Source organism: Chiloscyllium plagiosum, unplaced genomic scaffold (assembly GCF_037043375.1).
Source record: "Chiloscyllium plagiosum isolate Xiang-an unplaced genomic scaffold, Cpla_swu_hap1 HiC_scaffold_5, whole genome shotgun sequence".
In the NCBI taxonomy this organism is placed as follows: Eukaryota; Metazoa; Chordata; class Chondrichthyes; order Orectolobiformes; family Hemiscylliidae; genus Chiloscyllium; species Chiloscyllium plagiosum.
Genome location: NW_028270143.1, coordinates 36,376,150 through 36,448,238, shown reverse-complemented (window position 1 = coordinate 36,448,238; position 72,089 = coordinate 36,376,150). Strand labels below are relative to the sequence as shown.

The following is a 72,089-nucleotide window of genomic DNA, read 5'->3' as shown; positions in this document are numbered from 1 at the left end:
TGTCAATGTTGACATAAGATTGCGACCGGAAATTGTGACATCTGAAGTTTGTCGGAATGTAAGTGAATAATCAAGATTATTAAAATGAGGATAAGTTTGTTTTTCTGTTTTCATTCACAAGTGATGGGAATCAATGGCATAGAAAATATTTATTTCTTATCCCTACTTATGCTTGAACATATCTGGTGAACCACCCTCTTGAATGGCTACCATCAGTACACTGAACATATTTGCACCGCACTGATAGCTAGTGAAGTACAGAATTCTGCCGCAGAACCAATGAAGGAATGGAAATCTATTTCCAAGTCAGTTTGGTGTGTGACGTGGAGTGAAATATCATGATAATGGTATTCCTATATGCTTTCTACCACATGTCTCTCTCACCAGAAGAGGCTGGGGGTTTGGAAAGTGCTTTTGAACAAGGCTTGATGAGTTGCAACAATGCATCTTATAGATTATAAACACTACAGTTACAAAGTTAAAAATCACACAACACCAGGTTATAGTCCAACAGGTTTAATTGGAAGCACACCAGCTTTCAGAGCGACGCTCCTTCACCTGATGATTGTGTGATTTTTAATTTTATACACCCCAGTCCAACACCGGCATCTCCAAATCATGACTACAGTTACAGGGATCCAATGAGAAAGGCAGTGAAGTTTAATACGGTGGTTTGCTTTGTACTGGATAGTGCTGAGCTTCTTAGTTGTCATGGACCTGCATTTATCAAGATATGTGCCATGAATTCCATCTTTGGCTTGACTTATGCTTTGCAGATGATGGAAAGGCTCCTAGGGAATCAGTGTCACAGTATTCCCAGTTTCTGATGTATCTAGTTGGCTGTGTATTTATATACCTTTGTGGCCATCATGTTCCATCATGGAACTCGAAACAAGAACTTCTTGCCCAGAGGTATGGCCACTACCTATCGTGCCACAGGACCTGTTGATATTTGTACGGCGAGTCCAGTTCAAAGTCTGGTCAGTGGAAACCCCAAGTTATTGATTAGTGGACTTTTTTAATGACAGTTGTGCTACTGAATGTAAAGGCAAGCCGTTTAGATTTTCTAATGTTGGAGGTGATCATTATCTGGTGCTTATGTGATGCAAATGTTACCTGTCATTTATCAAACCAAGTCTGAATGTTATTCAGATCTCACTGCATATGGGCAGAAATTCATTACATGAGAAGTTGTAAATGAAACTAAATGCTATACAATCATCAATAAATATCCTGATTTTTGACCTTATGATGCAAGGAAGATCATTGATAAAGCAGCTGAAGAAATTATATACAGTCTAAGACACTACAATGAAGAACTTTTTAGATTACTTACAGTGTGGAAACAGGCCCTTCTGCCCAACAAGTCCACACTGAGCCACCGAAGTGCAACCCACCCAGACCCATTCCCCTACATTTACCCCTTCACCTAACACTACGGGCAATTTAGCATGGCCAATTCACCTAACCTGTACATTTTTGGACTGTGGGAGGAAACCGGAGCACCCGGAGGAAACCCACGCAGACAATGGGGAGAATGTGCAAACTCCACACAGTCATTCGCCTGAGGCAGGAATTGAACCCGGGTCTCTGGCGCTGTGAGGCAGCAATGCTAACCACTGCGCCACCGTGCCACCCACTAACTTCTGCAGTGATGGCCTGAGGCTGAAATGATTGGCCTTCAACAATCATAGCTATCTTCCTCTGTCCTAGCTATGCCTTTAGCCAGTAGAGAGTTGCCTCTAATGCCCATTAATTTAATTTCAATTTTGTTCCTTGATGTCACACTTAGTGAATGGTTGTTTTGAAAGCCAGTCTCCCATTCCCTTTGGAATTGGAACTTTTGTGCATGCTTGGATCAAGGCTTTAATGAAGTCTGGTGCTGAATTTTTCTTGCTCTGTAATTATTAAGCTCTTGGTAAGAAGGCTCAATGTCTTAAGTGCCTCATCCCATTTCAATTGGTATTTACCAACTGGCAGGTGGAACAGTTATCATTTTAGTGATTGTAATGAGGTCAGCCAGGTCGACCTCATGGAATATGAGTTTCCTGATTGGGGCTGTTAATCTGGTCCAATCAAGGAGTCCTGGTTGACAGATATAAAGAAGTGTCTTAGTCCCTACCCTCCCCTTCACTGTTTTTGATCACACAGCACTGCCCTTTGATGCGAAGGGCAGTGTTTGTCACTGGCCACCCGGGTGTTTTCCTATCTTCCTGGTGGTGGAAATTGAATAAAGATTGGTGCACTTTGTGTCTTTCACTGTGTCTCACACCTGCACACACACACCATGGGTGCTGGGGATAAAATAAGCACTACCGCACTTAGGTGGTAGTGTGGGGGTTAGAAAAAAAACTATATAACCAGGAGAACGCGGTGTCGACCAATACCCTGGAGTTATTCAGGGAGAGGTGGGCGCCGCAGGGAGTGGAGTGCATCATTTCTCCCTCCAACTCTATTTTGATTTAGTCCCTACCCTCCCCCTCACTGTTTTTGATCACACAGCACTGTCCTTTGATGTGAAGGGCAGTGCTTGTCACTGGCCACCCGGGTGTTTTCCTGTCTTCCTGGTGGTGGAATTTGAATAAAGATTGGTGCACTTTGTGTCTTTCACTGTGTCTCACAGAAAAAAAAATATAAAAAAAATTAAAAAAAAATAAAATAAAGAAGTGTCTTAGTCCCTACCCTCCCCTTCACTGTTTTTGATCACACAGCACTGCCCTTTGATGAGAAGGGCAGTGTTTGTCACTGGCCACCCAGGTGTTTTCCTATCTTCCTGGTGGTGGAAATTGAATAAAGATTCGTGCATTTTGTCTTTCACTGTGTCTCACACCTGCACACACACACCATGGGTGCTGGGGATAAATTAAGCACTACCACACTTAGGTGGTAGTGTGGGGGTTAAAATAAAGGGAATAAATAAATAAATAAATAAATAAATAAACAGGAGTGTCCTCCCTCCAACTCTATTTTGATTTAGTCCCTACCCTCCCCTTCACTGTTTTGATCACACAGCACTGCCCTTTGATGAGAAGGGCAGTGTTTGTCACTGGCCACCCAGGTGTTTTCCTATCTTCCTGGTGGTGGAAATTGAATTAAAAAATTCGTGCACTTTGTGTCTTTCACTGTGTTTCACACATATACACACACACCATGGGTGCTGGGGATAAAATAAGCACTACCGCACTTAGGTGGTAGTGTGGGGGTTAATTTTTTAAAAAAAGAAAGAAAAAAAAACAAAACAAGAAAAAAAACAGGTGTGCTTGCCAAGAAAAAAAAAAGAAAAAAAAATAAAGAAGTGTCCACCTGGGTGTTTTCCTATCTTCCTGGTGGTGGAATTTGAATAAAGATTCATGCACTTTGTGTCTTTCACTGTGTCTCACACGTATACACACACACCATGGGTGCTGGGGAAAAAATAAGAACTACCACACTTAGGTGGTAGTATGGGGGTTAAATTAAAAAAAAGAAGTGTCAGAGGTTCTGCTCACTCTGAGAGCTGGCTCTCAGGGAGCTGGATCAGTGTCAAGGATCCTACATGTGTAAATAAAAGGTGACTTGGTAGCGGAATATTGGGCTCTGTGGAATTATTTTAATTAAACTCAGCTGCCTTCTTGTCAAATGTTCAGTCCCTAATCTACCGCCCAGCTATCAGGAGGGTGGGGTCCTACTTGAATTGACACCCTCTCTTTTCTTCCGCCGCTTCTGCACACATCTAGCCATCAATCATTTCTTTATGAACCCCATACCAGTCTCACTTTGTTGGCCTGGATCCTTTGCTGAGTCTGTGCTGGGTGAATTGTGGCAGCTACCACCATTGCCCTTGTGGAACTGACAGCAGTGAGGAGCTGCTGACCACTCATTAACTGGCAACGCTACAGGGCATGTTGCACGCTCTGATGAAGGCTTACCATTGGCCACTTGACTGCTTCATTTTCTTAATACAGTGTGTCAACATGCAAGCCCCTTGTTGCTTGAATTAAAGTCTGCCAATTCTGGCTGTTCACTTTTAAATTGATGCTGTCAGAGATTAACTTATTTTGAGACATGAAATGAATTAATAAGAAAATTAATTCTACCCAAACCTCTGATGTATTCCTGGATTCAACCAGTCTTAGTTTACCTGTCACAGGAACAACTTATTGTGTATGATTTTGCTGTTGTTCTGGGTGTGAATTCTAATCATTGTTTTCTCTGCCTTGTTTCTCCCTCGTTTTTGGCATACGGCTGAAGGATCCTGGTCCCAGCTGTAGGATGTGACTTTGATAACACCGTGAAAGTGACTACACAAATTGCCTAATATAGCAATATGAGGGTTGTGCACCTGCTATATCCGGGATATTTTTTAAATCATACCTGACCACTCCTTGCTATTTATATAGACACCACCTCTTGTTAACTCAGTATGCCAATCACATTTGTATGTTTTTTTGTGGTAAATTATTACGTTCTTAAAGGCAAACAACTTGAAGGCTATGGAATGGAGCATTTTCTTAGTGCCCAGTGAGAGATTTAAGGTTTCAATGGTACAGAGCAGTCAGTTGTCATAGTCATTGCAGCCCAGAAGAAGGCCATTCAGTCTATCAAGTCCTAGCCAAGCTGACAACATTAAAAACCATAACTTATGATCTTTATCAGCAGATATTTGAACAGTGCATGAAATGTAGAAAAGGATCAGACTATTCAGCTCAACTATTTCATGATAGATTTGATATTCCACATAGACATCCATTTAATTCTCATCAGTTAACTGTATCATTATAACATTCTGTAACTTCTGCCTCATATGTTTTTCTAGCTTCCCTTTAAATATATCCATACGAACATGACAAGGATCTTTGAATATTCATTATCTAAGCTGTACACTATTCCTATAAGTTTTGTCTTTATTTGCTCCAACCTCCCTGCCAGACAGGATTTGTGTTTCTTCATGTACGTTCCCATTCCACCTTAAAGTCTGTTTAAAGGATTCTTCATCACAGTTGTGTTAAAGATTATGATCTAATATTCATTTGGTTGTCAAGAACTGATTAACCCCTTGGTTCATTGATTTATTAGTGAGTTCATTCATGAGTTGGTTTCTGATGATTGTACACTTGTGACTCTATGTCCAAATGCAACAAGACCTAAGCAACTTACAGGCCTGAGCTAATAAGTAGCAAGTAATATGCATGCCATGTAAGTGCTAGGCAATTATTCTCTCCAATGAAAGAGTCTAACCAATGACGCTTGACATTCAATGGCATTCTCAAGGCTGAAGCCCCTCTTATCGACATTATGGGAATTTATTATTGACCAGAAACTGAACTGGACTAGTTATATGAATGCAGTAACGACAAGAGCAGGTCAGATACTAGGAATCCTGTGGTGTGTAACTTATCTCCTAATTCCTCAAAGCCTGTCTACAAGGCATAAGTCAGGACTGTGATGGAGTATACCCCTTTCACTTGTATGAGTGCAACTCCAATAGCATTGAAGAGGCATGGTACCATCCAGGACAAAGCAACCCACTTGATTGGCACCACATCCACAAACATCTACTACCTCCACAATCAACAGCGTGTACCATCTACACGATTCACTGCAGAAATTCATCAATGATTCATAGGAGGTATTTTCTAAACCCATGACCACTACCATCTAGAAGGACAAAAGTAGCAGACAGATGGCAACACCACCATAGAAACATAGAAAGTAGGAGCAGGAGTAAGCCACTTGGCCCTTTGAGCCTGCTCAACATTTGATCCTTAATGCTACTGTATTCAATCCTGCACCACCCATCATTCCCTCATCGTGAATTTAGAAAGTATCCCCTATGAATCCTCGATGAATAGGTAGAGAGATTAGCAATGCTGGGAGCTCACTTAGAATTGCATAATAATAGCTCAAGCTTTAGCAGACTCAATATAAATGGGCAGGCACTTCACTGGTGAGCACATGAAAAAGGAACAACATCCTTTCATGGAATGTAAATGTTCTACTAATAGTACAAGCTTGATGAGATATGATAAGTTGTTCTGATGGGATAATTTGCACAATGCGTAACTAAAATTAAAAATATGAAGTTTGTTATATTTTAGAATTTAACGAATATTGCATTGTGGGGCAAAGTCTTCAATGCAATTTGTTAAATTCTAAAATATAACAAACTTTGTATCTCTTAGAACCAAACTTGTAGGCTTTGTCCCTCTACTCACGAAATGGTGCTGCTTCCAGATAAAAGTGTAAAAGGGATGCTGTCTAATTTAACTGTCAATCATGCATCTTGCTTGAATTTCATTGCCTTGAATCCAATGAAAATCAGGAGATTGGCTTCTTATCCTCTTACCTTGGCACACAACCACAGATATTTTTCTATAGTTAAATGAATGTGAATGGAAATGCAGCTTTTAGAGTGTAGTATTATGGATATTGTTATATGGATAACTCTGTTTTCTATCTGAGCTTCTTTTGTGGTGATTTTACTGTGAAGAATAAACAACACAGCAGAAGGGCATACAGTTCAATGAATCGGTTTGGGCACTTGTATCCTCCTCTCATCTTGCCACATCTAACTTTATCATTCTAATTCTTTATTCCCTTCTCCATGTTAACATCCCCTTAAATTCATCTATGATATTCATGTCAAGCATTCCAAGTGGTTAGTGAGTTCTATGTGTTCATGAGGAATAAATTTCTTCTTAGCTTCTTATTGGATTTCTTAGTGACCCCCTTTCTTATATTGATGGCCTCTAATTATGTTGTTCATTACAGCTTTCTTTCTGTATCTGCTCTATCACAATCTACATAACTTTTAATATCTCAGTCATTTTTAATAGTTTCTATCATGGAAATTGATGGATAAAGTGAAGCAATATTTTGGCTATAATTTTAGGAGCAGTCTCAGTTAAGTCTCCTCCTCACTCTCTTGTATGTCTCTGAACCCTTTTATAACATGGTCATAGAGTCATAGAGATATACAGCATGGAAACATACCCTCCAGTCCAACAAGTCCGTGGCGACCATGTTCCCAAAGTAAACTAGTCCCACCTGACTGCGCTTGGCCCATATCCCTCCAAAGGGTTCCTATTCATGATCTTATCCAAAAGTCTTTTAAATGTTAGAACTGTACCTGCATCCATCACTTCCTCTAGCGGTTTATTCCACACACAGATAACTCTCTGTGTTAAAAAAAGTTGTCTTTCACATCTTTTTAAAATCTTTCTCTTCTCACCTTAAAAATATGCCCCATAGTTTTGAACAACCCCCCCCTCGGGAAAAGACCCTTGCCAGTCACCCTATTTATGCCCCTCATGACTTTATAAACTTCAGTATGGTCACCCCTCAACCTCCCATGCTCTAATGAAAGAAGTCCCAGTTTGTTTTTTTATATCTCAAGCCTTCCATTCCCAGCAACATTCTGGTAAATCTTTTCTGAACCTTCGCCAGTTTAATAACATCCTTCTTATAATGAGGTGACCAGAACTGCACACAGTACTCCAGATGAGGCCTCACTCAAGGCAGAACTGCTTTTAAAGATGGTTTTGAAATAAGGATGAACAGGCATTTGAATCTAAATTCCAGCTTGAGATGAATGTACCTCAGGGCAGAATCACTTTGCATATATACAAATGCAGCTTTATTGTGAAACTATAGAATTTAGGTAGAAGAATTATACTTTGTTTCCTGTGAAATAACTGTGGGCTCAAAAAGAATAAAAATTCAATTATTGCTCTAAATCACTGAAACAATTAATATTGCTAAAGCAGATTTTTCCCGTTCAGATAAAGTAGAACTCCTCGCAAATAATTCTAGTACTGTGGTGAAGTTATTGAACCACTTTTAAAACAAATTGTCAGATACAATGCTCTATTAAAGTAAGGTTATTCTGAGCAGTTCAGCGAATAGGGCTCGAAATGACTGTAGCCATTGTGAACTTGATTTCACTGAAATTGAAGTAAAAATCTCAATAGTAGCAATAGCTATAGAAAAAAACTCTTTCTGATATCTATTACAATCATGCCAATATCAAATGTTATTTTCATTCACATCTTTAGGTATGAGTCTTCAGGCCTGGGAACTGAAAATACTTGAAGGAGTTCTTTTGGGGATTCATAATAGCACAGTCTCAGCTTAATGTATGATTCAACATTAAGTGATGGTTAGTCTTAGCAAGTCATGAGATAAATGTCTGCTGACAGAAGCCTGAGTTGAAGTGATGACACTGTCTTAGTGAAATTCTAGTGACAAGGTTTGTGAAGCTTTGTTGCTGATGTTCTGATGTTTTCAGCTCAAGGCTGTATCTGTCTTTGATTTGGTTTGAATCATATCAATGGCTTCAAAATGTTGGTGTCAGTCTTAGAATCCAGCATTGTCAAAGTTTTGGCTATCAAAATCTTTAAAAGGGTCAATTGATGTATCTGCTTACTTCAAATCCTTTAAATAATTTGGATCCGAGTAATTGCTGGAGGCATGAACTTGTATAATGTGTACTCTTCATGAATGCAGCAAATATATGTTATAAAGGCTGCACAACAGATGTGTGCAAGATTCATCAGGTCTCTAGTTTCAAAGTAATTGAAAGTAAAGTTTCATTATACCTGAGCTCTTCAATGGAGATGTGACAAGAAGAAAATGTTTCAGGAAATGTGGTCCTCCCCATTTGGTTTCCAATGACCTAAACTTGTAAAGAGTTGGATTAGCTTGGATGTGTTCTTGTGAAGGAAATACTTTACAGCACCATGAGCACAGAACATGACAACATTACTTTTAGATTGCCTTTTCAGCACAATGTCTACATTTCTCCCATAACATTCCCAATTTGACTTCTACATGGCACTTACAGCTTGTGATGTGCAATAGGAATATCGTGCAAATATTAAAATGAACTGATATTAATGTGGAAAGTCATGTCATTTGTCTGCAAATGTATTCATACCTTGAGGAGTTGCAATTACTGTCTCCATGTCCCAATGTCTCATTATCCACCATTTTTGCTGTGTAATATGCTGATGGTTTGATAGCCAAAAATGAGAAGTAGACCCAAGCTCCCTAGAGGACACTTATTTTCCAGATAATTTCATGAAATATATGTCCCAGTGTTTTTTCAGATATGTTGAGTAAACAATCAAACTGATTTTTAGCAGCTGAAAAACATTTGTATGGCTGTCCACTGTACGGCTAAGGTGTATGAACAATTCACCAGTTCCTCTTTTCTGAAAGTATTATTACTGTGATCTTTCCACCAGGCTTTATCTCTTATTAATGTAGTTGCTAAAGATAAAATGCATATGTAACATATAAAGTGAAATGTCTTTAGTGTAGATAAAGACACTATAAACTTTTGTCATTCAGTGTCATTTAATGAATGCATCTTGCCAGGCAAATTAACATTATTCTTATGGTTCTTACAAAATGCCTTTTCACCACAACTCCAGCAAAGGATGTGACATCTGTGAACAAGAGGATAAACTAATGCTGAGTTCTTGGGTGTCTGCCAATGCTACGCAATAAAAATCCGGAAGGTGGGTGTGGATTGACCTGTTTGCTAAGAAGAGTTTAATGATTGTTTAGTTGGAGAGGTGAAAGCTACAACTTCTATGCCCAAAGACACTATTGCACAGTGCGTCAATGCATGTTTTAGCTTCATTCCAGGGGTTAGGAAATTAAACTAATTTTCCAATTTAATTTGGAAATTATACTGTATGGCTAAGGTGTATGGACAATGCCACAGTTCCTCTTTTCTGAAAGAATTATTACTGTGATCTTCTTGATTTATTTCCTTTTATTCTATCATTGTTTTGAATTTTAGTCAGAAATATTGTTAAGAAAGTTTGAAATCTAGAGCTGAATCTTACATTTTTCTGGATAAGTGTTGAATATTTTTGAAGGCTTTTCGCCCTAAGTCCTAGCGAGTTTTTGCTGCTCTATTCTGACCAAAATCACTTTGTTAAGTACCTATGCCACCTGTATGGTGACCTTCTCATCTGATTCTAACCTCATGTTAATATGTGCTGTTCCCAGAACAACTCACCACTGCTGAGATACCTCAGAACTGATCAGCATTCTTGGTACCAATGCCATGTTTAAGAGGCTGCTGTGCAACTGGACAAGCACTGTCAGTCTGGGACTGGCTTCCATGGTTCCTGACATTAGGCATTGACTTCGCAGACGAGATGAATGCCATTGGCATGCTTTGAGAGTGAGGCAGGACCAGTCTTCTCCCCCAGGACCAGCAGAAGAGGGTGTCAAACCAGACCATTCCAGCCTGGTCCACAATTACCACTCAGGTCAGTTCATCGTCAGCTGGTTGGAGAGATGTGCAGCAATGTAGGGAGAAGGTCAATGACCTTCTCCACTCTCTCAATGTACCTTTCACTCTCACACTCTCTTTCTGCTACTGCACCCTCCTCCCATCAAAACTCATGCTCTATCACTCGAAATAATACCTGCAAAATCTTCCCTGACTCGCTATCACCCGTCTCAATGCCCGATACCACTAATCCTGCATGCTCTTGTGCTGCCTACTCACTAGCTCAGGGCACCTCTGCATGTGCTCCAAAAGCAACAGTCGTGCCACCCTGTAATACACACCTGTCTGTACTCCAGGAGGAAAGCAGACCGCAGCAGGGCAGAAAGAGTTAACCCAGGTGGTGAGTTGCCTGACATTTGCCCCTTCACCCTTCACATCCTGACCGCCTTGAGTATCTTATTAACGCTGTTCAATTATTGGAGCCTTCCCTTGATTTATTGTGAGAGGACCCCTTGATCGAAGGGAAACTCCATTGACTGAGGACTGCTGACAATCATGACAAGATTCCTGGCTCTGTGTCTGTGCTAAACGACAAAGCAATACATGTGATTCTGTGGGTCTGAGGGGCCTCTGGCTGAGGGGGCAAATGTGAGCCAGGGATGCTGTGAGCATCCAGATAATCTCAGAGTGGGTGTATGCTATGAGCGTAAGGGAAATCACAGACATGAAATCTGGTCAGGTCAATGTGCTGATTGCATGGCCCCTAAACACAGTGCTCTTGTAGCTGCGACAGTGATAGGTACCAGTGCAGCCTGAGAGGCAGCTTTGAAGGACTGAGGCATCCTGCAAGTGGATTGGAGAAGTGCCATGAAGTTCACATGTCGGCTGTCTGTGGACAGGGGCAAGTGGAGCTATTGCCCATGGACAATGCCCTGAGATCTTCTTGCCCTATGTCTCACGTAGAGAGCTCTCATAGCCAGCATTGAGTTGAAGTTGCTAGGGGCCTGCGCTGACTTCCACATCAAGAATTCCCAATGGTTAACTTGCTCAGCACGGTTAGTAAGTTAGGAAGCTAAACGTTAATAAGGTGAGTTGTGGTGTTAATAAATGTGTTCAACAAGCTATGATCCCGCTTCATTGGCAACTTAATATTGCTAAGTGAGGAGCTTGCTTCACCACTCAACAAAACCATAAAAGATGCTGCGAGTTGCTCCCAATATGAAGATAGGGGTCGCTGGACTCACCCAATTCTGTCACAAATCCTGCCATAGCCTTAGTCTCTCAGACCCCTATTAGATTCTGCCCTGCATCTTATTATGGATAGTGAGCAATTACAGTGAAACTGTATAAAAGCATTAATCGTATCTGTCCCTTGCATAGTTTTGCATGAACGTTATTGTCTGTAGTTTTGCTTAGGCCTGATGTTGATTTATCATTTCAATACTATTTGGTTAGCCGATTTCTTTCATCTCCAAAATATAAAAGGTTTGTATTTTAACAAAGCTTCTATGCATGAATCACCTTTATTAATCCTGAAGGTAAAGGATGGGATATCCTGGAAATGCTGCTAAATGAATGGCTGTATTGTGCAGTGTGCAGTCAGGTCGAGCTTTTAGCATTGACATTCAGAAAGAAACCTTTGACCTAAATTGAAACTGGCAAGTGCACAATTGCTAATTTATTCCCCAAAGCACCTGTTTCATTTGTTGTAAAATGCTTATCATTCTGCAAAGAATACCAATGCCTTTCTGTTTCCATGCAATGTGGCTTAATTCAGTTTCTACTACAATATGCCTTCCCTATTTCAATTGTTGTAATTGCTAGCTGTCAATCAAAATTGTCAGCAACAATAGTGCATCAAGAAATTATGTATAGGTAATAGACAGCAATAGCAGTATACATTTAAAAGCTGAATTTATATCCCTAAAGATTCAGACTCAAAATGCACTGCAAATACAGGGAGACATGTACTCTGATGACATTTCTTGAACAAAAACCCTTCAATCTTCCCTCTGATATTGTCTGAAGCAGTGAGTTGTGAGTTTATCATAAATAGCTGATGAAAACCTCCAAGGTGGATTTAAATTGAGAATTTTGCAGGCAGCTTATCTATCAGGCTGGGAATTTAGTACAGTCTTTTTTCAGCTCCTTCTTACAGGCATGATGCCAACAGATTTTCAGTGTCATTAACAAAGCTATAGTCACCAGGAGAGTGGCTCCAATGCTGCTTATTTCTGTTTTGGAAACAAAAATAGAAAAGGTAACACTTTCAAATCATTGAAAGAAAAAGGGGCCTATCCCAGTGCTGAAGCTTTTAATAAAGTCTTTAAATTATAAGTTGAAAAGCCAAGGCTTGTAGAATTGACTGAAAACGAAGCCAATCTTAGGTATTCATTTGTCTCATTGTACTGTGCCTGATCTTTGAAAGAGCTAGCCATTTAATCCCACTGACTTGAACTTTTTCCTTTTTTTCCACTTTTCAAATACTTCCTTTTTAAAAGTTTCTGCTGTCTTCACTGTGACGACATTCTGGAGTAGATGTTTGACTTGCTGACCAGCTAGCATTGTAAAATTAGCATTGAAGGACTGCCATCCAATAAAATGAAAATTAAAATGGATATTTTCAATATTTGGTAGCCTATTCCAAATGCAAGTTCCATGCTGTGCTGGAAATTGATAATCAGTACTTCCAAGTCCTTATAATCCTCTGCATTAAATTAATCTCTCATCATTCTTATGATTTGTACCAGTTTTAGGTTAACTTTGGTTTTTGTTGTGGTAATCAAGCAAAAGCAACATTGCAATTATACTGCCTACCTGATCACAGCTAGTAACAGCTGCACTAATTTGAGTGCTAGATTGTGACAGTAAGCACCTATATTATTTTCTTCCTCTATAGCTTCTGGTCTCCCATTATTGAAAGAAAATTCTGTTTTGTCCTTATTGGATTCAAAGTAGACGATCACAATTCTTACTTGTACAGTTGTACAGTTTGGTCATGACTTCCCCTGACTTGTAGGAGGGGAGTTGGTCAATAAAGAATAAAAGGTCATGATGTCCAGAGTGAAGAAAATAAAGTGAGACAATGTTAGCAGATCCTGGTGAGTCCTGATTGCACATTAGGAAATTTCCTCTATTGGTTCTGACCATTACACATTTCCTATTTTATTATACTTCTTTTGAACGGGTATGCATTAAATCAATGGCAAATGCTTTTAAGTTATATGTTAATTAAAGGTCAATGGGAGAAAATGATATACATTTTTAACCACACCCAAAGTTTTCAGTCACAAAGAATTAGATGAGTTAAAAAAAGGTTAAATCTCACCGGATGAGGGTTATGGCAAGAAATCTGGGAGAAACAGATGAAAAGTGTAGTAATTATTGTCATAGGGAGCAACGAGCTGAATTTTGACCTAAGCACTTCACATTGAAATGAGATTCTAGCAGTGGTGAGATGTCTATTAACAGGGATTATTTGTTAACAGTTTTATAAATACTAAATCTTGCCCATTACTATGCAGCTTCCTGTCCTACCATCTGCTGCAAGGAAACTAGATTTTGACACTTCCTGAGATGAAAATCAGGTGGGAAAGGTGGTGAGAGGAGAGTGTAACCTGGTGACCCCAGTTTGCTGCTTGTGCCTCAGGTCTGCCATCTTGAACACCTGGCAACAATGTCGCAGGGCACACTCAAGGGCATCAGACACATACACGCTTCATTCATGCATTTTGGTGTGTGCCACCTGCCAGTCTGTCGGAACCTTCATGCCAGCTCTCCAATCTGCTTGTAGGACACTTCTACTCTTCAATGCTGTACCTCAGGTGCACTGGCAACTAGCATTGTGATGCTGTTGCAAGTATTTTTAGCTGCAAGATTTCGTTAGAGAAGTTAGCGTTGTTTTCCTCAGAACCAAGGAAATTTAGTGGAGCTCTGATAGATGTATACAAAATTATGGTAGACTAAGATGAGGTAGTCAATGAAAAGCTGTTCTCCCGAGCAGAATGTCCAAAGGAACACATTTAAATTTTGAGCAAGCATTACAGGGCAAGTATGAGGGAATGCTTAATTTATTTAGTAAATGGAAATGACCTGGAACTCACTGCCTATCAGGGTCGTGAACATGGAACTGCTGAATGATTTCAAAAGGAAAGTGGCTGGGGAGATGATGGTATTGTGGTAATATCACTGGACTAATAATCCAGACGCCTAGACAGATGTTTGGGAATGTGGGTTTGAATCCCACTACAGCAGCCGGTTAAAATTTGAATTCAATAAAAGTCTATACTAACGGTGACCATGTAATATGTGTCAATTGTTATAAAAACCCACCTCTATTCACTGACGTCATTTTGGGAAGGAAATCCATCATCCTTACTTGGTCTGGCCTACACGTCACTCCAGTGTTGCTGACTCTTAACTGGATCTGGGCAATTAGGGATAGGCAATAAACGCTGCTCTAGCCAGTAACACGATATGATATGAACAAATTACAAAAAAAGAGTTGTGGAATGGGACTGACAAGATTGCTCTATAGTCCCTCTATGGTAAAAACAATGACTGCAGGTGCTGGAAACCAGATTCTAGATTAGTGGTGCTGGAAGAGCACAGCAGTTCAGGCAGCATCCGAGGAGCAGTAAAATTGATGAAGGGCTTTTGCCCAAAACGTCGATTTTACTGCTCCTCGGAGTATGCCTGAACTGCTGTGCTCTTCCAGCACCACTAATCCAGAGTCCCTCTATGGTGTGCTGCTAAAATAATTAAACATGAATTTCTAATTTGAGTGGAAGGTATTAATTTCCACTTATATTTTGTTGCGTCTAATCCTATTCTGAACAGTAAATAGACAATGATGTACTTGCGGGCAGATTCTGTTTTCTTTTCCTTGTTGGTTAAATTGGCGTGGATTTTATGTAATGAAAACTTACCTTAATTGCATTCAATTTTGTTTTGCATAGGTGCTTTTAGAAAGTTAATATTATTACCTTAATTTTATCATCCATATTTTATTATTTTTAAACATGTGTTCACGAAGGGTTAATATGTTACAAGAGTTTCGGCTCTTTATGTTAAAATAAACAAACCATGAGGTAAATTTTACTGATGCAATTAGAATACTTACAGGCATTACCTAAAAGTGCTCTACTTTCTGCTTTACATCTGTCACTGATGCTCATTAAAATTCAGATAAAACATGACTGCGGCTGAAGGGTGACTGTCTTTAACTAGTCTTGCCATTGGCTGGATTAGTCATACATCCTACTTGTTGTTTAACTTAAACTTAAAGGAGTGTTCTTACACTTCAGGTGCATTTCAAGCCAGATTCAAATTGTGCCAAGGGCTGGAACTGTTTTTCTGTCAACTTCATTGTATTGCTGTTATATTATCTAAGAGGAAGCAACTATTCTTAAAGACAGATCTCAATTTGATTTATTGTCTTTCATTTTTATCATTGTAACTTTAAAAACTCTGGCCAATTTTCTCCAACAATTCTCTCTCCTTCTGCCACCTCACCTCACAAGCTTACCCAACTGGAATGGTTGGCTTTTCTCCAGGGTGACCAAGAGCCTTGCCAAAATAGTTATTATCAATTTGTGAAATACTATTTGATGGACTATCTGATCTATTTGGTTGTCACAGCAGAGCTCCTATTAAATTTTATTTGATTTGTAAAATATACACACCCACACCCATTTCATACTTTAAAGCTGGACTTATGAAGAGTGAATAAGAAAGGGAAACCTGATTAGATTTTTTTCCTTTTGAAACCCAACGGTATTAAGTCAACCTGTGGAATCTCTGTTGCAGTAGGGATCCATATTAGGTATGGAGTAGAGATTGAAACTAAAATCTTCCTTATCCACATGGCTTGTGAACTCACAGAATCAAAGCTTCTACAGCTGATAGAAAACCACTTCCTTTTTATATCTTATTAAAACACAGCAGATGTGATTATTGGTAGAATAATATCATCATGTTTCTTCTTGGTATAATTCTGTTCAATATTTATTGACATTAGTCGATTATGGTGCCAACTGATCTCATTATTAAGTGAAATAAATTATAAATCAGACTAAAGCAAGTTATTGCAGGTTTTGGGAATCTGAAATAAAAAAAAACAGCGAATTCTGAAAACTTTTAGCTGATCAACAGTTCTAGAGAGGGACCTAAAGTTAATGGTTCAGGCTGATGACAATAATGACGCCACTTGATTGGAAATGGTGCCTCAGATGCTTGTCACATCACTGTGCACAGGAGATGTCTGTGGGGACCAAGATCCAAGCTGGTTGGCTGGGTCAGACAGACTAGGACTCATGTTCTGAATTTGGTACGCCAGTTCATGATATTTTGAGTTGAAATGAACGGAAGTTGAATATTGTGCCCTTTGTTCAGGATGGGATGCTAGATTTTACACTACCCTCTCAGCAGCTTTGAAGCGAGGTATGGATGCCTGTCAGAGGTTTGGAAGTGTAAAGTCTAAAACATGCTATGCCTTCCCCAGACCTGTCTCACATTTTACAGAAGGTAGTGGAGGTGTTAGGTGGCCAGTCTAATGCTGTTCAGTCATTTAGTAACAAATTAATGACCACTTATGGGCCTTATTGTATTGTTTCTGCTGTTTTACTTATGGCAGGAGGTCTGTCAACATAAGCTGCATGGGCTGGTGTGTTGGAAGGTGGCAGCTCCTTGTGCCAATAGAGACAGCCTCCTCCCAATAGAGTCATTCTTCGTTTCTTACCCTCCCAGCCTGCTATCTCAAAAAATGTAGGCCCTCGTGACCCTTCCACTTACCACTTCCAATGACCTTCCAAACGGTCAGCCTCCAGGGGTCATGGTTATCAGTGACTGTTTCCCAGTGATCAGTGTCAATATCCACCGTCTTTGCATTTTGCTTGCTGGTGCCTTTGGAGCAGAGGTATAATTGGCCAGGAGGTCCATGATTCAGTGCCCAGTTCAGATTATAGAAAGTCTTTGGCTATATACCTGTTATCCAAATGATGAACAGGACTGAGCCAATTCAGACACTGTTTGTTTAGCAAAGAGTTTACACTAATGGAATTAGCATTCTCCCCGCTGTCTGAGCTAGTGACCTTGTCCCGCCAAGAGATTTGATCGATACATCTGAGATGGTGAAGGTGAAAACTGATCGAGCATTTCCTGAGCAACTCTCTCCCCAGTAGAGGGATGAGTGAAGGTGCAGGCTTGGGACACTTGTAATTTCGTATCTCAGTCAAGTTACTGATGTTCCACACATTGTTACTCAACTTGGATGAAACAGCAGCTGTGCAGGACTTGATTTTAGTAGATTGCTGGTGACTACAGAACCCAGATATGTGAAGCTTTAATACAGTAACATTAGAATTAGAATCAATTTTTTTTCATGTGTACTGAAGTACAGGGATAGAGAAGTACAGTGAAAAGTGTACAAAGTTTCCACTCCTGGCACCATCGTAGGTAGAAAAGCACATGATTAATGTGCATGATCTAGTCATACTCAGATCTGTTGAGAAACTGGTAATTCCTGTGCCCCTAAGCATTTCTGTGGGAGATTGAGGAATATGATCAGAAATTGGTTCTGCACAAGGTAAGTGTGAAGATTTACAAATTCCTCATCAAATGTGATGTCATGCTTGGTAACATATCCACCATTTGAGTCACTTTTACCTTCCCCAATACTGACACATTATTTCTTGAAAATCCATTCAATAAGGATTGGGAATTCTATTTGTGTGACTGATCTTTTATCTTATGTTGACTCAATGAATATAGAAAATGGATTTTCAGGACTATAATTTCACTTTACAACAAATTTTCTTCAGATTGTTGCTTCTTTTTTCTTAGACTGAAATAAAATGTCAGTCTCAATAATGATAGCTATGACACTACTAAGTTGCTGTAAAAAACATCTGGTTCACTTTTTTTAGGAAGGAAATCTGGCTTCCTGCCTTGTACTAGCCTCCATGTGACTCTGGACTCACAGAATCCAAGTGGTTGGCACTTACTTGCCCTCTGAGATGGCCCAGCAAGGTTATATCAAACCATTATAGAAAAGCCATTAAAAAATCATTATTGATATCAGTGCTGGAAATGACAAAGACTCAGCCTGTCTAGAAGACCCTGAAAAGTCCTCCTTAATAACATTTGAAGACATGTGTGAAGATTGTGAGAGATGTCAGACTAGACAAGCCTGACATAGGTATAACCTTGCTATATAAATGCCATCCGAGGAGCAGGAGAATCGACCTTTCAGGCATAAGGTTTATGCCTGAAATGTCAATTCTCCTGTTCCTCGGATGCTGCCTGACCTGCTGTGCTTTTCCAGCACCACATTCTCGACTCTAATCTCCAGCATCTTCAGTCCTCACTTTCTCCTATGTAAATGCCACTCAATGATCATCTCCAACAAGAGAGAATCTAACTATCTTATCTTGACATTCGAAGCCATTGCTATCAAAATCCTGGGTTGCAATTGACCAGAAACTACACTGGACTAATCATAGAAATATTGTGACTCCAAGAACAGGTCAGAACCTAGGAGATCTACAGCAAGTAACTCGCTTCCTGTCTCCTCAAATGACACAAGTCAAGAGTGTGATAGAATGCTTCCCACTTACCTGGATGAGTGTATCCCAAACAACACTCAACACCATCCAGGACAAAGCAGCTGGTTTGATTGGCATGCCATCCACCACCTTCAACATTCATTCCATTCACCGCCAATGCAAAGTGGTAGGTGTGTTATAATCTACAACATGCATGACATTAACTCACCATAGGTGCTTAAACATCAACTTCTAAGACCTCTATTACTAAGAAGTACAAGGGTAGCAATGCGTGGAAACACTACCACCAACAAGTTGTTTTCCCAGGTGCTTAGTATCTTGACTTGACACTAGTTGCTGGGTCAACACTATGAAACTCCCTTCCCAACAGCACTCTGGATGCCTACATCCCAAGGACCGCAGTAATTCAAGAAACTATCTCACCATGATTGTCTCCAGGGCAATTAGGGAATGGCAATTAATGCAGACCTAATCAGTGATGCCCATGTCAAAATTGTCCTAAAGTTTGTCCACATTCAGCAATGCACAAATCATACATCTGACCGAATTCTCCCACAGTCCTGGCTGTTATAGCCCCAACAACACTCAAGGAGATTGACCTCAGCTAAAAGAAAGCAACCCACTTGATTAGCACCTCATCCACAATCTTTAATATTCACTTCCTTCAGCATTAATGCACAGTGAAAGCCAGGTTTATCATCAACAAAATGCATTGAAATAATTCACCAATGCTGCTTTGGCAGCACCTTCCCAAACCCTGATTCTCACTACCTAGAAGGACAAGGGCAGCAGATGTACAGAAACATCGCCACACCTAAATTCCCCTCCAAGCCCCATACCATCCTGTCTTGGACTATGTTATTGGCCCCACACTGTTGCTGACCAAGATTAGGGTCAAGACCTTGGAACTTCTTTCCAAACAGTATTGTTGTGTACTAGATGAACTGTAGAGGTTCAAGAAGCTGGTTTACCAATACCATCTCGAGGGTAAGTAGGAAATACACCTCTGAATGAATGATCTTTCTTAAGAAAACTCAGAAATGTTGGTCTTGTCAGCAATGCTACAGTCAGCAGGAAAAACACCTTGTGAAGGAGCAACTGGAGCTCCCAACTGAAAACTGACTGAAGTTAATGTGATACATGAAATAAGTATTCATGTCAACTTATTCTTTAATATCACCTTATCTTCAAGTATGTGACAAGCTGCTCATGTGGTGTTCAACCATAGTTGTATAAAAATAAATATTTGAAAGGATATTGAAATAAGTTTCAGAAAAGGCATTGATTTGACAGCAGTATTGTGATTCAACTTATTTCAGAGAAAAGGTGTGCAGTGCCCTACCAGTGGATTAAGTATACGTGTCCTTCTGTCAAGGAGTAATTTCTTCCTGAACAGTGAAGTAGTTGCGTAACACAATGCTACACCCTATTATAGAGCTAAAGAATTTTCAATTAAGTTGAAAGGCTCATTTAATACTTGGAATGCTGACTCTCCTTTTTACTTCAAAATGTTATTTTATTATCATAAAATTTGTAGCAAATTCATATTTTCTACATTATCATTATCATTAATTCTTATTTTCTGTCCCATAAATGAAACAATAAGCAATGCCTGAACCAAGGAACATAGGAAGGATTTTACACCTCTTTAAACATAAAGTTATGTAAATAATGTAATTTTATCCACTAAAATACTATATAAATTATTGCATAATATAAATAGCATTTTTCCCTAGATATTAATATTAAGCCTACACATTAGGAGCTTTGCATGACTGTGAGGAATTCAAAATGCAACTGAAATATATTTATTTGATCCTTGGTGGTGGCAGTGCCCCAAGCGGGGCCCTCTAGCAGTGCTAGGCCCGGAGCCTGGACACATGATGATGTCAGCGAGGCAGTGTAGCAGCAGAGCTGGGGTTTCCTGGGCATTGATGTGGTCACTGCTGTTTCTGGGCTGGGCTTCCTTGAGGACAGAACACCTTGCAGAGGCCCTGAAGCCATGCTTGAGACCCCAATTTGAGCTCTTCTACAGCAATTTCTTTTTATCCTTATTGTTGCTCAAAATGGCACCAGATTGTGGCGACAAAACACTTTTCACTGTATCTTTACAATATATGTGACAACAAATGAATCATAAGTAATTCTAAAACATGATGTCCACATTATGAGTGGAGAAAATGATTTTAGGCACTGGATTAGACACATTTTGGAACATATAATAATTTTATTTTTCATGACCAATGAGCTCTATTTAAATATTATCTTACACAGCTTTAGGAAAGTCGTACAATTTGCAAGCATTGAAGTTACGTTCAGAAATCTGGACAAGTTGATTTGTTGGAATGTCAACATCAGTGAAAGGCTGAGCACACCTATGAAAATACATCAAGCATAAGTCATTTCTTTCTGAAAATTTGTGATAAATGCAATGAGCTACCAAATTTCCTTCTACCTATTTTTATACCCAGTCTGGAATTCCCACTGCTGATTCCCTTGCATGGTCTTTGCTGAAAAATAGTAAGTAGCAAAACCACTCATAGCCAAAGAACTAAACCTCAATGGACTACCTTAGAAAAGAGGCTGATAACTGGACACCCAAAGCATATTCGATACCTGAGAAGATAAACCTGAAAATCTCGGCTGGGAAGCAGAGTTAAGATTTATCAGTTTTTAAACAACTTACTCAATAAAAAACTTAATATCAAACAGGTTGAGAGAATTCCTCAGAAATGAATTAAGCCTCAGACTTGCAATAAATTGATTGAAAAGAAATTAAAACGAAGGTCAAATGTTGGAATTCAAAGCTTTAGAGGCTTGATTTTTTTTAAAAAACTTGCTTTGATGGTTTAGGTGTGAGGCAGGAATTTTGTTCAATAACTGAGATGTTTTATCAATTTTAATCATTAACAAAAGTTTCAGAGATAAAGAGCAAACCACAAATTTGATCACATGAAATCAAATTTGGCCCCAAAATGCCTCAGACAGAAACAATCATTGAGATTGTTATGATGTCATACATTATGTCATGATAGCCATCTTTGAAGATCATTGAATCTAATTAGTTGATGCCATTTTGAGAAATGTTCTACTCACTGAATTGTCACAAATCTTTCAGCCCACATGGAAAAGGAATATCTTTATTTATCCCTATGAAGGCATCACATCAGTAAAGGAAGCTGAGCATTACTTTGAAAACACCATTTAGAAGCAGAAAGTTTAACACCAACAACAGCCTTTTTCACATCAAAAGTTCAACAAACATAAAATATTAAGAATGTAATGAACTAACATAATTATTGTAGTACAAAGAGATCCAAATGTTAACAATCAACATCCAAATCAAGAAAATAATCAATAACTTCAAGTGGGAGGCATCAATGAGCCCATGCAACAAATTTCGCTGTTACTGATCTTTACATCAAACTGTTAGATCCATTTGATAGACCAGCAGGTTGGCAATTGTGGAGTGCACAGTTCCAAAATGTCAAACATATTCAGCATTGGACATCAAATCAAATGCAGAACAGGCTACTATATTGTATCCTGCGTCAAAGGACATCACCCTTTTCTTAAAGAAGTAACACCATCACTTGATTCAGCTGCTAATGTAGAAGAATAAGAAACAACCCAATTCCCCATGCATTCCTTCAGTGGCACTCTTCAGCAAGCACTGCTAATCAGAAACCAGCAGGAAAAATAATAAAGATCAACTTTATCTCAACTGTTGTTGTATCTGTCATAGACTTCCTTGACCCACATATTAACACAGGTAAATTAAGTCAAAGACTTGGGGAGGATGAGGTATCATGAAAAATGAACAGCAAAAATTGTAAAAGAAATAATTTAGGATACGCATTTGAGAAAGTATATAAATGTTAATCAATGTTTCTGACAGTGGTAGGGCAAGCTTGGGGAGGTTCATGTAATGCTTTAGGACCCTGGGTCAATCTTACAGTGATGTTGTGGAGATGATTCTCACTGTGCAGGAGACAGTGAAGACAGAGTTAAAGGAAAAGTAAAGAAAAGAGACGTGCAGAAAAGCAATGTGAAGTAGACTGACTAGCATTGAGTGCTAGAGCTAGGTGATCGTCAGTCAATGATGGAGCCTGGCATATCTCTGATTGCCGTGTGTTATAGCATTTCATTTTAATGTTCAGTAAATAGTGTCGTAAAGAAGATAAAGCCTGAAGACAGTATTTGATTTTGCTTTCTCCTCGCCCAGTCTGTCTCAATCCCAAACTCAGGGATGTGGGCATGAAATCCATAACAAAACAAATTCTCACTTAAAAGAGCTTTTCATCTTAGAAATTTTCAAGCCAAGAGAATTTTGGATACTCCATCGTTGATTATATTTAAGGCTAACTGTATAATAATTTGACTCGCATCTTAGTGCACAAAAAATATGGAATTATAGTTTATCTTTAAAATGCGCTAAAAGCTTTTCTTAGTCTGATTAATGAAACTGAAAATAAGAACTAATGATAATGAGTGTGAGAGCTGCAGCAAATACTCTTCTGTTGTAAATGTGATGGGAGTAAAACAACAGCTTTCAAATGTATAAAGTGTCGTCAGCATTCGAAGTAGTAAATTTTTTTTCAACATAGTTGTAAATCCTTTAGCTCTGTTAGTAACTGGGTGTAGCTTTGAGTTATGCAACTACCTCATTGTTCAGGAAGGCATTACTCCTCTGGCAAAGTACACGTGTACTTACCACATTGGTAAATCAGCACTGGACTTCAGGGAAATAACTTTTTCTTTAATCAGCTGAATCCTGATGCTACTGGAGTTTTTAAAAAAGTTTCTAAATTGATTTCAACATATGATCAGCTATTACTTTTTGCAAGAATGTAGTTATTCACCACATTCATTGCTTGTTTCATTTGTAAGTGCAGTGATATTCAACACACCAAAATTCATTTTACATGTCATACTGACTTCAGTCAATTGCCAACTTCTACATTCCAGCATTTGGTGTCTAACCCCTATTCCTCCTGAAAAGGTGATGTTGAGCCACTTTCTTGAATAGCTGCATTCCAAAGCCGTAAGGGACGGAGTTTCATATTTCATTACAGTGAAAGTGAAGGAGCAATAATATACTTCCATATCAGGATTGTTTGTAACTTGCATAGGGACTTGGAGATGTTGGTGTTCCCATATGTTAGTGCTCTTGTACTTCTCAATGGTAGATGACATGGGTTTACAAGGTTCTGTTGAATAAGCCTTAGTGAGTTACTATGGTGCATCTTGTAGATGGCACACACTGTTGTCCCTGTGCTTTGGTATTCGAGGGTTGTGACTGTTTAAGTTGTCATATGGGCTGCCAATCAAGCGGGATGTTTTGTCATGGATGTTGTTAAGCTTCTTGAGAGTTATTTGAGGTGCACACATTATTCCAAAAAATCTCAAATTATGCCTTGTAAATGGTGGTCAGGCAATGGAAAATAAGAAGGTGGGCATGCAGAATTCCTAGCCTCTTACTTGTTCTTATAGTATTTATATGGCAAGTTCAGTTAAATTTTTTTGAATGATAATCTCTTGGTAGGAAGGAACTTAGCAATGGTAATTTCATGAAATCTTAGAGCGAATGGTTAAATTCTCCTTGTTAGAGATTTTAATTGCCAGATACTTGTGTAGCTCAAGTAAGTGCTATTTGCCACTTATCAGCCCAACGTTGAATGTTGTCCAAGTCTTGCTGTGTATAGACATCGAAGGGTTCGGTATCTGAGGAGTTGTGAATGTTACTAAATACTGAACAATCATGAGCAAACATCCCTACTTCTGACCTGAGGTTGGAAGGATGGTCGTTAATGAAAGAGATAGGCAGGAAGCTGGAAGAACACAGCTAGCCAGGCAGCATCAGGAGGTGGAGAAGTCGTCGTTTTGGGTGTAACTCCTCTCCACCTCCTGATGCTGCCTGACGTGCTGTGTTCTTCCAGCCTCCTGCCTGCCTATTTTGGATTCCAGTATCTGCTTTTTTTTTGTCTCTAGCCATTGATGAAGGCATAGCTCACTATTCTAAGGAACTGCTGCAATTACATCTTGTGCTGAGGTGATGGGCTTTCTATGACCACAAGCATCCTTTGGTCTAAGTGTGACTCTGACCAGTGTAAAAATTTCCTCTGATTTTCCTTAACTTCACTTTTGCTGGGGCTTCTTGATACCACACTCAGTCAACTATTGCCTTGATATCAAGGGTAGTCACTCACCTCACGCATTCTGTTAAGCTCTTTGAAAAAGTCAGGAGCTGAGTGACCATGGTGGAACCCAAACTAAGATTCAATCTGTATAAGGTTCATTCTTGAGTACAAGTACTACAGCCAGAGTGTTGCTAGATTGCATGGACTTTGCCATCTCCTGTGTCTTCATTCATTTATTGCGAACACATGGAGTGAATCAGATTAGTTGAAGACTAGCATCAGTCCTATTTGCATGAATCTGAGGAGAAGATCAAACCAGAATATTTGTTTGGTACTTCTGGCTGAAATTGGTGTAACAGTTTTATGGATTTAAGAGGTGTATTTTGTCCTGGCTTTTCTTTTTTGAAGAAAGGTTGAGACAGAGGTGGTTAGTGGTCTGCTCAAAACCAATAAGGCAAACGAGGCCTTGGGTTTTTTTAAAAGTTGCAACAATAGAAACAGCCTGAATGGGTGGACTGAAGCTCCTACGGAACCAGGATTTTTAGCTTTGGCTTTCTGCAGTTGCTGGGGTCTTAAAGCTGGATGTGGAAGCTCTTTTTCCTCTCTCTGTTATAGCTAAAAGCTGGGGTTCTCTTCCTGCTGCGAGAATTGCATGTGAGACAATCTACTTTACTAAATTTGCCTTTGCAAAGGTTGTGTTTATGAGATGCTACTATATTGCAACAGTTAAGGACTAGTAGTTAATATATATTATTTTTATCGGCATTGTGGTAGAGTTATAGTTCAGCCAATTATTTTCTTTTCTTTTTATTTTGTCTGTACTTTAACTGTAGTGTAAAAATAAAAGATATTTTACTTGAAGTCAACTAGTTTGACCAATCAAATTGCATCTGGAATGCAACGCCTCACACTTACCTTTAAAGTAAGAAAAAGTTAAAGTCTAGACTATCTTCTTAATATATTTTGATGGGGTTTGGTGTGGCCCGTAACAATGGTTTCAATATTGCAGCCTCATTTTTTGCACCATGCAACTTTATAACAAGCCAACAGCTTTATTGTTACTTCTACTGATTTCAACTTCCTATTTCCAGGGACAGTTTGTATGGATGGTCCTCCCGCCACACCCCTCAAATCACATTGAATGATGCCATGTGACATTTGTGATATCATTATACCTTGTTCAAATAATACAAAAGATAGGCATGTTCATAAGTCAGAAACCTGTCCATCTTTTGTTTCAGACCACTTAAGAATCAATTAAAGCAACTGATGTGTTAATGACCTGATAAAGGTTTATAAAATCATGAGGGGGGGGGGGGGGGGGCATGGATAGAGTAAACAGACAAGGTCTTTTTCATGGGTTAATGGAGTCCAGCATTAGAGGGCATAGGTTTAAGGTGAGAGAGAAAAATCTAAAAGGGACCTAAGGGGCAACTTTTACATGCAAAGGCTGGTGCGTGTATGGAATGATCTGCCAGAGGAAGTGGTGGAGGCTGGTACAATTACAACATTTAAAAGACATCTGGATGGGTATATGTATAGGAAGAGTTTAGAGGGATATAGGACAAGTGCTGGCAAATGGGACTAGCTTGATTCAGGATAGCTGATTAATGGTGAACATACATGGTTAGAGACAAAATAACTGCAGTTGCTGGAATCCAAAATTGACAGGCAGGAGGCTGGAAGATATCAGCAAGCCAGGCAGCATCAGGAGGTGGAGAAGTTGACATTTTGGCTGTAACCCTTTTTCAGGACTCGGGGTGGGTGTGGGGAAAGCTGCTGATAAAGAGCGTGGTGGGGGCAGGGTGGTGAAGTAGAGAGAGGTGAAGACAGGTAGAGGCTACGACCTGTGTGGTCAATGGGAGGAATGAATCTGGATGATGGGAGGGAGCAATGGAAGGGAGGGGGAGGGGCTGGAAAGGGAGTCGGGGATGGGAAGGGAGGTTATTTGAAATTGGCTGTACGCTGCCTAGGCGGAAGATGAAGGGGGTTGCTCCTCCAGTTTGCACTGTTGTTCATAGTTGCAATGAGGGAGGCCAAGAATGGTCATGTCGGTAAGGGAATGGTTGGGAGAATTGAAATGGGTGCTGACTGGGAGGTCCAAGATGCTCAGGCAAACCGTTCCCTAAGTTTACGTTTGGTCTCCCTGATGTCGAGAAGACCACATTGGGAGTACCTGATGCAGTAAACTAGGTTGGAAGAGAGGCAGGTGAACCTTTGTCTCACCTGGAAGGACTGTTTGAGGTCCTGGATGGAGGTGAGAGGGGTGGTGAAGTTGCAGGTTTTGCATCTTTTCCGGTTGTGGGGGAAGGTACCTGGGGGTTCGGGAGGTGGGAAGGATTGGTGGTGTTGGTTGGTGGGGATAGTGGCACAAACCAAAGACTGCCGAAGGGAATGGTCCTTGTGGAAGGGTAAATGCAGGTGAGAATCAAGGCAAAGTGCTGGTAACTGTTGCAGGGTAAGTTAGAAGCCCCACAAACGCATAGGAGAGTGAGGATTGATGAGGCTGCTGTTGGGAATGCAGGTGAGTTTAGTAAGAAAGTTCCTGATGGAGCTTATGCCATTATTTGGTTCTGTGACAGTTAATTGGTAAACTCTCAGAGGCTCAGGGGTTACAAGGGCATCAGTCAAGCTGGGCTCTTCGCATGGCAGGCTGCTACAGATAAACCCTGAGGGTATCATTGGCAAAATCTACTCAGGTGGAACTTTTGTATTAGATTAGATTCTCTACAATGTGGAAACAGACCCTTCGGCCCAACTAGTCCACACTGACCCTCCAAAGAGTAATCCACCCAGACGCATTTCCCTCTGACTAATGCATCTAACTCTACGGGCAATTTAGCATGGCCAATTTACCTGACCTGCACATCTTTGGACTGTGGGAGGAAACCGGAGCACCCGGAAGAAACCCACGCAGACACGGGGAGAACGTGCAAACTCCACACAGACAGTCACCAGAGGCTGGAATTGAACCCGGGGCCCTGGCGCTGTGAGGCAACAGTGCTAACCACTGAGCCACCGTGCCACCCCAGAGGATGAGGGAATGAGCAAGAGGAAGAGGAGGGCTGCAGGCAAGAAGCACAGCTACCAACTGCATCAACATGTCTGTCAGTAAGGTACTGAAAGGGCTAATGACTATCGAGGAGAAGATGGATGAGGATGCCAACAGAGTTTATAGACATTGACCCAATTACTTAAAAATGACACATGCCACAAAGGAGTCAGTAACATGTATATCTGCCATACTGTCCAGGGAGATCATCATCAATCTGCTTTGGAGGCCACCCAATGCTTGTAGCATTGAAAATGACAAATGCCCTGAATTTTTATACTTCAGGCTTCCTTCAATGGACAGTCAGGGATCTATGTGGAATTTCTTAATGTTTTCCTTATCATTGTCAACAAACTTGTTTGGATGCTTTGTTGAAGAGTGTGGCGATATTCTCAATTTCACTGCTGACACAGAGAAGTACATAGGATGAGTGAGAGGCTTTGGGATAATTGCAAATTTCCCAAAACAAACACAAAGGGGCATTGATAACAACCTTCAAGATTGTTGTCTAACTAGGGGCCTTTTTAAGTTGAAAACATTTTCACTCTCTCAACCTATGGATAGTATGTGATCACTGTCACATATTCCGTAAATGTCCTAGGACTTGCCATGATGCAGAATCCACAGTCTTTCCTAGGTCCTGTATCTGTTGAAACCAGCTGGTAGACTGGCCGGATGGTTGGTGAACAGTGAGGGTTACCTGTTGGAGAAACTGCTCATGATGTTCCTTGGACATCCTTGCTGTCCTATGGAAGACAGATTCAATTCCAGCCTTGCCTTTGCTCATACAACTATATAGAGGACTATAGATCTCCTGAAAATGAGGTTTCTTTCCCTTGACCAATTCAAGGGCACATTGGAGCATATAGTCTTCTCATTATGCTTGGGAGGTGTGCACTATACAATTCAGCTCCATCCTTGGAATTGGAGCATGAAGGAATGGATGAATGAAGTGTGCAACAGTGAACTTGATGACGACTGTGAGAAATGTGAGAATGATATGAGAGAACATGATGGCAAGATAATTCTGGGTATGTGGAGGGCAAAGGACACTCTGAACCTAAGCTGTTTCTAAAGAGGGGACACAGGCGTCTCCCAGAATAGAATTGACTTATTGTCTTTGCTTGGTCCTGGAGCTGATCCATCGAACATATTCTGAGGGTTTGCCTCTGCATACATTTTATGCAGAGGCCTTTCTTTTTAGCAGGGAGCTGTCATTGTTTTCTGGTCCTTATCTGAACAAGAAGGTTTACATTCCACTCATACTATCAAACAATAGTGCAAGAGAGCAACTTAGTGAAGAGCAATTGACCATCACACTCATGTCACCCATTTACCCAACACCCATGATGGAGTTATGTATGGACAGAACTTTTTATATAAGTTTTTTTGAGTGCTGTAGTACTGCCTCATTGCTATGAGCTCTTTTGGTGACAGGCTGCTGATGGATGTCCCTTTGACCAGATCGGTCAGTTGTCATCGGAGACCGTGAGGGTCAATGTCACATTCGTTCACACTTTCTGGGTCATTTCGGGACATCTCCTCTTGCTATCCTGTAGGAGTAGATCCTCCTGCATTTTGCTAACAGCTTGAAACAAGGTTTGTAGTAAGGAGGCCGTTAACAAATGGTAGGGGTATCTGCGCATGCTCCCCTGCCATTATTGAGTGATGATGACTGCAGTGGACATATTGTGATCTCTTGAGCCCCTCCATGTGTATCTCCATGAAGCAGAAGTAATTTTATGGGACAGAATAAATCAGCACTTGGAAAAGTAGGATGAATTAGGGATAGTCAGCATGGATATGTTAAAGAAAAGTCACACTTGATAAATTTGATTGAACCCTTTGATGAAGTAATGCATTTGATCTATATATGGCTTTAGGAAAGGTTTTGATCAGGTCCCTTATGGTAGACTGGTTAGGAAAGTAACAGCCTGTGGGATTTAAGGCAAAGTGGCACATTAGATCCAAAATTGGTTGTGAGGCAGCAAGTAGAGGGTAATGGTTGCGGGATGTTGCTTTGATTGGAAGTCTGTTTCCAGTAGAGTTCTGCAGACCCTTGGGTGTTGAGGCAGTAACCAAACTCTATAGCAGTGCAATCCACTCAAAAACCAGCACAGGTCAAAAATTCTGATATGGGTTCAGTAAACAACAGACTCACAGGTGTATTCTCACACGAAGAAGTACCTTTAAGAACATGAACATTTCTGAGATGATTGCCATCTCATTGCCACCTTGAATGGTCCATCTGGGCAATCCAAGCAGAAAAATCTAAATCTCCCGAGGTGGCACTACATAAGTGCCTGGGATAATTCATGGGATGATGGGATGTGTTTTGACACAGGATAGTTATAGTGATAGTAACAATTAAAGAAGAGCATAATGCAGGGTTAGGATGGTAGTAAGCACACATTTTTTGGTAATTTGGAAGACTTTATTATTTTTAAGTAGGGTGGCTTCCTGTTATCCTTGTTACATGGTGATTAATGTTTTTAACCATCACTTTACAAAGTGGACATTAGAGATATTGTACGATAAATGGAGCCTTTATTGCCATACAGTGGCATCAATGACACTGTACACTTGTGGGAATCTAGTTACTGCAAAGAAATTGATATCTCTGACTTACTGTCTCACTCATGGAACAATGTGTCTAGATGGGGGAGCATTTGAAAGAATCTTGTTTGCTCTGAACTGACATTTTAATTAGTGTATTCAAAGACAACCCCCATATTCATTACCATTCTGATCATTGGACTGTCTATTAAGTTAGTACCATCTTCCCTTTCAGGGCATTTTTGTATATGAGAAGAAGAAGAAGTGAAAGTAACTCACTGAGCATGTGCTGTTGTTGTCAAGGCCTGGCAGAGAATCTGCCTCATTTCAGCTAAGGTTCCTGCAGTAGACTGACAGCAGCTCTATATGGGCAAATATCCAGCCATAATTCCAAGAGATTTTTCATCCTTTTTTCTGACATTACTTTTAAAAATGAAGCAGCAAGGATAATTTCCATCAGATAAGAATTTTTTAAAAATAGACATTTCAAAAAACCATTTTTTTCATTGATTATTCTAACTGGAATTTTTAGGCAATCTAACTAAATTATGGAGTGTCATATACTAAAATCATAATGCAAACATTTAAATTTATTAGAAATCAGCTCCATGCTTTTTGAACATGTTCATCCAGGAGAATTAGAACAATTGAAAAGATAGTTGGTTTACTGACAGCAGTTTGTGCCGAATGATGTTTTTTCACCAAGTGTAAGATCTGGGTTTTAGAAGGGTTTTCACAGAGATGTCCAGCAAGTTTGCTCATGGCGTCTTACCAAGCTTGTCTCATTAACCAGATCACCCCTATGGCATCCCTTCCATCTACTTTCAGCCCCATCTTACCATGTGCGATTCCTGAGTCATCTTGCCATTCCCAGTTTGGAATTAATTGGTGTCCTTTGAGACAACCCCACCTTTAAAAGACGTGTCACCCGGAAAAGCAGTGTCAATCAGGAATTATCCTGCGCAGTTTCTGACATTTGCCTGGCTCTCTCATTTTGGGGAAAAAGCTGCCCACAATAAGGCAGAAAGATTCAAGACAGATAGTGGGCTGCCTGGCATGCGGCACCTCACATTTCATGTGGACAGCAGACTCTGTCTATTCCGAATTTCTGAATGACTGATCCAAGCCTGGTATCAGATGTTGCCCTTGACTTGCTGGGCTGGTGCTCCCTGGGTGAAGGCTATCCGCTTGACTTGACTGAGGCCTGATGACAACCATGACAACTTTCCTTCTCTTGCATCTTTGCTAAACAAGGCAGAAACTAATATGAGCCTGGGAGCTCTGGCTGAGGGGGAGAAGTACAAAAAAAAAGGCAAAGCAATGCAAGACCGAGATGTTGCAACCATCAAGGTGGCCTCAGAGCAAGCCAGTGCTATGTTAGTGAGCAAACAGCCCAGAGCCTCAGATTGGTCCAGTCCTTAAGCTGCATTCACATCCATGAGCACACAGTATCTATGCTGCACTATTACAATGATAGCTGCTGGTGCAACATTGAAGTGGAGAGGTGTAGTCTAAGTGGATTGGAGATGCACCATGATGGTGGTTAAAGATTGGCGTATATCAAATGCCAATGTCTGTAGATTTTGGGATCATGCAGCTGCTATCCAAAGAATATGCCCTGAGATGTTGGTGCTCACATCCAACATTGGGATCCTTCAGGGCAAGCAGTGAACTGAAGTTGCCAGATGCTCACTCTGATTTCTATGGCAAGAATTGACATCAAGTTTGCTGGGAGAGTTTAGGAAGATGGGACGCTGAGATAGGAGGTAGGTTGGGTAATGATTCTCCCTTAATTTGAACCTTTCCACTGCTTAGTGAAATACCTGCCTTGCCAGTAAACAAAAGCACAACTGAGCTTTTGGGCTGAGATGCTCTTGGCATGGAGTTAGGTCTTGTTGGACATCTTATCCAATTCTGTCCTAAATCTTGTCCTATTCGACATTGCTTAGACTCCTATAAAATTCTACCTTATAAAATAACATTGTTGGAAAATAGTAATTCTGTAACTGGAAGTGGAATAATATTATTGTCTTATTGCATATTAGATATGGAGAAATAATTAAATATAGAGATAATATGATAATTTAAAGATGTTTAGTAATTCACCATGCTAGTCAATATTGATTAAATCAAGAAAAAAACCTTAAGAATGCTCAAAGTTCAAACATTTCTTGCATCTTGAGTTTGGACTGTCAAGGAAGCTCTGATTAAGTAATCAAATGGAAACAAAAAATATCAAAGAGATAACAGCTCAGTGCCACTCTCTTCTGTTAAAAATACAAGTAGCTTTGCTATCCTTCCTTATAGCTCTGCTGGTAACAAACGTTTCGCTCTGTTCATGCTGTTAATCACTGGAGAAACAAAAAAACACAATAGCAATGTTGAATGATATCTGCGCACTCAATTCAGTTCAAACATCTTAGAATAAGAAATTAAAGATTTTTCTTGAACCATAAAAAATGTTATTTTGTTGTGGTTCTGTTCGCCGAGCTGGGAATTTGTGTTGCAGACGTTTCGTCCCCTGTCTAGGTGACATCCTCAGTGCTTTGGAGCCTCCTGTGAAGCGCTTCTGTGATCTTTCCTCTGGCATTTATAGTGGTTTGTCTCTGCCGCTTCCGGTTGTCAGTTCCAGCTGTCCGCTGCAGTGGCCGGCATATTGGGTTCAGGTTGATGTGTTTGTTGATAGAATCTGTGGATGAGTGCCATGCCTCTAGGAATTCCCTGGCTGTTCTCTGTTTGGCTTGTCCTATAATAGTAGTGTTGTCCCAGTCAAACTCATGTTGCTTGTCATCTGCGTGTGTGGCTACTAAGGATAGCTGGTCGTGTCGTTTCGTGGTTAGTTGGTGTTCATGGATACGGATCGTTAGCTGTCTTCCTGTTTGTCCTATGTAGTGTTTTGTGCAGTCCTTGCATGGGATTTTGTACACTACGTTGGTTTTGTTCATGCTGGGTATTAGGTCCTTTGTTCTGGTGAGTTGTTGTCTGAGAGTGGCTGATGGTTTGTGTGCTGTTATGAGTCCTAGTGGTCGTAGTAGTCTGGCTGTCAGTTCAGAAATGTTCTTGATGTATGGTAACATGGCTAGTCCTTTGGGTTGTGGCACGTCCTCATTCCATTGTCTTTCCCTTAGGCATCTGTTGATGAAATTGCAGGGGTAACCATTTTTGGCGAATACATTGTAGAAGTGTTCTTCTTCCTCTTTTTGCAGTTCTGGTGTGCTGCAGTGTGTTGTGGCTCTTTTGAACGGTGTCTTGATGCAAATTCTTTTGTGTGTGTTGGGGTGATTGCTTTCATAGTTCAAGACTTGGTCTGTGTGTGTGGCTTTCCAGGATATCTTTGTAGTGAATTCTCCCTTCGGTGTTCTCTGTACCATCACGTCTAGGAATGGGAGGTGGTTGTCCTTTTCTTCCTCTCTTGTGAATCGGATTCCACAGATTCTATCAACAAACACATCGACCTGGACCCAATATATCGGCCACTGCAGCGGACAGCTGGAACTGACAACCGGAAGCAGCAGAACAAACCACTATAAATGCCAGAGGAAAGATCACAGAAGCGCTTCACAGGAGGCTCCCAAGCGCTGAGGATGTCACTTAGACAGGGGACGAAACGTCTGCAACACAAATTCCCAGCTCGGCGAACAGAACCACAACAACGAGCACCCAAGCTACAAATCTTCTCACAAACTTTGAAATGTTATTTTTGTATGACTTCTCAATTCCATATTTTTGGTATTGTGGTAATCTATTCTATGTAATGCCAAAATATTAGAGCTGAAATGACCATTTTGTAATCTTTATAGAACATTTTTCTTGTTAAGTGTTTCCCATTATCATAAGAAATAAATTAATTTTTTTGAGTGTTGCTGAAAAAAAGATGCATTTTGTGAAAGTCTTTACTTTTTCTCCCATCAGGACAGTTTTAATACAGCATGCAAGGAGAGTGTCGAATGATTCGCAAGTGGACTCTGATTGGTAGAAGTGCTGCCATCAAAATTGCAACAAGTAATGCTGATTGACAGTTAACTGCCAGTCTGTATAAATGTAAAATCTGGCAGGTTGACTTTGATTGTTCAGGGTATTGTGAGGAGAAATGAACCAATATATGGCTGTCACCTATTTTGTTGAACTGAAGCAGAAGGAGTGTATGTAGATAACTTTCTGCCTTCAATAATAAAACCCTTTGCATTAACATATGTAGCTTCAGTAAGATCATGGCCAGCAGTTTACTTTAGTTCTACATGCTCACCTCAGTTTCCCTCTCCTTGATTTCTCTTGTATCTGAAAAGCTATTGAACTCTAACTTGAATATACACAACGACTGAGACCACACAGCTCTCTAATTGTAGAGAAATCTTAAAAATTTACAAATGTTTTAGAGAAAAAATATTCCTTTCCTTAACTGTAATCCTTGTTCTGAGATTGTGATCATCATTTCTAGGTTAGCTAGTTGGGGGTTGCACCAGTACTAATCTATCAGGCTCTAAATATTTGATGTTCAATGAAATCCCCTCTTGTTTGAGTAAAATCTATGGCAGATATAGTTAGTGTACTTCATGTCTCCTCTTGTAACTAAGTTATTTTGAGATTTCTGTCACTTATTTGAAAACCCAGAACCAATTTGTATCATAATTTCCAAATTATTTTTCACGACAAATTATGGAATATAATTGGTTGATTTTCTTGGGAATGGATTACCTCATTACCCTAACCTATCCCCCCTCGCAAGTTAAAAGTCAGCCACACCTCAATGACACAATATCTGGCTGTCCCACAGCAATAAGCTGTAGTTGGATTTACTTGGATTCGAGTCAGGCTTCTGCTCATTGTGGATAGGGCTTAGAGCTGTGGATCCAATCTGATTGTCTGGCAGCTGTGTAGCTTTATCATGCTCCGTTCTGAAATTGATTCATGGTTGGTTTTCTAGAGTACAAAGAGACTGAAATTTCTCTTCAATCTCAGTTGGCACTCCCACAAATCGTCCCAAGGATGAAGTGAAGATGGGTAAGGGTTTCAAGTCAGATCAGAGATTTTAAGTGGCAGAGAGAGCAGATCCTGGTGATGTGTGAGTTGGAGAATAGGTTGGGATTTCATGTTTGCTAGATAAGGGGGTAAGGTTAAATCTTGGGGAGGATTCCCAGTCAAGTGTACGGGAGAACTCCAACAGGAGTTGGAATTATGTTTTTAAGTGCCAGTTCATTGTCTATGTGAGGTTCTCATTGTCTATGTGTGACATGTTAACCAGCTTCAATGGGAGACACATTGGGCAGGTTGCATGAACTGTGTGCACTGACTCCTGATTTATTTTATGAGTCTCTGTTGTCAAATACCCTTGTGATGAATGGTAGCATTCACCCCAACACAGCGCCAAACTGGCAAAGTATTCTTGAACTGAGACAAGCATATTCAGAAATTATCACCAAAGTGCTTCACACTTACAGGTTTGAATATCTTGTGGTTCATATGTGTAGAGCCGGTTTGAGTACCTCCCTGTGATATCTGCTCTCACAGTCATGGAAGGATCTGCAGCAAAGCAAAATACAGAGCAATGAAACAGACAATCTTCTTAATCGCGGACTGAATTGGGACAGTTTGATTATGTTGCCTATTTTTAGTGCCCCTAAAGCAAGAGATAAGCTTTGGTTAAAAATTTGAACATCAAGAAACAGTTCTGATGAAGTGTCACTCAACCTGAAACGTTAACTCTGATTTCTCTTCACAGATGCTGCCAGATCTGCTGAGCTTTTCTAGCAATTTCTATTTTGATTTCTGATTTACAGCATCCGCAGTTCTTTTGGGGTTTTTTAATAGATATTTTTATTGAAAATTTAACATGTTTTTACAAGTTTACAAAAGAAAACTAAAAAAAGACCCAAGTATAAACATTGATATACAGTAAAATCTTAAATAAATGATAACCAAAATCTATCAAACAAGAAAACAGAAATAACAAGAGAAAAAAAACAAAACTCAACTAACTACTCATCTAACGTACAACAAACCAGAGTGTATGATTAAAATTCTTACATTATTCATGAGAAAAAAAACCCAACGGATAACACATAAATTGAGCAGTGATATACACAGATCACAACAAAACCCGTTTTCATGCGGGATTCCTCTCCCAGGGGGATCTGGACCAGCCAGGTTCACCCTCTCAATTAAATAAAGGCCCTTGCAGGATGACCGAGATATCTGCATTTGTGTAATTCAAGAAGGGCAATATTTTATGGAATAATTTGTTTTTTCTCCTGGTGCACCATATTTGTAAGGAAGTCCGGGGGAGTATATTCCATAATTATTCTGTGCCAACTCGAAAGTCCATGAGGGCCCTCAGCCACCCAGTTTACCAAAATGTTTTTCCCTGCACAGAAAGAGAGAACGGAAAATAATCTCTTCCCCCGTCATAATTTCCAGTGTTCTTTATCCAATAAATGTGTCTCCTATAGGAGAGCTATATCGATCCTCTCTTTCTTGAGGTTTGATAATATTCTCCTCCTTTTGATAGGTGAATTACTCCCCATGACATTCCAGGTGCACCATTTAATCGACCGATCATCCATAATCACTAGGCAAGTCCGAGACTTCCCGGGAGAAGAAACCCTTATCCAAAACATCCCGAGCATAGAGCATATAAAATTCACAAAAATTAAAGCTCTTTAATACATTCAGATCAATATAAAAAAAACTATTTCTAAATAATAAGAAAAGTATAAAACATATTTAAACGGAGATCTTCCCCCTTATTCCCAAGGGGCATCACTTCCTTTTCAAAAAACCCATCACAACCTCTCCCAACCAGTGCCCCACCCTTGACCCAGGCACCCCATGGTAGGATAAAGAAAATTCAAGTATACTACTGAGCTAGAACTAACAGTGAGTACCCTATCCCCACCCCCACCCACACCTACACCTGGATATATTTGGTAATGTTAATACCATATATGAACATATATGACTATAAAATTACAGTCTCAGCAAATAATAATTAAATATAGTAATACAAAATAACAGGGGAAAACAACCCTGCTCCCAAGGACAAAGATAAAATAGGATAAGGAAGCCATCTTCCCCCCCATCTACATTAACTAGACCCCCTGGCCTATATATAAAAAAAGGGGAAAGAAAATCGCTAAGTAAAGAATAAATAAATAAACCCTTCTTCCCACCCCCAGGAGATAATGTTAAATAGTAAGGTAATAAAAGGAAAAAAAAGGGGGGTAAACCAGGGTAGGGGTAGGGCAAAACAACATCAATTAACACTTGTAATTTATCTAAGAGAGTCCAAAAGTTCTTTGGCCTTCTCTGGTGATCCGAAGTTATACACGGACCCTTCATGGCTGAGGAGTAGCATAGCTGGGTAGCACAAGGAGTATTGAATGTTTAAATCCCTTTAACACTTCTTCGCTTCATCAAACGCCTTCCTCTTTCGGACCAGGGCTGGGGAAAAGTCCTGAAATAACATAATCTTGGATCCTTTATAAGTCATGGCTTGGGGATCTTTTCCAAGATATCTGGAGGCTTCCAAGAGCATCTGCCTCACCTTATAGCTCTGCAGCCAGAACAGGACCGGGTGGGGGCGCTAGTTCAAGCTGGGCCCGCGTATTGCAACCCGGTAAGCCCATTCCACCCTTACCTGGCCTGATCCAGCCTCCAGATTTAAAAGCTGTGGAAGCCACTGTTCAAGGAACCTTATAAGCTGGCCTTCTTCTTCCCATTCGGGAAGGCCCAGCAAACGATTCTCGAGGTCATCAATGTGATTCTCTAAGGTCCGGACTTGCTGCTCGAGAGTCTGGACCCAATCCATGGCCAATTCTGCAATGGCCTCGGAGGTCGCGGCCTTTAGCTCCGCCCCTCCGACTCGGCATTCAATTTCTTCAATGTCTCGGCCGTGCTTTTGTAGCGCAGCCGAGAATGAATTCCATCGACTTTGGGACTCTTCAATGAAAGCATCGATCTTCGCATCGAGTTTAGAGATTATTTCCACGAGGCTCGCCACCGTAGGTAAGTCCCCGGGGCGGCTGTGGATGCCTCTGCTGCAGCTGGAGAGGGTGGGGGAGGGGCTCCTGCTTGCTGAGAGCTGCAGGCTCCTTTCCCTCTAGTCATTTTTACAGGAGACTGAATTGTTTAAATTTAGTACTGAACCACTAATTACATTAAGTAAAAAGTAGTTTAAATGATTTGGTGAGTGTGGTGGAGGAGGGTGGCCCACTTTACCTAGGTCTTGGGAGGAGCACTATAGACTCAGACTTGCTGAGTCGCTGCCATCTTGGATCTCCTTTTTTGATTTTTTTATAAAAATACTGTTGAGTTGAAGAGTCATAGAGTCATACGGCATGGAAACAGACCCTTCAGTCCAACTCGACTATGCTGACAAGTTTTCCAAATCAAATTAATCCCATTTGCCTAAATTTGGCCCATATTCTTCTAAACCTTTCCTATTTATGTATCTATTCAAATATATTTTAAATATTGTAACTGTACTTGCATCTACCACTTCCTCTGGCAGTTCATTCCACATACAAACCACCCTCTGTATGAAAACGTTGCTCTTCAGGTCTCTTTTAATTCTTTCTCCTCTCATCATATAATTATGTCCTCTAGTTGTGAACTTCCCAATGCTAGGGAAAGGACTTTTGCTGTTTACCTTATCTTTACCAATCATGATTTTATAAACTTCCATAAGGTCATCTCCTATGCTCCAGTGAAAAACGTCCCAGCTTATCCATCCTCTCCTTATACCTCAAACCCTGCAGTCCTGGTAAAATCCTTGTAAATAATTTCTGTACCCCCTCCAATTTAATATTACTCATCCTATAACAGGGTGACCAGAACTGTACACAATACTGCAAAGGTCGTCTCACCAATGTCCTATATAACCTCAACATGACACCCTAAACTCAATGGTCTGAGAAATGAAGGCAAGTGTGCCAAATGCCCACAAGTTACTGATGACACAGTAAAGTAATTTAGATTCCAGGACATTGCTCTGTGGAGCTTCTGAATTAATTTCCTGAGCATGAAAATGGTTGTGATTGCTTGAGGCCAAGGATTGAATTGCTGTATGACTAAGGCCTTATACTCCAGAACTACAACAAACAAGTCAGGGGTGTGATGGAATACTCTCCACTTGCCTCCATCGGTGCAGCCCAACAACACTCAACAAGCAAGAAGAAAGCAGCCTGTTTGATGAGCACACACCCACCATCTTCAACAATCACTCCCTTCATCACTTATGCCCAGTAGCAGCAGTGTATATCATCTACAAGATGCACTGCAGTAACATACCAAGATTCATTTTACAGCACCTTCAAAACCTTTGTCCATCACCATCTATCAGGACAAATGCAACAGGTGCACGGGACCACTTCCCCTCCATGCCACATATCATCCTGATTTGGAAATTTGTCATTGTTCATCCAGTTTTGTTGGGTTGAAATTTTAAACAACCTTCCTAACAGCACTATGATTGTCCCTCCACCCAAGGATAGGCATTCTATAAGACAGCTCACCACCTTCTCCAAGTAAATAAGGAATGCAAATGCAAATTAGAGTAACAAATGCTGGCCTAACCAGCAACACGACTATCCCATGTTTGTGCATTTTTAAAAATCTAACTCCATCTCAAGTGAACCTGGTTTGGTGAAGTTAAATTACTGGATCCAAACCAACAATGTGAGGTATTGCCGAAGTACATCCTATTTTTAAAATCCAATTAAGCTGAGAATTGTCCCACCAGCCTACTCTCAATTCAAAGTGACATGTTGGAAGTGACATTTATATTAGTATTATCTAGCACTTCATCATTAAGAATCTGCTCACTGATGCACAATTTAGGTTCTGTCATTATCCCCTTGCTGCAATGTGGGTCAAAGCAATGAAAATGTCATAGCTATGGCTCCTAATGAATGTTGTAATTGGACAATATCTTTGTGAAAATTATAATTTTTGCATTATTTGCTTATAATAATATGTAATCGTATTACCACTCTCTTCCTGTTTTTATTGTTCTTTATGTGTGTCTCTATCTATTACCACTAATTATCACTGATCCTCCTTTTAGATTTCCAATTTGCTAAAACATAAAACTTAGTGGGCATGGTGGTTAGCACTGCTGCCTCACAGCGCCAGAGACCCGAGTTCAATCCCCGCCTCAGGCGACTGACTGTGTGGAGTTTGCACATTCTCCCCGTGTCTGCGTGGGTTTCCTTCGGGTGCTCTGGTTTACTCCCACAATCCAAAGACGTGCAGGTTTAGGTGAATTGATCATGCTAAATTGCCCGTAGTGTTAGGTGTAGGGGAACAGGTCTGGGTGGGTTGCGCTTTGGCGGGTCAGTGTGGACTTGTTGGACTGAAGGGCCTGTTTCCACACTGTAAGTAATCTAATCTAAAACCAGGTTTTCAGGTGAAATTGCAACTGAATTTTTGCATGTTAGGATTTTGCAGATCCTAACATGCAAAAATTCTGTATGTGTTGCTCTAAATTACATGCATGTCAGGAAATTGCTCATTCCTAGCCCATGATGTCTGATCTGTTAACATTAATAGATATAGCATTGCAGTTTGGGAGTGTGCGGCTTCCCGTTATGATCTCTTGACATATGCCAGGTGCAATACATTGGTATTTTAATCCAAATGATGAAAATCTGAATGCAAACTATCCATCACTGAATATACAATGGATTTAAAATACTCTTGGGCATAGAGTCAGCAGCTATGCTGAGTTAATTAGTTAGATGTACAGTTGCTATTTTGATGAAGGGGTTCTTATGGCATCATGGTAGTGTACCTACCTTGGCACCAGGTAGCTCAGGTACAAATCCTACTTTCAGGGGTATTAGAGAATATCTTGCTCCACTGACAGGTACAGCAGATGAATGATACTAAAAATCCTCACTTAACATTTTTTGTATTGTTAAGTTTTATAAAGCATTAAAAAAACTGTTTAAATTTATTCATATTTGATTTTTAGTCCAAATTATATTGATAACACTTCTTGTAAATGTAGTACTGAGAGGGTAAATTGGCATGTCCATAATAGAGTAGTACAGAGTAAGTTAATAAGATGTAAATAAACCTGGATGCAATAGCAAATCTCATTTCACTGGACATGTTGGAAGAAGAGAAGTTCCATTATCAGTGGAGAAGATAGCCAGAAACGTCTGAGCCATGGGTGAATAACCACAGTGAATGTCTTTCTCAAACAGCATGCTTACTGTTGTCAGTAGACTGTCTATGATCTTGCCAAAGAGTAATGGGGGAGAAATGTAGCCTCATTAAGGAAACATGATGCATTTTGCCATTTTGTGGAACCTGTACTGCAATGAAGAGTCAAGATTGCCATATGCTTATGTTTGGAAATGAATGGAGGTATTTGGTAAGTTGTTCTGAAAAAAGGTCACTGGACTCAAAACCTTAATTCTGTTTTCTCTCCACAGATGTTGCCAGACCTGTTGTGTTGCTCCAGCAAATTCTGATTTTGTTTGTTTCAGATCTCCAGTAGCCGCATTTCTTTGTTTTATTATGGTAAAGATGAACTCAGTTTTGATTTATTAGCCAGTTGGCAGATACATTTTTCCAATATGTAAATCAGCACTTGCCCCCAGTTGCAGAGCCATTACAGCACAGAATCAATTGCCCTTGTTATATTTACTTTAATTTCTTTACAGATTATAAATGACAGAAAGTAAAATAAAAACCACATAATGAAACTAGTAAAAAAGCCACGGAATTATATAAATGAAGAATATCGCCAATATTCAATGGGCTGTGATGGGTTAATTCAGCATTAACTGATTAATTTACAATCGTAAACATACCTACAAATATGATGCGTGGTACATATTTGCCATCGGGTGCAAGGTTCTTGTCAGAGGTTTCATGCTTGTTGAAAAAAACACAAGGTTATGAAACACCTCGAATTAACTCTCCATTAATTGAAAAACAAGCAAGATCAGAGCACACACTACCTTGACTTAGATCAAGTGTGCTTTTTACAACCCAGACACACTCCATAAATTAAAAGATTCCCCCAGTAATGCTGGTGGGGGAAATGATAAGAAAAATATAATCCTTTTTTTATTTGCAGGAGGTGGATTAAACAACCGTTGTTTTTTTTTCATTCCACACTTGAGGTGAGTGCTCATCCCTGTATCCCAATATTCATTCTCAAGCATAAGATCTAATATATATCTGTATAACCAAGGAGAAATTCATTAGAATCATGACTTGGGCAAGCATGACAAGATTTAGAATGAGACCCAGTTAGTGTGAGTGTCTGCTGTTTATTTCACTTCACCATGACTATCTCATAGAGCAAATATCTGTGCAGTATCAAATGTGCTCCTCTTCAATTTGTTGATTTCAGAGGTTCTTTATGAGGTGGTCAATCTACTTAAGAATATAACCTGGGAGACTTAAATAAGGAATACTCTGTTATGAAGCATGCAGAGTAATGAAAAATGTCATATGATGAATATTTTTCCTTTTTACAACATATCAATCTCAGTAGATAAATTCATAGTAAGTGTCATTAAGGGTCTGGGGTTAGGGTGGATGTGGGCTTGGGAAAGGATTTTACTCACTCTTTGTAAAACCCTTCGGTTCATAATACACTCTTTGTTCACCCTTGCCATTTCTCAAATGTATTAATGAAGCTTTTTTTCCTATTTACATCATGGGGAATATGTTTCCCATCATTAATTGCCTTTGACTTGGTGAGCCAACTTCTTAACCAATTGTGGTTCATGTGGTGTATGGTATGCAGCTTGCAACACATTATTGATGAGGATGAGCACCTCACCAAGATCTTCCCAATGCCTTCACCTCTTGACTTTAAACAACCACCAAACCATAAACAGCAAACTGTCCAGCCTTTAGGACAACATCGACCACAATGCCTTACAACCTTGTCATGGCAACCATTGCAAGATATGTCAGAGTGTCGACATGGATACTGCGAATAGACATGGGGACACCACCCGCCACATGCGTGGCAGGTACTCATGTGATTCAGCCAACGTTGTCTATCTCATACGCTGCTGGCAAGGTATCTTGGCAAGACTATGCAAATACTACAACAATGGATAAATGGACACTGTGCAACAATCGCCAGACAGAGATATTCCCTCCCAGTCAGAGAATAATTTAGCTGTCAAGGACATTTGGCCTCGGATCTTCAGGTGAACATCCTCCAAGGCTGACTTCAAGGTACACAACAATACAGATTCGCCGAGCAGAGCTGATAGCCAAGTTCAGTGAGGACAGCCTTAACCAGGATCTGAGGTTCATGCCACCCTACAGGTGACACCACTACACTATACACACGCATACCCATGCACTCTTACACATGATCACACTCACACACTCACACAGATCCTCTCTCATACACACGCTCTCTCTCAGACACACGTACACACACACAGCCCACACTCACACTTACGCACCCACCATCTCACAGGAATATATTCTGTCACAGTCGTGCGCACACACGCACGTACACACTCTTTTCCTCTACCTCTTCTCTCTCTCTCACACACACACAGACAGACAGACAGACACACAGACTCTTTCTCTCTCTTTCTCTCTCTATATCACTCTCTATTTCTCTCCTTCACATGCACGCGTACGTACATATAAGTCTATGGGATGAATTTGCATTTTCAGATACATGCACTTTTATTTAAAAAGCACACATTCTATAGACAGTCAGTCCATGTGACATTTTATAAGTTCTTACTTTGGAAATAGAACCAGTTTGACTCAAGGTTGGGATACAAACAGACTCTAACCTCACACCTTTGATGCATTGTCTGAGCTGAGATGTCACTTTTGTTTATAAAATCTGAAGTTATCTCAGGAATGTGACTTGAAAAAGATTCTGTAATTTACATATTAGTGAATTGAAACCTGCAACCCATTCTGTGATTAAAGACTTAACAGCAATCTAGGTTTGTTCAATACATTTCATCAGTTGTATAACACTTTAATCTTGTACTATAAATTCTGTGTTCTATGATCCTGCCCCACTAGCAACCTGATGAAGGAGCAGCACTCCAAAAGCTTGTACTTCCAAATGAACCTGTTGGATTATCACCTGGTGGTGCGTGATTTTAACTTTGTCATGTATGTTCACCCACAGTGATGTTAAGGAGGGAGTTCTAGGATTTTCATCCAAAGACAATGAAGGGATTGTCTAAATCAGGATGGTGTGCCAGCTGGTAGGAACTCACATGTGCCAGAATGACCTTCAGTTGTTGCCCATGCATTTTTAGGTAGAAGTTGTGGGTTTGGAAGATTTTGCTCGTGTTTAAAAGTTGCTGCAGTGCATCTTGTGGATGGTCTACTCTGCTGTCACTGCAGGTCAACAGTAGAATAAGTGAATGATTAAAGTGGTGAATGAGGTGCTAATCAAGTGGGCTTTTCTGGGATAATGTTGAGATTCTAGAGTGCTATTGGAAACCATCCCATGCCATGCCATCTCATCCTATCCTCTCAGGCAACTGGAGAGAATTCCACCATACTTAAATTGTGCCTTGCAGATGGTGGGCATGGGAGTTTTTAAATTACATTTTGTGGGATGTGGGTATTGCTGGCTGATTAGCATTTATTGCCCTTCCCAAGTTGCCCTTGAGAAGCTGGTAATGAGCTGCCTTGTTGAACTGATGCAGTTCACCTGCTGTGGGTTGACCCACAATGCCATTAAGGAGGGAATTCCAGGACCCAGTGACAGTGAAGGAATGCCGATATATTTCCAAGTCAGGATGGAGAGTGGCTTGGAGGGGAACTTGAAGGTGGTGGTGTTCCCATATATCTAGTGCCCTTGTCCTTCTAGATGGAAGTGGTCATGGGTTTGGAAGGTGCTGTCTGAGGATCTTTCATGAATTTCTGCAGTGCACCTTGTAGTTAGTACCCACTACTGCTACTGAGCATCAGTGGTGGAGGGAGTGGATGTTTTGTGGATGTAGTGCCAATCAAGCAGGCTACTTTGTCCAGCATGGTGTTAAATTTCTTGAGTGTTGTTTGGGCTGCAGTCCTCCAGGCAAGTGGGGGTGAGGTGGGGGGGGGGGGGTGTGGGGGTTATTCCATCACACTCCTGACTTGTGCCTTGTAGATGGTGGACAGGCTTTTGGGAGTCAGGAGGTGAGTTACTTGCCACAGTATTCCTAGCCTCTGACCTGCTGTTGTAGACACTGTGTTTGTATGATGAGTTTAGCTGAGTTTCTGGTCAATGGTAACCCCCAGGATATTTGTAGTAGAGGAATCAGTGATGGTTATGCTATTGAATATCAAGGAGCGGTGGATAGATTGTCTCTTTTTGGTGATAGTCATAGCCTAACATTTGTGGTGTGAATATTACTTGCCACTCATTAGCTTAAGCCTGGATATTGTCCAGATCTTGTTGTGTGTGGACAGGAACTCTTCAGTGTCTGACGAGTCATGAATGGTGCTGAACTTTGTGCAATCGTTGGCGAACATTCCCACTTCTGATTTTATGATGGCTGGGAAGATCATTAATAAAACAACTGAAGATGTTTGGGCCTAAGACACTACCCTGAGGAACTTCTGCAGTATACTTGGAGCTGTGATGACTGACCTCTAACAACCACGACCATCTTCCTATGTGTCAGGAATGATGGTAACCACTGGACAGTTTCCCCCGATACCTACTGATTCCAATGTTATTGTCATTAAATGTCAGTGGAGTTACTTCAGTTCTCTTGCTGGACAGAAATATTTTCATTTACATACACTTTGTAGAACAACTGGATATCAAAGTGCATTGCAGTCAATTAAATAATTTTTGAAATGCTGTCCCTGTTCTAGGAGATGCAAGAGCCAGGATGTCATGTTGTAGCTTTATAAGACTTTGGTTAGGCCACACTTAGATTATTGTATTCAAATTCCACATTACAGGAAGGAGGTGGACATTTTGGAGATTGTGCAGAAGAGGTTTACCAGGATGCTGCCTGGATTAGAGGGAATAAGCTATAAAGAGAGGCTAGAAAAAAATCAGGTTGTTTTCTCTTGAGCGGCAGAAGCTGAGGATAGACTTATTGGAAGACTGTAAAACTGTGAGATGCATAGATAGGGTTGATGGTCAGAATCTTTTTCCCAGAATTGAAATGTCTAATACTAGGGAGCATGCATTTAAGGTGGGGGGGGGGGGGGGTGCGGGAGGGGGGGGTGCATTTCAAAGGAGACGTGAGGGGCAACGTTTACATACAGAGAATGGTAGGAGTCTGGAATGCACTGTGTGGTTCAGGCAGATACGATAAGGACATTTAAGAGAATTCCAAATAAGCTTATGAATATGCAAGGAATAGAGGGATATGGAGCAAGGGCAGACAGAAGGGATTAGTTTCATTTGATGTTAAGGCTTGTCCCTGTGTTTTAAGTTCTATGTACTTTGGATTTTACAATGAAACATGGGTTTACTTATGTTACAGTGCTTACCAAAGCAGAACTTTCTTACCATTTTTGACCTGGGTAACATTTAATTGTGCCCATTTCCAATATATGACTGCCTTGCTAAAATGCACAAGGATAAGGCAGAATAATGGAAAATGCTGCATTGGTTGTTCAGGTCCACAGCAATATCTACCCCCACAGAATGGAGATAGGGTTTTGTGTTAGCAATATTTACTTGGCACAGGATAGGAAGTAGTGGGGGGGGCTGATATTGCTGTAAGGTCAATGTCTGAGACCCAATTAACTTGATTCTGATCCTTCTAAATGTAGTGTCGAGGCTTGTCCTGAGTGACAGAGAACTCTGCTCTACTGTCTATTCCCCAGGATGCACACTGAGGAAAATATCAACTCCACCTGGTGGACCATCAACTCCGTGAAAGATGTTTTTTGGTGTATCTGAAACTTGTTGCTCTTCCAGAACATGGAGTTAACCTCCACTGAGTGTTGCAGACTGGCACGTTCCAAGGTCTAGGACTATGTGCTGAGGGATGCACTAAAATTGGGGGCAGCTGCCGCTAAAGTGCATTGGGAAAAGACCACTGTGCAAGATCTTCCTGCTGAAGTTAATTGGGAATCCGTTCAGTTATTCAACAGTCCTGCTCAAATGCATGTAAATATAGACTGGTTCAAGTAAAAGATGCCTTTGGCTTGTTTGGATCGAATCTAGGAGAAAATGAGGACTGCAGATGCTGGAGATCAGAGTTGAAAAGTGTGGTGCTGGAAAAGCACAGTAGGCCAGGCACCATCCGAGGAGCAGGAGTGTCAACGTTTTCGGCATAAGCCCTTCATCAGGAATGTGGGGGGTGGAGGGGTGAGGAAGCAAGCTGAGAGATAAATAAGTGTGGGGGTGAGGCTGGGGGGAAGGTAGCTTGGCAGGTGATTGGTAAATGCAGGTGGGAGGTGATGGTGATAGATCGGAGGGGAAGGTGGGGAAGATAGATGGTAAGGAAGATGGACCAGTAGGACAGGTCAAGAGGGCAGTGCCAAGTTGGAGGGTTGGATCGAGGATGAGGTGGAGGAGGAGAGATGAGGAAACTGGTGAAATTGAAGTTGATGCCATGTTATTAGAGGGTCCTAAGGCAGAAGATGAGGCATTCTCCCTCCAGGTGTCGGGTGGCTCCCCAATGTAGAGGAGACTATCCTGTGTCCCCAATTTAGAGGAGACCAACTATATCCTGCCTCCTCTACATTGGGACACAGGATGCCAATTTGTGGAACATTTCAGGGAACATTTCTGGGACACATGAACCAAAAAACCCCACAGCCCTGTACTTGACCACTTCAATTCCCCGTTCCACTTTGCCAAGTGGAATCTTATAGGATCCTGAGCGATGAATTCCCATTGTATTAAAACATTTTTGAAATAACAGCATATCTTCAAGTTAAAGTCATTAGTGTCTGAGAATCTAATGCCACCCATTCACATTTGTTTAAAGGGAATGAAAAGTGTGAGTTGATGATAAGAGGAGTGGTGTAGAGTTGTGGGCATGGAGAAGGTGAAGAGGGAAAGTACTGGTTTTAGTAGAAGGTATTGGGGAAAGCTAGTCAAAGCTAGAAATGAGGGCCGAAAGGATGGTGTCAATTCTGTCCATGTTTGGACCCATTTCAGTTCACTGACAGAGTCCTCACAAAACTTTGAGTGCACGACAACATTTCAATTATTCCTGTTATGAGTAGTCTCAGAAGATATCCTTCATAATGCATAGCAAAGGAGGGCCAGCTAACTCTAAAATATCAGTCATGTCCCATAGAGTGGTGAGTAGAAGACTGGACTCTAATATAAACATTCAATAAAAAGTGGACAAAAAAAATCACATGATCATTTATTCCACAATCATGAAATGTCCTAACTCCCCTGTACATGAGGCATGCCAGGGCATTTAGCTCTCTGACTAAACTTGCCTCAACAAATAACACTGATGCACATATAAATAAAACAAATCTAATATAATGCAAAATGTTCACTTTTGAAACATTTACTTATGACAACACCCATGCCACTCTGTCTTCTTAATAATTCTCATTTTACTTAACATTGACTTGCCCATTCAAGGTGTGGTCATGATGAAGACCGTCCAAGAAGATCTGAGGCCATTTGTGGATGCTGTACTATCAGCTGACAGTGGATTTCATCATTGGAAAGATTCCACTACTGCATGATTCTGTGTCCTAGACACATTGTTCACATTATTGAAGTTAACTGGAAATATGTGGGAACCCGCAAAATTTGATGGAACAGAAGTGCCAGGCACTTGTTGCCCTATCGAGCATGTTTATAATTACACCACCTGTGTGCAGATCAAGTGGTGCCACAGAGAAAAGATGACTTGTGCTTGATGTATATATTTCTATACTGTAATAATTTAAATGAGATATATGGACTGTTTCATGTTGCATCCATTTTAATCTGAACATAGAAATTAGGGCAGATGAATTTCTAGTTTCCATTTTTTCATGTGTGTCCCTGGTACAGGAATCAATATTGAGTTTATTAATATATTCCCCTCAATTTTTGGATCATTAATTTTAGTTGGCAGAATGTTATTAGAAGTATGCATTCACATTTTCAATGTACATTTGGAGTGGGTTTAACTGCAAGTGTATAAAATGTTTTATTCAAAGTGAACAAGAGCAATGCTTACCATTAGATTTAACATAATGAAATCTTTGTCAGCCATAGCCTGGACCTCGTCATTTTCAGCAAAAACTTTCTTCAGTGCTGAAAAAAGGTTTGAAAACATCACATGTTATATGTGTTATAGTGTGAAGCAAAAAGGACTTGCATTGATTCAGCAAAAACAGATTGAATGTTTTGCTAGTTAAGAGTGATACATAAGTGTTGGCTATTTATTTCTAATAGTCTTCTCCAAATAGTACTTTGGAATTGTTTGATTAAGTTAGTAATGTCTAGCATGTGTGGCTATTTCTATGTCACCTCTTTTATACAACTGTATACTTGGCGAGAGGACTACAGTTCTGTGGTGTGCTGGTCTCAACAAAAGAGAATGAAGGAAATTAGAAACCTGAGACTGATATTATTAAATTAGATAACTGGATGGTATGCAGGTAAGTGCAACTTCTCCCAAAACTCCTTTTTCCACATCAACCCTTTTGCCAATACTCTGGGCCCTTTGATTGCCTTCACAGTCTTCTTTTGCCTCCTCATTTTCAAGGTCACTACAGCCAGAGAAACGTCTGCCCAATTTCTTACATCTCTCACCTTTTAGATTAACTTGCCCACTTTCAACATTGCTCCTTACTATGTTTGCCAGAAAAGAACTAACCTTGAACTTATGAGCATATTTAGATGCACCAAATTGCTTTGCCATTTACCAACCCCTCCAATTCAATATGATAACTCTGTGGCAGACAATCTGGCAGAAGATAGGGACATGAACAGCTAGTATGTCATTGGTAACATTGAGTCTAGAGGTTGCAAAGGCTTGGATGAACTTTGTAGCAAAATATTAGTTAAGGTAGAGGTGTAAGAGTTACAAACCTGAATTATATATTTACCCTTAATCAAACCCAGAATGTTCCTGTGACCATAACAAGATGAATAAATGTAGAATATATGATGACTGATCTTTGTAAAGATTTGAAATAAATATCTGCCTCTAATAGCTGACCTAATGTTTATTTTAAAAAGCATAATATTTGCCCTAAATTATGTTTTGAAAATGGAACAGAATTACATTTCTAACTATGAAACTGAAAGAATTCTATAAAACAGAGCATTCACCTTGACAGTACTTGCAGTCTTCCAAGTGAAGGATAACCATTAATGGCTTGTTGCTAAACCAACAAATAATGGGAAAATTAGAAGAGATATTCAGTGAATCATCATAATTAAAACATGATCTATGTGTCTACTGTAGAATAACATCCTACAGAAGTGATTCAATCAGTTTCATCTACTATTCCAGTCCAGCTCCAAAGCTGGGTGTATCTGAGAAGTAACAGCCTCCATGCATATGATGGGTTATGTGAGATGTGTTTGGGTGTTTCTAATGCCAAGGGAAGCATAGATCCTGCCATAATAGACAAGGATACTTTTGCCCAAAAGATTCTGCAAACTGTTTTTTTTTTCGAGATTCAGAGGCTCGCCATACCAAAATGTCTCTAGGTATGTTTTGTGATATTTTGAGTTAAATCTTTTACTGAGCTGATTGGTGAGCAGGAATTTAGTGATATTGGCTTAAATCTGTCAGAAAATCTGCCCATCAGTCATGGAATACAACGTGGATAACCAATGTCACTCTTTAATGGAGTAAGGATGTTTTCACTGTCATTGCTTTTATTGTTCAGAACTTTGAAATTAGGAGTTGGGAAGTACAGGATGTTGGTGAGGCCTCATCTGGAGTATTGTGTGCAGGTCTGGTTGCCTTGTTATAGGAAAGAAATTATTAAACTGGAGAGGATTCAGAAAAGATGTATCAGGTTTTTATCAGGAATAGAAGGTTTGAGATATAAAAAATAGACAGGAAAGACTGGGACAGTTTTCCACTGTAACATGGGGGGGGAGGGGGGGTATGGAGGGGTGACCCTATTGAAGTTTATAAATTCAAAGGGGGGCATAGATGAGGTGAATGACAAGGATCTTTTTCGTGGGTGGGGGGGGGGGGGGTATGGAGGGGGGAATTTCAAAACTTGAGCACATTTTTAAGATGAGAGGAAAATGTTTAAAAAGAACATAGGAGACAACTCTTTTACACAGAGTGGTTCATGAGTGGAATGAACTGCCAGAGAAAGTGGTGGATGCAGGTACAGTTATGACATTTGAATGACATTTGGATAAATTCATGATTGGAAAGCTTTCAAGGGACATGGGCTAATCGCAGGCGGGTGGGAGTGGTTTAGTTTGGGAACATGGTCAGTGTGGACTGGTTGGACTGGAGGGTCCGTTTCCATGTTGTACGACTTTATGACTCTATAGATTCTCCTCCTTCCAGTCGCTGTATTATGCCTTTAACTAGCCATCAGACCTAAAAGCTGAGTCTGGCTTCACTTAATTAGAAACAGCAACTTCCACAGCAGAAGAGTAACTAGAAATAGCTGACTTGACCCTTTCGCCTTTGATAGCAGGAAGGGGGTTGGTAAGCTGAGTCAGCTTAAAGGCTGATTTGCAATACAGAGTGATGCAAGAGTGTAGGTTCAGTTCCCACACTGGCTGAGGTTCCCATAAAGTCTAATCTTCTCAACATTGCCACTTGCCCAAGGTGTAATGAGCTTCAGGTTAAACCACCAGCACTTGTCTTTCTCTAATGAAAGAATAGCACTGTGGTGACTTTGTTACAGGAGAAAGTGAGGTCTGCAGATGCTGGAGATCAGAGCTGGAAATGTGTTGCTGGAAAAGCGCAGCAGGTCAGGTAGCATCCAGGGAACAGGAGAATCGACGTTTCGGGCATAAGCCCTTCTGGGAGGCTTATGCCCGAAACGTCGATTCTCCTGTTCCCTGGATGCTGCCTGACCTGCTGCGCTTTTCCAGCAACACATTTCCAGCTCTGACTTTGTTACAGGAGGAATAGAGTCCTCCCCAACTCTCTCTGAAGGAACATCGCCAACCAAATGCTATCAAGAGATCATTATGAAATTTTGAAAAAAGGGGAGCATCATATATTCTTTGGGGCCAGGTTCTGGGCCCAGTTATGCATGACCAACCTGAACCCAGAGACATACTGTAGAGTTTTAACTCAATGCTGCATATGGAGTCACTGAGAAATTCACCCCCCCCCCCCCCCCCCCACCCCTGTAGGTCAAACTGAGTCACTGGAGAGGAGACTGCAGGATCCATTAGATCTGAGACACAACTGAGAGGGTGGTGGTCAGATCCTGGGGAACTCTTTTGGATTGATAATGAAAGGAGGTTGTTGAGGGATCAGAATTCCCATGAGTGGGGAAGGGGTAGAACCAGAGGCTCTCAGAGAAGATCGATGTCCTCATGGACCGGGGGAATGAGTGATTTCAAGTGTCCTGATAGGAAGCTGGAAACTTTGAGGCAGAGGTCAGAGGAGTTTAGAAGGGGTTCACTAGAAGAGCTATTCATGGGACATTTGATAAGCAGGTATTTAGACTTCAGTAGGTAAGTGAAATGGCATCTACCTACAGGAAAAAGGTTGCCAAGTTGTCCAAGGTCAAATTGAAAATGGCAAATGTGAAACTTTTACTTGCGATATTTAAATTGCTAACCTTACCTCCTGGGAATGGATTAATTGCCTGCTCTCATGAATAAATGAGAAGTGGATGGATTGGACACAGGCTGGAGTTGGGATTCAGATTGTTTTAACATCTCCATTCTGACCTGAACCCGCTCCTTTTGGGTTTGAACTTTTCCCCAAAGGAACACTGGACTGAATAGCGATCATTATAATGATCAGGTTAAGGATGTCTACGCAATGCCAAATTCATAAAGTGATCCAAGACAAAAATGTTAAAGTAACACTTCAGAGGATCTTGTAATCCTAGCATAAGGATGGAGATCTAGCTTAAAATTCATTTTGATGATATTATTATAGGAGCTAAGACTGTCTGCAGGTGAACAGATGTAGCAGTTGATAAAATGTGTAGCAAGTCAGACAGCATTGGAGTTGCAGGACTGTAGATGTTTCACATTAGGACCCTTCCTCCAGTCCTGATGAAGGATCCTGACCCAAAACATCAACGTTCCTGCTTTTCCAATGCTGTCTGACCTGCTTCGGTTTTCCAGCTATACATTTTATCGACAGTGACTTCCAGCATCTGTAGTCCTTACTATTGCCAAGATGTACCAATTGTATCTCTGCAATTCTGTTTTGGATTGTGGCAAGAAATAACCAAGCCACAATCAATTCAATCATACATAAGGATTTCACCACCATTTCATCTATAATCAAAAATGTACTTCTTTTTCTACAGATTCCAACAAAGACAAGCATTATCTCTGACCAGATACCCAACAACAGCCATATTTATTTTTGTTGCTGGAGACTTTATTGGTTTTGAATCTTTCAGTATCACATTTCACTGCAAAAGATTAAAACTGATAAATTTTCTTACCTTTTCCTTGCTTTATAGAGCCCTTCTTCATAGGTTTGTACCCATGTTATATCATCTCCCCAACCTAAAATAATAACACACATTGGCATGCAAATATTCAATAAAACCAAAGTGAGAGCATGTTTAAGCCCTTTAGAGTAGCCATTTGAAGTCTTTAGTGTCTGGAAATCTATTTATTTCTTTCTCAAATAAATAGCCTGTCCAATTTACCGTGAACTAATTAATTTTATACAACTATCAAACAAATATTGTTTGATATCAGAATAGCAAAATTAATTCAGCCTCTATTTACATAAGATTGTAAGATATATGAGCAAAGATTGGGTATTTGATTTCCTGATTCAGGAGGCTATGTGAGGTTATTGTGGTATTAACTCCACATTCTCACTGACCTCAGTAACTCTTGACTTTCCTGGAGAACAAAAATTGAATTGAACCTTGAATATATCCCATTGCTATCTATGGAAAGGAATTTCAAATCCGAAGTACTGTCGTGGACAAATTGTAGGTTTGTTCTATTTATCCAAGACATTATATATGTATGCGTTGTGTATTTTCTTACCTTTTGAGTGTTTGACTCAATATTAATAATCCAACAGCACACTTTTGTTTATTTGAATAATGGTGGTTATTTTCTTTCTCCACGCTTGTCTTGGTGGTTAAGAAAGCCATAACATCTCAATCATTTGACTCACCCACATGATCTCAAATGCAAGTTACATACAGATGGAAATAAAACAGTAACTATACAAATGAAATAGCTTCTCTATTTCAATGCAAGCCTGACATTTCTTAGCTGAGTTGATGCTTTGGCTGAGTTGAGTGAAAATCTTGAAAAAGAAGAGATATTTCAATAGTTATGAACATTCATGTAGGTGATTTGCCTGGAGGTGGATTTCCCAACTTAATTTGATGGTGGAATAGGTTAGATAAGGTAGTTTTTCTGTCTCTTTCAAGATAGTCAGAATAGTCTGGTGACCATAGAAGCCACCTTGATTTTCAATCTTTTAAAGTATATTCTTTAGTCTATAACTTTGAAGATTTCTAATATTATTCTGACGGTGGTTGGTGTGACAGAACACTAGGAAAGAGGAACTCTCTCTTCATCTCAATCTTAATTGGACACTCCTTTTTTACATTTTCCCCCTTTATTTGAATATATCCAGGCATCCTCATAATACTCATTCTATCAAGTTCCCTCAGAACTTTAGATTTTCAATAAGATCTCATCTTTTTCTACCTAAAGTCCAATGATTTTAGGCCCAATCTGTTCAACCTTCCATCAGAGTACAATCTCTTCATCTCAGGAGTTGAGTGAACTTTCTTTCAACTCCTTCCAATGCAAGTTTTGCAATAAGAAGGCATCTTTTTCTTATTATTTACTAATTGGATATGTCTGTGACTGGATAGGCAAGTTTTTATTGTTCATATCCAACAAAGCTTGAGAAAGTGATGGTGAGATATCTCCTCAACTGCTATTGTCGATGAGGTGTAGATACAACCACAGCACTGGTGCGGAGATAATTCCAGGACTTTGACCCAGTGAAAGTGAAAAAATGACAATAGAATTCTAAATCAGGATGGCATATGTCTTATTAGAGATTAGTAAGTGGTGGTGTACCTATACATGTACAGCCATTGCTCTGCAAGATGGTAAAGTTAATTGGTTTGGTATAATTCTGTCAAAGGAATGTTGCCAGGTTGCTGCAATGCATTTTGTGGATGATATACATTGCATTCACTGTTTAACAGTAGTGGAAAGAATGGATATCTAAGGTTGTAAACTGGGTGCCAATCAGGTAGGCAGTTTTGTCTGGGATGGTGATGGATATCTTTAGTCATGTGGGAGCTGCACTTAAACAGGTAAGTGGACAGTATTCCATTACACTCCCGACTATTGCCTTTCAAAAGGTGGACAGGCTTTGAGAAGGCAGGAGGTAAGTTAGCTGCCACATAATTTGCATTGACCGGCCTGTCCTTGTAGTCGTAGTATTAATATGATTAATCCAGTTCTGTTTCTGGTCAATGGTAAACCCCGGGATATTGATATTCAGTGATGCTTGCTCCATTGAATGTCAAATGATGATAGTTAGATTTTCTTTTGTTCGAGATACTCATTGCCTGGCAATTGTGTGGTGTGGATGTTACTTGCAATTTATCAGCGCAAGCTGCAATGTTATGCAGGTCTTGCTTCATCTGGTCACAAGTTACCTCAATATTGGAGGAGTTACAAATCATCCGGCCACTAATGAATATCCTTCATCTAACTTTATAATAAAAAGAAGGTTATTGATAAAGCAGGTAAAGATTGTTAAGACCTTGAAGAATTCTACCATCAATATCCTGCAGCTGTGGCAATTTGAGAACCACAGCCATCTTCCTTTGTGCTTGTTTTGACTTCAACCAATGGAATACTTGCCCTACAGCTCCCTAATTATCAGTGTTTGCTGTTAGTTTGCCTTCCTCCTTGAGGTTAGTAAATGTCTTGCATGGTAGATTCTGCAAAAGTGAGCTGATGACAGTTTACCAAAGAAAACATTACATTTGTGACCTGAACAGGCAGAGTAAACAATTTGCATTTCTGTTTGAAGGACTGCAAAATAAACAGCTTAAGGGTTGAGAATGATGGAAGGAGATATAATTTAATATAAAATCAGACACAGCAGAGAAATAAAGAAAGGGACTGAAAGATTAGATTCAGAAAGTGAGAAAAACTGACAAGAAATTGCAATTGCACAGGCCTTATCTGTGCTGTCTCCAATGCAAGTGTGTATCTCCTTGAATAAACAGACCAATTTGTATACAGTGCTCTTATTGTGGTCTTACCAACACCAGGTATAGTGGTAGCAAAACACCCTTGTTTTTATCTCTATTCCTCTTGCAGTAAAAGCTGTTCCATTTGCCTTCCTAATTGTTTGCTTTACCTGCATGTTATTTTTGTGATCCATGAATGGACGCTCACAGATTCTCTGTACCATAGCATTCTGCAATCTCTCCCTTTAAATATATTCTTTTTTTTCTATCCTTCCTGTCAAAGTAGATAATCTCACATTTCTCCCAATTTTAGTTCATTTTCCAAATTTTTAATTCACTTAAATTATGTTTTTTTGCAGACTTGTATCCTCCTTACAAAGTACTTTCCTGGCTAACTTTGTATCATCAGCAAAGAGTCGTTTTTCTAAGTCATTAACATAAATTGAAAATAAATGAGACTGCAGCATTGTTTCCTGTAGCAACCCACTAACTATAGCTTGCCAACCTGAAAATAACTTATTTATCCCCAGGCTCTGTGACCCATTTCAGAGTCAATCCTCTATCCATAGTAATATATTGCTCCCAACATCATAAGCTCATATCTTATGCACTAACCTTCCACTTGGCATATTATTGAATGCTTTCTTGGGAATCCAAATATTCCATATCTGCTGTTTCCCTTTTATTCATGTTGTTTGTTACCTTCTTGAAGACCTTAGATAAATGTATCAAGCATGATTTCCCTTTCATTAAACAATATTGACTTTGATTGATTATATGATATTTTCTGAAATATCTGGCCAATATTTCCTTCATAGTATATCAGAATTTTCTGAAGACAAACATTAAGCTACCTGCCTATCTCTTCCTGCTTTCCGTCTCCCTCCTTCCTTGACTCGGATTGTAGAAGTATTGCATTTGCAGATTTTCAATCTACTGGCCCCATTCTGGAATCTCAGGAATTTTGGAAGATGACAAACCTTTGTTGCTAATATCTCTGTTTTAAGATCAGAAGATACAAGGCAGGGTACATGTCAGCCTTTAGTCCCTTAGTTTAGTTTTCCGAGTAATTATTTTCTTCAGCAAAAAAGATCATTTGAAGATCCTTTCTCCCTTTTTGGTTTGTATCTAACTTGTAAGTACAGCAAATTAATCTCATTCATTTAATTCCAAAAATGAGGCTCACTGCAGTAACATCACATATATTGACAGGGAATATTGGCCCATTTAAGACACAATGAAGTTTTGGGAAGTAGCACTGAGGTGATACTCGTATTTGTGCATGAATCTGTCAATCTGAGTAATTTAACCAAGAGGACAATGATTTGCCATGGCATCAAAAATGTTTGGTCAGGGGAAACGTTTTCTCAGGCTCTCAAACATGGTTTCCTTTCCTTCTGCTTTTAATACAAGCATTTTATTGGGGCTCCACAAGTTCTCAAAAAGTGACTTGATCAGTTAGTGTGAAAGAAAACAGCAGGTTTTAGAAGCTGAATTTTTTAAAAATACTTACTTACCGTCAGGCCATATCAACAATGAAACAACGGGCAGTTGGTCGAGGGTGCGATTGCAGACTGAGCTGCCACATTTATTAGACTACCACTTCAGTGTTATCTTTAAAGTCCATCAATAGCCCAGAAAATGTAAAACATGAAACATTGCGGCCAGGAGTGGAAAAGATCAGTGTCGAAATTGAAGTGGTTTCTTGGGTCAAACACCACTCTGTAGGTATGGAGTGAGTGATGCCCTGTATATTACTCACATAATATGTCCCACAAAGATCAGGTTCTTGTCAAGAGCCTTATCTTGAAGTTTATTAACAACACTATCTAATTGCATTGCTGAAACATCGTGTAGCCTCGGTTCTGTGTCTATTGATGCTAACTCTACATTACATAGAAATAATTGGCTGACTGAGCACAGCACTCTGATTTCATTGCCGTGAACCATGATCCACTTTTTCAATAACAAGTGCCTTATTCTGTAATTCAAATATCTAGCTGCCACTTTGACAGCTTCTGTAGAAAACTAAGTATGTGAGGTAAGTGGGTGTAGACCAGGTGGGTGCAGAGGTAAGGTAAGTGGCTGTCAGAGCATAGTGTGCTAGATTGTGAGGTGGTACGGTGGCAGGTGTTTCAGGGTATAGGGTTCCAGGTAGATGAGGGGATAAGGTGCCAAGTAGGTGAGAGACTGTTGGGCACAGAGTGCCAGATGGGTGATTAGACTAGGCAGTGAGTGTTTAGGGCAGGACAAGGGGATGAGTCAGTTGGCAATTTTGGGGGTGTTCAGATGAGGTGGGTGTGGAAGGGTAAGAGGTAGGGTGTCAGATCTGGTGGGGTCATATGACAGGTTGGTGGGGGTGATTTTCTTTCTTGTAAGGAGATAGTATTGGGTCAGGAGGTTGTGGTGTTGGAACTGGCAGCATTGGTTCAGAGTGTGTAGTGATCTGTTTGATACAGTTGGGTATCAGGGGTTGGGGAGCTGGGTGTTGTTTTTGCAGTGGCGGGTCGGTTGTGGGGGGGGTGGGGGGCAGGGTGCGTGGTAGATGCTAGGGTCAATGGAGACTTGGGTGTTCAGTTTAAAAGCCACTCAGGATTCTATATGTTTTTCTGTGCGACTATTAAGCTTAAATAAGTCAGCAATGTCTGAACTATCTGATTTTAAGAGATTATTTGGAGGATTCCAAAGGCACAGTAATTGTCAATGGAAACTTTTAATTTCCCTGGGAATTTCCTCAAAGTCAGCAGCATTAGAGTCTCTGCAGAGTCTCAATGTAGAAACCAGTCTTTGGCACAGACATGACTTTCTAGTCATCTGAATAAATGGGTCATGAGTTACAAACAATCATAACTTGAAATTTCAGCATTTAGAAGATGTAAAACTAGGTTTGTTTTATTATACTTGAAGGTAATGGCATATTTTAGACAATATTGATAAAAAATATAGTCAATACAACATTGGAAGAGGTTTTTAAAAATCCTAACGATTTCTCATAAATTCCTTCATCACTATGCAAGTCAAATGAGATTGCTGTAGACAACTATTCCCTTTCTATTCTTCTGACCAAGGCTAGAGGAGTGAGTTACCACTTTTTCCTCCAGTGTTCTTTCTACCTGAAAAACCTGCATTGGCTTGTCCTCCTTTTGACAGTGCTAATACTTTAACATAATGGTGTGACACAGCTGATTTTCTTTCAGACAATCTAGGGTGTCGCAAAGGCAATTAATCTTACCAATTCTTTTCACTAACCGATATGGGCCATTGAAATATACTGTCAATGTTTCTGTAGTGATTGTAATGAGGTCAACCAGGTGGACATTACAGAATAAGAGTTCCCTAATTGGGGATGTTAACCAGGTCCAAACAGGGAGCCCTAGTTGAGAGATATAAACAGTAGTGTCAGAGGTTCTGTTCACTCTGAGAGCTAGCTTTGAGGGAGCTGGATCAGTGTCAAGGACTCTCTATGTGTAAATAAAGGGGGACTTGGTGATGGGATACTGGCCTCAGTAAAGTTATTTCAAGCTCACCTTATAAAGGCAGTGATATTAACATCTTATCTCCTGGATGAAAAATTTGGGATTTGGTCATGGTTATCAGCTCATGGTTGGTTGTGATGCACTAAGGTGTTCTTGACCTATTTTGCAGACTTCTGCAATACAGGTATGAAATCATAAAAACACATGGATTAGGCCACCTCGCCTACACTGACATTTAATCAGATTGTGACTGATTCACTTATGGTTCATATTCTACATTTCCAGCTACCCCCAATAAACTTTGATTCTCATGTCAAACAAACTTCTGGCATTAAAACATATTCAAGAACACCCGGTTCCAAAAATATGAGTATTCACTGACTTTTTGCTTGAAAGGTAAGCAGTCCTTGACTGTTCCCAGAGGCAAATACAGCTTTGTTTCTCCTTTTTTTTTGCTGTTGTTGAAAAAATTGAACATTTTCAGCCATTTGAAGACTTTTCAGTGTATGTTATATCACATTGAACAACATGAAGATGCTACATTGGTGTAGTGGGAACAGCACTTAGACAAGGCTCCAGCATGGTACGGTGCTAAGGATCAATAGCCTGTGAGGGTCTGGCTTTTGTAGCTCTGACTACAATGACTATCAGAGTTGAGAGTGTGGTGCTGGGTCAGGCAGCATCTGAGGAGCAGGAGAATTGATGTTTCGAGCAAAAGCCCCTCATTAGAAATCAGAGTGCAGTCCTCACTTTCTCCTTACAATGACTATCAATCAGACTGGGAGTAGTGTAAAAAAGCAATATGTTTATGAATGTGAGCTTGTGTTTACAATGAAGTGATTTCAGAAGCATTTTATTTTGATTCCCCTCCCATTAAGTGCACTGTGAAGCACAGTTCCTGACTAGACTTGGTGTACTGTTAGTTTTTAGATGTGGCATTAACTGGAATCCCACGATGTCCTGGCAGTATTTCTGCCAATTGTGAGTGCACAATAGCAAAAACAGGATGCCATACAGGAGTGATACAAACATAACGAGTGAGATAAGTAGCAGAGAACTGTAAGAAATAACTTGCCAGAGTTAACCCAGTGAAAGCCTCCATGAAGCACTTGGCAACCTTTGGCCAATTTCAGCCTCACATTCATGATTTTACAAGAGCTATAATGAGCACTTGGATAACAGAATTTTCAAAAAGCATTGGGATGATTAGTAAAGGGTGTCACACAGAAGTAGCATTTTTATATTATTATTGGAGGAATTTTGTATGAGCTCCTGTAATATTTATATTGCAATCAGACTTGAGAAAAGTGATGGTTCACTAGGCACTTTGCTATAGGATGTATGGAAGCAAGTTCTAGGACTTCAGCAATGCCTACCGTTTGGAAAAATATTGCCAGGGAATTTAAATGGCAGTCGAACACCGTGTGCTGAGTATTGTTGGTTGTCATGACCTAACTTTCCTAGCTTGGAGGCCACGCATAGTTGGAATTGTCAGTTCTGATGATGTAATTTAGTCCCAAATGCAATTATAATCAACAAAGACTTGAATTATACACAATCTTTAAGCAAAAGGTAGCAACAAGCAGGCATAGGTTCACAAGAAGCTCAGCAAAGCTTTAACTTAAACAATATTTGTCAAGTTCCTTGTAGGCAATGGGGAGCAGGATTTCCACCTAAACCCCACTTCTCACCTTCCCCAGCAATGATTGCCCATAGAACTACATTAAAAAATTACAACACAGAAAGAGGCCATTCAGCCCACTGAGCAAGTACCTGTCTCAGGCCCTGTCTCCTCTTTGATTTAGTTGGGAACTATTTCTCTATATGTTCCCACTATTTGCAATTGCATGATTTCCTGCTCCCCTTGGCTTGCGTTGATTCAATTCCCCTTGTCTTCCCCCAAGAGTTATTGAGGAAGATTAAGATGTGACAGTGATCTTCCAACCATGCAAAATCAGATTCTTTCTGCTCCAGGGAATTGCTTTTGCATTTGTATGAATATAGTCTTTCCTGATATAACTTTCAAGATCAACTTAGCAGAAATTCAACAGAAGCAAAATTAATTCACAAACCCCATTAAGTAAACATCACATACCTCTTGACAATGTTTGAGGTGGTCTTTTTTTGATTGCTGTGGCTAGGCTGGATGTGACAGCAACCAGAAACAAAAGTAAAGGAACAAAAACCCGAAGCATTGTTGTATAATCACTGGATTACACCCTTGATTGAAATTCAAATGGGTCAGAGTTAATAAACACAAATCCTTTCTGCATCAATTCAGCCTGAGAAGTACCTGTAACACTCCCTATTCAGGCAGATTCCTGTAGGAAAAGTTTTTGGAGTGAATGATTTATTTAAGTAAGGTGGATATGCAATAAACTTGTCAAATAGCAGTACCTATGGCAACTGTGTGACGTCTTGATTAAGCAAAGTTAAATAACTTCACAAAATCTAACCATATTACTTTTTGATAATCTTCAATGATACAAAGTGCACACTTTATTGATATATGCATGTTAAAATGAAGTAAAAATAGGGAAAAGGAAATACATTTCCATCAATTTTGTGTGGAATTATACTCTAGTAAATAGAAAGCAGCACTGAGTGTAATTCATGAAAGTGAATCTACCAATAAAATACTGTACGGTGATACAGTACTTTACAGAGATGACTGGTCTCAATCCTATTCGTACTGGATTAAAGCCAATAATTATTTTTCAATTCATTCTGTGGAACAAAATATTTTAGATTTTACCACTGCTGGTGTTGTTGTTCTTAAAGTTCCTGTGTTTCCTTATGAAACTCTTTCCCTGATTATTTCTCAAAACTCTCCATGCCAAGTATTTAACACCTCCAATATTTTATTGTAAAATAATTATTATTGGTGATTGGTGATTAGAGGGTAGCACGGTTGTTCACAGCACCAGGGATCTGGGTTCCATTCCACCCTCGGGTGACTGCCTCTGTGGTGTTTGCACATTCTCTCCGTATCTGCATGGTTTCCCCTGGGTGCTCTGGTTACCCCCCCCCCACCCCCCCCCCACCCCCCACCCCACACAGTCCAAAAATGTGCAGGTTAGGTGAATTGGCCATGCTAAATTTCTCATATTGTCGAGGGATGTGCAGGTTAAATGGGTTATTCGTGGGAAATTCAGAGTTAGAAGGATAGGAAAGGGGTGTCAGTCTGGGTGGGTGATCTCCAGAGGGTCAGTGTGGAATTGATAGGCCAAATGACCTGCTTCCATATTAGGGATTGTACAATTCTAATGTTATTGCCTAGTCAAATACTTAGAAACCATGAGTTTTATGGCACAGAATAATTCAATGATTCAATCCTTGCCTTTCAGGATCATAAATAGCACAAAATATGTCTAACAGTAGATTTTATATTAAATTAACAGTACTGTATGAAGACGCCTGAACAAGGTCTGGAGACAAATCAAAAATTTGTGATTAAGTGATGAGGGATAGTAGTTTCTAAATCACTCAGATTAAAGGAGAGAAGTAAAACAAATTACTATCGTAGAACAAATCCTCTTGGAACTGAACACCTTGCAGCAAGTGCCATTGGTTAGGAATTCTTCTGCATTCTTCAGCTCGAATATCACTTGAGCTCACCTAACAGAGGTTTTTTTTCAAAACCATAAATAAACTGATAAAGATGGTCTAACCAAACTCCATAATCTGATATAAAAACATAATTTGCTGGAGAAACTCAGCAGTTGGCAGCAGCTGTGGAGAGAAAGCAGAGCCAATGTTTCAAGTCCAGCGATCCTTCTTCAGAATGCTGTTTCTGCTTTCTCTCCACAGATGCTGCCAGATCTGCTGAATTTCTCCAGCAATTTCTGTTTTTGTTTCAGCTCTTCAGCATCCACAGTTCTTTGTTTTATTCTATAATCTGATCATGGGATTGAAAAGGAGAATCTGCTGTGCAGATGGAAGCTATTTGCTCTGAAATGTTTGTGCTGGCTCTCTGCAAGCAAAACTCAGCTGGATCATTTCCTCTGCCATTATCCTGTAGCCCCAAAAATCGTTTTGTTAGCTTAGTAAGATGGACAACGGGTTTACGATGTAGAGTTAAGCCAACAGTGTGTGTTTAATTTCTGCACAATGAATAGAAACAAGGTTAAGCTATTCAGCCCCATGAGCCTGCTCCACCATTCAGTAAGATCATGGCTGATCCAACATCTTTCACATCCACTTTCCTGCCCTTTCCCTATCATTTTTGATAGCTCTACTGATCAAGTATCGATCTGTCTTAGCCTAAATATGTCTTGCTATATGTAACCCCACCATACCGTTCTGTGTTTGTAAAATCTTCCTTACTGTTTCATTTTGACGCCATTACCTTGAATACTTGTTTTTATCTCACTATCTTAACTGGTTTGTACAGTTTTTGATTACTTGTTATTTTGGTTAGACCCTCATTGTACGTCTCTGATACCTAGTCCTGTTATTCTATCTATTGGGTTTGCCTCTAGCACCATCTTATTTTTGATTATTTGTAATTCTTTCTCTGCCTAATTAATTGGTTCATAGGTCATCCTTTCACTTATTATTCAGCTGTTGACACTTTACTCACACTGTTTGACACTTTTTATCACCTGTGAAGACTTGTTATTCCGCCTGTCGACACTACTTACGCTATTTGTACTTATCTGTTGATACTCTTAATTATAGGAATAATATTGCCATTATCCCTCTACCTATATGTTCCGTGCCTGTGAACTACATCCACTTCACCTGACAAAGGACCACAGCTCTGAAAGCTTTTGATTCCAAATAAACCTGTTGGATTATAACCTGGTGTCATGTTAATTCTGAGTTTGTGCACCCCACTCCAACACCAGCGCCTCCATATCTTAAATATGCAGAAGGGCTCTGCCCCCACAACTCTCTCCCAGTAGCAATGAGTTCCAAAGACTCACAACCCTCTGACGGAAGAAATTCCTCCTCATCTCAGTCTTAAATTGGCACCCAATTAGAAATTGGAAATTAATCCAGACTTAAATTAGAAAAGGCTAGAAAGTGGACCTGGGGAAAGTTGGATTAGCTGTGATCCTATTGATTAGCAAAGCAGGCTCAAGGGGCTGAACAATCTACTCCTGTTCTTATTCTTATGGTCTTAATTCTGAGACTATGTTTTCTGGTTCTCTGCTCTCCCATGAAGAGAAACACCCTCTCAGCATTTATCTTGTCAAACCTCTTAAAAATTCCTTGTATCTCAAGGAGATCACCTCTCGTTTTTCTAAATTCCAACGAGTAGTGTTCCAAACTCATTAGCCTTTCCTCATAAGACAATTCATCCAAACCTAGTGAACCTTCTTTGACCTGCCTCTCATGAAATGATTTATTTCCTTCAATAAGCAGAGCAAAACTGCTCACAGTTCTCCAGATGTGGTCCTACAGCACCTTGTACAGTAGCAGTAAGACTTCCCTACTCTTATACTCCGTATCCCCTTGAAATAAGAGCCAACATTCCATTAGCCTTCCTGATTATCTGCTGCACCAGTGTGCTAGCTTTCTGTATTTTGTGCACAAGTAGATCTACGTTTTCTCCATTTAAACAACATTCTGTTTTTTATCTCCTTTCTGAATGAACAACTTCACATTTTCTAACCATAAAATCCGTTTGCAACTTTTTGCCCACTATCGATATCTCTGTGTAAATTGTTTGCACCCCTTTTGCAAGCTGGCTTTCCACCTACTTTTGTGTCATCAGCAAATTTGGATGAAGGACTCTCCTTTCCAATCTCTCCCCTCACCTGCAGCATGGTGACCCTCAAGTTAAACTATCACCATCTCTAACGAGAGATTACCTAAATAGTCTGGTCAAGCTATGGCAACTTTACCTTTACATTATGTCTCTATTCATAACTCCCAGGATCACACAGCTTCACTGGGTTCTAGAGCAGTGACAGGATTTTCAGAGACAGTGTAGCTACAGAGCTGGCTGGCCTGTGAAGGCTGGAGCGGGTCTCTCACTATTGCATGCAGTGGGCAGGTTTAGCCCGGAGTGGGACTCTGATGGTGGTATTGCGTGGGCTTGTGTAGCCCGGAATGGGACACTGGCAGTGGCATGGCATGGGTTGGTGAAGCCTGGAGCAGGACTCTGGCAGCGGAGAAGGGAAGTTTGGGACTGTCTTTAAGTTATCTTTCTTTACTTTTTATTTTATTTTAAATTAATGTGGATGTGCCTATGCATGCCGCTGGCATGCACTTTTCACTGAATTAAATATATGTGACAATAAATGATTCAATTCAATTCAAATCCTTTATTAAACAAATTCTCAACTGGTCCTTCCCCTTTCAATGATTCATGGACATGCTCCCTCATGCCCCTCTGCTCCTCCAACCTTTATAAAATTACATCCATTTTTTTCTATTGCCTCATCTTGTTCTTCCTAACATTAAAATGTATCATTTTATTACATTTTATTTCATATGTGATTGTCCATTCCAGCAGCCAAAATAATGAGGCAAAAATATTTCATGCAAAGGATAGATGACTATTAAAAATAAAATGGAGAAGATTTTTGATACAAACAACATAACTAGAGGCACGTTGGTGTAGTGGAGAGAAAGGAAGTAGATATTCTCAGAAACTCACTAGGTGAGGCAACTCGGTCAACACAACAATTGGCTGCACAAAGTATTCAGGCAGTTATTTTTAAATCTAATTTTGCTGATAGAAATCTTTAGATGATTGTGGAAAGCAATGCTTATATTTTAAGTTTTGGAATCAGTTCCCAAATCCAGCATCATTGGCACATGAAAATCTGCACCCTACTGGCCAAAAATACCCTGTGTAAGTTAAATGTGGGGCAAACCCCGCTTGCTTTGATTTAATGTGGGCCGCACACCACAAATAGACACAGCTGACCAGAAATCAAAAACACATTCAGAGAGAATGCGCTTTGTGTGAAAGTGGCAAGATCGTACCGGAGCTGCAAGATATTTTTTTCCGGGCTAAACTAGGAAAAGTAATTGGGACAGACCAGAGGGAGTGATCTTTATTGTATTTCTGGCCGATGCTGATCTTGTTGTTAGAGAATTGAGGCTAGTATTGAGTGCTAAACCTGTAAAAGTAACAGCAACAAAAATAATCTTAATGACATTAAAACATAGCAACTTAAATGTCATAAAGATTACAAAGCCAAGGAAACACAGTCAGGAACAAGATCGCTGAACCAAGGAAAAAGACATCAGTGAGCTGGCTGCAAAGCTTGGTTAAAGAAGGTAGTTCTGAAAGGAGCAAGGTCCAGTGGAGATATTCAGCCCTGTACAGAGTAACTTTCACTACAGTAGGTCAAAGTTATTGGAGTGGTATGGGGTGGGAAGAAAACTATGCATAATAGACTGGGGTCCAATGCGTGGCAACAGTAGGGCCAGAGGAAGTTACTGATCTAAGGAGAGATAAGATTTAAACACAAGGAAAAGAGTTCTGATTTTGAGATTTTAGAAGTGCACAGAAAGACACGGATTTGGAAGAAAATGGCGTCAATTTTCTCAGCATTTGTCTGGAAGAAAACTGCACCATTTGCACAATAATTTTTGGCAGACAAGTGACCTGATAACTGAGAAATGCTGGAGGAGCTGAGAGAGTTGGTAATGAGTGGGAGCTGGGTAGTGTCAGTATACATGTGGAAGGTGATCACGTATCTCCGGTGCTGTTGAGCTAGTAGCTTATGGGCATACAGAGAAACGAGAAAGAGAGAGAGAGAGAGAGAGCAATGATTCAGAGCTTGTCTCAGAGAGGGTTGAAGTGGAGGTTTAGCTTGGTTACCAAGAGGTTGTGTGAGGTAGAAACTGAGGCAGCTGAATGAAACCCTGAATCCTAATTTCTATGGTGTAGAGATGACCATTTGCCCAAAGTGCCTGCATCAGCTCTCTCGTCTCTCTCTCTCTCTCTCTCTCTCTCTTCAGGTGGCGTGGTGGCTCACATTGCCAGGGACCCGGGTTCGATTCCACTCTTGGACAACTGTCTGTGTGGAGTTTACATATTCTCCCCCTGTCTGTGTGGGTTTCCTCTGGGTGCCTCAGTTTTGTCCCACAGTTCAAAGATATGCAGGTTAGGTGGGATGGCCATGCTAAATTGCTTGTAGTATACAGGGATTGTGCAGGCTAGGTGGATTAGTCATATTAAATGTGTGGGTTACAGGAATAGGGTCTGGATGGGATACTCTTCAGAAGAGGTAAAAACAATGACTGCAGATGCTGGAAACCAGATTCTGGATTAGTGGTGCTGGAAGAGCACAGCAGTTCAGGCAGCATCCGAGGAGGGCTTTTGCCCGAAACATCGATTTTGCCTGTCCTCGGATGCTGCCTGAACTGCTGTGCTCTTTCAGCACCGCTAATCCAATACTCTTCAGAGGGTCAGTGTGGACTCAATGGGCTGAATGGCCTGCTTCCACACTATAGGGATTCTATGATTCTAAGCATTTTGACTGAGTGTCAATTTGCCATCTTTTTTTGCACATTCTTTCTCTTCAAAAAATTATCTAATGCTCTCTAGGCAATCTGAAGGCAATACGCTGACACAGCCCACTCCAACTGTGCTCATAGTCAATTCCCATTTCCTTTGCATGTTTGTGACTCAGATAAGGATGGAAAGTAGCACAGGCCACACTTGGTAGAGTGAGTCGCAGCTTTCAGCCTGGTAATCCAGGCTTCATCCCTGAATCTCCAAACTCTTTGTTTACTTGCATTTTCTGTCGATCCCATCAGTGCTGAGCTTCCACACAACTCTTTCATTTCAATCTCCCCATCTCCCTGAGTCGAGCCCTGTAAATGAGTCATGCCAACCATCTTTCTGCACTGTCCCCTGTTGAGTCCAGGCTGGTAGTGACTGTCATTAACCAAATCCCACCCCTGCTCTCTCACAGCAACCCATCTCCCACCCTTATATGCTAAGTTGCCCCCTGAGACCCATCACAATTATTGTCCCCTCTGCATCCCAGCATGCTATATCCAATCCTCACAATTAACTTCCCCATCTTCCTTAATACAGGGGTAGCTCGTGAAAACTCCCCCATGACTCTCAGTGAGCATATTCTCCTGGACTGACTGTGGCATACCCTCCTGACTGACTTGGAGGAACAGCCTTGACCAATAAGTAACCAGACCCCTGAGTGATCTCTGTGCTGTAAGTAATCTAAATCATCTAATGTCCAATTCCATCCCAGTATGAGTTCCCTAAGTTTTACTGTACACACAAACACCACAATTGTCAAATTATGAGGCAGTACTAAGGTTCCCCAGACTTTATCAAGCTGCCTTATCAAATAATGTGTAAGAAAATCACACTTTATGAAAAAATGGGAGTGAAATTTGAAGGCAATAACTGTGAAATTACATTTACTCTTCAGTTCCTTACCCTGAGTTAGATCTGAAAATTGTACAAGAGTGCCCTCTGCTGTCACAAACACCATTTTTCACAGATACTGTATATTTTTAGATATTTAATCTGCTTCAACAGCTTGTTGCATTGTTGAATGATTAGCTGATATGGAGAGTAAAGGTGGGGACAAAATATATATTCATGACCAAAGGTCAGATCTGAATGTTGAAGTTATTGTTGGCTCTTTAGGATGTCACGACCACTCACATCAATGTTCATTGCAAGCACATAATAAAGCATTGGTCTACATTTACTGGATTATCATAGAATCATCATAGAATCATAGAATCATAGAATCCATACAGTGTGGAAACAGGCCCTCCGGCCCAACAAGTCTACCTTGAACCCTCCGAAGAGTAACCCACCCAGATCCATTCTCCTTCCCTATTATCCTACATTTCTCTCTGACTAATGCACCTAACCTACACATTCCTGAACACTCTGATCAATTTAGCATGGCCAGTTCACCTAACCTGCACATCTTTGGAATATAATACAAAAATATAAAATTGAGGTATAGATCAAAAATAAAATGCATTCTCTATGTTATAATTCCCTGAGAGGTAGATAACTTTAAAAATAATAAACTTCCAAAGACAAACTGAAATTAGCTGAATAATAAGGTTTCATGTTTTAAGACTTTTACTAAGACAGCAAACTAAAATCAACCAAAATCAAATATAGTTTAACTGGAAACTCATACATCAAACTAAATAATCTGTATTTACTAACACAACTGAGCTATGTCTAACATGGACTTTTACTGTGTTCCTCTTGTCTGGGACAAAGGTAGCATTACAAAGCTGAGTCAAGTTACTCTCATTGCGATGTCAAGTTGAATCTCCCTTTGACCGTTGGCCCACACAGTTTAAGTTTCCCAAATGTGACTTGTACCAGCAAGTCCCACCATGGGAAGTCTTTGTTCCTTAAATCTCCAAAAATCCCATCCATTCTGTTCCCTTCTGTCATGCAGAAAAACAGATCCTTATCAAAATCTTTCCTCCCTCTTTCGCGTTCTCACAGTACCTTCCAACACAGCTGCACCTTTACAGAAAACTGTCACATGGTTTTCAGTAGGTTTCAGTTTGGCTTTCAGATCTCTTGTGCATATCTCTGTGTAGAGGTGGTCAGCTGTGTGGTCAGCTTCCACAATATCCAGAGCAAGCAGTTTCACCTTAAGCTAAAGGTGACATTTTAAAACATAACCATCTTATAACAACTGGGAAAGATGCTTTATAAATACATTTCTTCTTTCCTTTTTTTTGGCCTTCTTCACTTTGCAGAATCTTCCTATAGCTGAGATCAGCACCTTGTCCTCTTTCTTTTATTCAGAGATAAGATGTAATCCTTTGTGAACACAGCATACAGCATTTCATTGTGAATCATAAACTCCTTGCAGAATTGTCCTACGGTCCTTTCTCCATATCTATCATAGAATTTGAAAAAGTGGACTTTAGTAGACTTTAGGAGTGGCTTGCTCCTATTTTGCATTGTTATTACACCAACATCTGCATTGGGAAAATTATCCCCAGCCATTCTGGACAGATAATGGAGTGGGTTAATTAATTATGGGGCACGGTATATCTCTGACCATCAATGCCACTAACTGAAGAAGTTCTTATTGAAGAACTTTTACAGATTGTAGACCTGTGAAGCACAATTTCATAGATATAATATATTGGTGTGAAGAACATCTGTATCTAGCATCACACACCAACTAAGTGTTGAGTAGAACAAAAATAGAAGTTGCTGGAAAGACTCAGCAGGTCTAACAGCATCTGTGAAGAGAAATCCAAGTTAACATTTCAGGCCCAGAGACCCTTCCTCAGAACTCTTTAGTGGAAGCCTTTTATGTTTGTTTAGAACTGTGGATACTCAGAAGTGGACTTCATGACCACAAATCCCATTGCTGGCCAAGACGTGGAGAAATCCACTCACTCTATTGCTGCTTCTATTGATATGGACTGCTGGATAAAGCCTGCACATTATTGACAGTTTGAGATAGTGGGATTGTTCTGAAGTTCAGTAATGGAGGGAGTAGACAAAGCTTATTGCCTCCTTTGCTTCATTTTTGCCCCATCAATAATCTCCTGGATATTTCAGTGTAGCCAACCAAGACCTATGGTGCAAATGTGTCAGATTCTTTAGACTGGTCTACCTCTTTTGTGTGGTTACATCAGGTAAGACTTCAGTGATCCCAAAGCAGTACTGCTGGAATTTCTAGTTTGCTGACGTGAATTGTTAATGATCCCCATATCTGGAAAATAAGCAGGAAAATCTCATGAAGACACACTGATTGCTTGTAAATATGCTCTGGGATTTCAATAATCATAATAATGCCTTCACAACATACAAAATTGTTTTTGGGGTCAAAGACAATTTTGAAGTATAGTCACTGCTGTAATACAGGGAAAAAG

At 40.2% G+C, this 72,089-nt stretch overlaps 1 protein-coding gene across 1 annotated transcript; it reads right to left on the bottom strand.

Annotated features, from left to right (window-relative positions):
* Positions 1-31,112: 31,112 nt before the first annotated feature.
* On the bottom strand, positions 31,113-62,562 carry LOC148149908 (anterior gradient protein 3-like). The gene is made up of 7 exons (XM_087986836.1): positions 62,368-62,562; positions 54,043-54,106; positions 50,750-50,802; positions 49,650-49,726; positions 42,357-42,420; positions 35,977-36,060; positions 31,113-32,891 (listed from the first exon to the last, which is right to left on the bottom strand). Exons 1-7 carry the CDS (start codon positions 62,465-62,467, stop codon positions 32,842-32,844), a joined length of 492 nt encoding a protein of 163 aa, XP_087842962.1. The 5' UTR covers positions 62,468-62,562; the 3' UTR covers positions 31,113-32,841.
* Positions 62,563-72,089: the final 9,527 nt, after the last annotated feature.

Bases quoted from the DNA above. Each gene is read 5' to 3' on its own strand.
- LOC148149908 (XM_087986836.1), bottom strand. From the start codon at position 62,467: ATGCTTCGGGTTTTTGTTCCTTTACTTTTGTTTCTGGTTGCTGTCACA. The intron at 49,727-50,749 runs GTGAATGCTCTG...ACCTTTTTTCAG, and splicing joins AGACTGCAAGTACTGTCAAG to CACTGAAGAAAGTTTTTGCT. The intron at 36,061-42,356 runs GTATGTTTACGA...GCTTTGCTGCAG, and splicing joins ACCACGCATCATATTTGTAG to ATCCTTCCATGACTGTGAGA.